Raw genomic sequence first — 72,089 nt, forward strand, 5'->3', positions numbered from 1 at the left:
GTGGCTTACTGACATTACTATAGGATTTACAATGTGTTTTTATACTGCTTGTATAAGTGTTACGTCGAATTAATCTCACAAATTAAATTATGGTGAAGTATTTATGTGAGGTAGTTTACTAATGACAGATTAAGTTATTAATTATTAAATGAGTATTTTTTACAACCCTCTGTTTCTGCGATTTCTTTTGTAATATTATAAATTATCTCATTCGTGTTCGCAAAATTTCCATTAGCCTTTTCTGTATAATATTTGATTTTTACATTAGCATGTTTCCAGTGTTGAGACTGAGGTATTTTGGTTAGTTTTTTTAGGTCATACACCTCTAATTTAATGAGATGTGTAGCTGTCGCACCATCGTTGGTGTTCGTAGATATATAAGATATACTGCCATCTTTGTTAGCTCGAGCTACTGTTGAACAAGTTTTGTTTTTATTTTTTGGGGATGACTCGAAAAAAATGTCTATATTTTCAGATTTCCTTTTCATTTTCTTTGATGGCATTTCATGATCTATGACCAAATTTTGTGTTTCTTCTTCTACCAAATTCGCAGGAAAGTAATATTGCTTATATGTATTGTTTTCTTGGCTATTGCAAGGGGAGTACGATATATTCTGTAACAATAAAAATAAACTATCATACTGATATCATAAATATTTACATTAATTTAAAGGGAACTAAAAGAAAATAAATTACACACTCACCTCCATTGTTTATCACACGACACTTCTTAATCACACACTGCTAATAAACACTTGTATGAACACAATATAGATTTAAAGTCAAACTGTACTCTCTCAGTACTCTTCAGTAGAAACGAGGTAGTAAATATGACAGAAATTATTTATTTTGAGCTTATATAGTAAAACCAATGCCATTATCGTTAGTGAAGAATGTATTTGCACCGATAACAACTAGTTAAACAGCATATTATCGAAAAAGGTTTTGTAATCAATATTTCAAAAAATGTGGTTAGTGATTGTAACAATTATTGTACAAAGCCAAAAGGAACGTGATAAGCTAACTACCTAGATAAAGATGTATTGTTGGAATTTTCTAATGACGAACCTACGGAATTTCAAATACCTGGAATGAATAATGACTAATCGACACGCGCCTGTACTACTTGCTCTGACTGTATTACTTGCACATCAAAAAGTTTTAGCATCTACTACTGCAAAATATCCAATAACTCGAGCGGAAGTTAAAGTTTTAACAATTCCTTCAGGGGTTCAGGGTAAAACACTCGATAATATTTTTCTTGGTCAAGTTCCTAAAAGATGTATTGTCGGATTTGTTAACAACGCAGCATTTAATGGAACTCTTACGAAAAATCCATTCAACTTTGAAAATTATCATATGAATACATTTAGTTTATATATTGATGGCCAACAAATACCTTCAAAAGCTTTGCAACCATCATTCGATGATAATACTTTCAGTTCAGCCTATCATACGTTATTCTCAGGCACGGGAATCCATTTTTTAAATGAAGGGAACGGAATATCTAGGGAACAATATGCAAAAGGCTATTGTCTCTTAGCATTCGATTTAACTCCTGATTTATCAGCTCACTCTAGTCATTGGAATCTTATAAAGCACGGTAGTGTGAGGCTAGAAGTTCGCTTTGATTCAGCTATTCCTGAAACGATAAACTGCATCGTATATGCAGAGTTTGACAATGTTATTGAAATTGATAAAAATCGTAATGTAAGCGTGGACTATAGCAGCTAAGGAACCTAATTTCTGTAAATAGATTAAGTTATAATTTGTACCTACATTATTATTAAGGTTTGTAATAAAACACTGATACAAGAAATATTTTTTGTTTTTATTTAAGTTATGGACCATTATTTTTAATAAGACTATGCTGTGATAGCCTAGTGGTTAAGACGTCCACCTTCTAATCGGAGGTCGGGGTTCAATTCCAGGCACGCACCTCTAACTTTTCGAAGTCTTGTGCGTTTCAAGTACTTAATTAAATAACACTGTTTTAATGGTGAAGGAAAACATCATGAGGGAACCTGCATGCTTGAGAGTTCTCCATAGTGTTCTTAAAGGTGTGCGAAGTCTGCCAATCCACACTCAGCCAGCGTGGTAGACTATGGCCAAAAAACCCTTCTCATTCTGAGAGGAGACCCGTGCTCTGTAGTGAGCCGGCGATGGGTTGATGATTTATAATATATCTGAAATAACATGGTCTTACGTCCCATTCATGTATGATCCTCGGCAGCGATAAGATCAGTAGTATTGAAGTAATATGAATACAATAGGGATAAAGACATATTTAAGAAGAATACACCCAAGTCTGCAAGACAATGTGTATGCCGCAAACCGGTTACCGATTTATGTTGAAACACCAGCCTATTTAATAAGCAATCTAGACCCCGATTATAAACCAGGATCGCATTGGATAGCCATATATATAGATACAAATGGTGTTGGACAATATTTTGATTCATTTGGACGAGCACCACCAAAATATCATAAGCAGTTCTTGGAAAGAAATACAAGAATATGGCAATTCAATACAAGGCGGATACAGAATGATTACACATCAGTTTGTGGAGAATATTGTATAATGTATTTGTATTTCATGTTTTCAGGTTACTATACAAGTTCAGATTTTTTAGATTTATTCAATGAAAATACAGTAGAGAATGATATATTTTTATGTGAGTTATTTAAATCAATATTTGAAGGCTAATAAAGAGTAGTTATGATTCATGCGTTTCCTTTAAAACCCATAGAATGAAGCAACGAGCCAGCGAACAATAGAGCGTCATTAGTAGGTGATTAAGCAATTAGATAACGAACTAGGGATTAGTTTTTCGAAAAGCTAACTTTGCAACCGTTAGAGATACGACGTCGGGAGTGAGCGCAATCGATTCAGCGTACCCCAAAACCTTTTTTTTTTTTTTTTTTTTTTTTTTTTTTTTTTTTTTTTTTTTTTTTTTTTTTTTTTTAGGTTTCGATCTTGACCGAGGCACGGAGGGGGCTGAGGCAGCGAGGCATGGGAGGGGGCCAGGGCCTGGGGCAGAACCGGCGAATCCCCTACTACTAAGGTGATCTATCGATCAAAGATCACGTTTTGTCATTACTTAGTAAAAAGTAGTAGTAATAACCTTTTTCTTGTGACTTTGTCCGCGTGATATAACTATATTAGTTCCGGAGATTACCGAATACATTTATACTCACAAACTAACTTTTATCTCGTTGTGATATTAGTACTTATAGACTAGCAAGGCCCGAGGCTTTGTGCCTGCGGATATTTCGAAATGGCCAGCCTTATTTCTTGTCTAAGTAAGTACATCATAAAGGCAACTTGTACATGCAAAATGTCAGTTTTATAGGTATAAGCTTTTAGGTTAGGCGTTAATGTCAGTCTGGTGTCAGTCAGTGAGTCAAACTTTTTTTACTGTATGACGAAGAAGACAGTAAATTTTTATTTCTAGTTACATCTGGGCACACAGTAATATTTATTATCTACGTTCAAAGTAAGTACATGCATAAGTTACCAACATCTTAAAAAGGAGTTAGGTATTAATAATTACCTATTCGTCTTATGTCCTATTTACTTTCATAAATAATTTTGTGATACATTTTGAGAGCACTAATTAAGTAACTTTTTGGCACTTTGAAGGCAATAATTCAAATAACTTGACTCTTGGAAATATAGCATGGATTGTACAATATTTATGGGATAAGTTTGCAAGACTTAGACTTTCCATTGAAGCGGAGCCACGTTCAATAGACCAATCAGGTTATTGTTAGATGACGTGATCATTGTTTTACATCAACTCTCAATAATCTGATTGGTCAAAAACGTGCATTTCCGTACCGCTTCGTTTCAATGGAAATGCACCCTAATTCTCTTGAAGGAACGTCCTTCGACGCATTGTCATTATCGCCAAAACATCGCCGACTAACTACTGAGCATGGGTTTCCTCTTAGATTGAGAAGGATTTTTTAATTTAAAAAAGAATACTAGCCAAGTTTATCATTGACTCATATTTCCCTTTCCCCTCCAACTAAGCATAAAGCTTGTCCTAGGAGTAGGTACGATAATTAGTGCAACGGGTGGGGTTTGAACCGGCGACCTTTTGGATTTCAGCCCGCTCCTTTAATCGTTGAGCCATTGAGGCTCTTGCCGTGTTATGGTTTGGCCATAGTCCACTAACCCGAGTGCAGATGTGTAGACTTCATACACCTTTGCGAATTTTACGAATCGCAGGCATGCTGGTTTCCTTCACTGTTAAAACAAGTGATATTTAATTGCTTACACTCACATAACCTCGAAAAGTTAGAGGTGCGTGGCCGGTATCGAACCCCCGACCCTCTAAATAGGAGGCTGACAGCTTAACCACTAGGCTTTCACGGCTATTCAACTCAAAGCGTTATATATATAACGTAACTAGCCGATGCCCGCGACTTCGCCCGCGTGGATTTAGGTTTTTTAAAATCCCGTGGGAACTCTTTGATTTTCCGGGATAAAAAGTAGCCTATGTGCTAATCCAGGATATTATCTATCTCCATTCCAAATTTCAGCCAAATCCGTTCAGTAGTTTTTGTGTGAAGGAGTAACAAACATACACACACACACACACACACACACATACAAACTTTCGCCTTTATAATATTATATAACGTAATAAATTATCTACTAGTGTTCCAGTTTCTTTGAACTTTGACAGTAACGATCTGCAAGGAGCTTTCAACTGTAACTAAAGATAGTTTCTACCTCCCGCTGCACTGTTTGACTTTCAAACAGCTAGTTTCGTGTGAATCGAACCTATTATCACGGGCTTAAGGAATTTCTAAGAAGTTCCCAGAATTATAATTTTATTATTCTCAACTCTCTCTCTCTGCATCGTATTCCTCATTGTTGAGGGTCGTGACCTCTTCCCATCACGTAATGGTAGGAGCTTTTTTACGATGGCGTTCCAAATCCTTCCGCATAGTAGGTAGGTACTGTTCGACTAAGAGAAGTTAGGTTTTTACAGTTATAAGGTATCATCAGAAGATGTACTCAACAGTCGCGCACTGGCGCTTGTTGTAACTGGACGCGTATATTGTGCGATCGCTAAACCGGTTTCACAGCGTCGCTGCACTCATGCGTATTTGCGCGGTGAACAGTGTGCCTGATAGTGAGTAGGGTGACAATGAATAATAATGACCCGGATGAGTCCGACGAATCGGAGTGTTCATTGGAGTTGAGTGCGGCAGGATGTTCAATGAACGTAGAGGAGAACGTGGATATGACAGGAACCAATACTGACAAAAGACCGTACAAAAGAAATCGAGAGGGGGATAAAGAAGAAATGTGGACGACTGTGGGAAGGAAAGGTAAACGTTTTGCTCGAGCCGAAGCAGGCGAACCAATACCAGAGGACAGATACGAAATATGCATGACAGGGTCTGAACAACTTCCAAAACAGTTCAAATTGGCAAAATTATTGCAAACTGCGAAGATTCAGCATGTGACTCGGATCAAATATATAAACTCATACAAAGTTCTAATACAATTTAATAATGAGGACAGTGCAGAGGAGTTTATTAACTCAAAAACATTTCAAGAAATGGGATATAAGATGTATAAAACTATGGAAATGACACACACATATGGAGTAATAAAAGACATAGATTTGGAGTATACGGATGAAGAAATTTTAGAAAGTCTTAGTTGTAACATTCAAATACTTGGAATAAAAAGATTAAAACGCAGAAATAGATCTGATGGAAAATGGGAAATTTGCGAAAAAATGAGAATATGTTTCAAAGGATCCAGTTTACCGCCTCACGTTAAAATTTTTGATACCATAGCAGAAGTGTCCCCATACATGTATCCTGTGACACAGTGCTCACGTTGCTGGAGATTCGGCCATTCTACCAAAATCTGTCCTTCTTATAAAATCGTTTGCCCAAAATGTGGAGATAACCATCCAAACTGTACGAAAACCACATTCAAATGTAACAATTGCGGAGGAAAACACATGGCCATGGCCAGAATTTGTCCAATACGGTGTAAAGAGAAACGGATCCGAGAACTGATGATTGAGTTTGGTGTTTCATATAAAAAAGCGATCACTTTATATGTTCCTCCAAGTCCCCCACCAAAACCGGAGCCTGTATTTACTGAAGAAGACTTTCCGAAGCCTAACAAAGAATATCAAGATGAATCAGGTCAATCCGACCCTTCTGCGGGAAAAAAATCTTATGCTGAAGCAACCAAGAAAACAGGTTCAAAGGAAAAAAAGAAGAAGAAAAAAGAACAAAGAAGTGTTTTTGAAGACATTAACTGGGATGAAGAGTCTGAGACAAGTGAAAGAATGGAAACAAGTGAACAGGAAGAGGAACATTCTAATCAAGGGGAAACAACCGAGAAGAAAGAAGATACTACTTGGAAAGCATTGCTCAAAAAATTGAAAGAGAAAATTCTTGAAAAAAATCTGACATGGGAGGAAAAAATAAAAACTTGCTGGAAGATTTTATACAGTGAGATTGTATCTATGGTTGTAAAATATCTCGCAGATTGGCCGGGTTTTAAGCTCTTCAACCTTAATGGCCCCTAGCAACACTAAGCATTCTTTAAATGTGATCCAGTGGAACGCGCAAAGCCTCCACCCCAAACTGACGGAATTCGATTTATTGCTAAATCAGGAAAAAATTCATGTTGCTATTATAAGTGAAACTTGGCTTAGCTTAGAAAAAAATCTCCACATTAGCGGCTATAATATTTTTAGGTCTGATCGCACTGATGGTTTTGGAGGAGTAGCTATTTTGACACATAGGTCACTAAAAGTTCAGCAACAATATTGTACCATTTCTAATACAAGTATAGAAATACTAGCTATCAAAATTTTTAACTGTGAAGAGGTCGAGAATGTAGTGTCCATATATTGCCCACCGTCGATCAATACAACTCTTCAAGATTGGGATGAAATTTTTTCAAAATTTACACACAAAACAATTATTGCAGGAGATTTTAATGGGCACCATAGTAACTGGTCAAGCAAAACAGATACTAGGGGTAATCAGATATTTGACTCGACATTAGAACATAACTTTGTATCTCTTAACGATGGAAATTATACACGTATTAAGCTTGTGAACGGGTCAACCCAGAGAACATCCCCCGATATTTCATTCGTATCGGAGGATATTGCAATCAAATTTAATTGGAAGGTACTTAGCGAAAATCTTGGAAGTGACCACCTAATTGTGAAAATGAAATTAGACATAATAAATCAATCATCTCACATCAAAAAGTATAGAAATTTTAAAAAAGCTGATTGGACAACTTATAAAAATACTATAGAACAAAAACTTGCTGATTTCCATCTTCCTTTAGATAATCAAAATGCTTACGATGATTTTATAAATATTATAAACTTGGCAGCGGAAGTGGCTATTCCTTACAGTGTGATCCCAGAGAACCCATTACGATCTGAAAAATTTAAGCCAAAACCATATTGGACACCACTTATCTCACGGTCAATAGCACAGAGAAGAATGGCCTTAGCGACATTCAGAAGAAACCCAACTCCAGAGAATTTACGTAACCTACAAGAAAAAATCAGGTCTTCTCAACGAGCGATTAGAAATGGTAAATTTAAATCGTGGCAACGTTTTTGTGATAGTATAGATGAAGTATCTACCACTAACGAAATGTGGATGCGTATGAAGTGGTTCAAAGGATATAAAACAATGACGCCCACCATTGACAGTGAGACATCCAATAATTTATTATGCTCCTTGGCTCCAGACTTTGTAGTTCCAGACATGCCAATATTTAAATCTAATAACCCTAAATTAAGGTCACCAATTTCGGCACATGAATTACATAACAGTTTAAAACGCTCAGACACAGCGCCGGGGGTAGATTTAATCTCATATTCTATGATATTCAATTTACCAGACGCAGGGAAAAAGATACTTGTTAGTCTTTACAATCGCTTCTTGACTCAAAGTTTTGTACCAATACAATGGAGAAAAGTTAAAATTGTTCCTGTGCCGAAACCTGGTCGAGATAATAGATCAGCAGCTGGCTTTAGACCTATTGCATTAATATCTTGTGTCTGCAAAATTCTGCATACCATTCTTACTCGTAGATTAGATTGGTTTTTAGAAAAAAATGATCATTTCTCTCAGGAGACTATAGGATTTAGAAGATCTCGGTCAAGTTATGACAATTTAGTTAGATTGATAACTCGCATTCAAATAGGTTTTACGAAGGGAATCCCTACAGCAGGTTGCTTTGTTGATATTGACAATGCTTATAATAATGTTAATGTAACCAGTTTGTTGAATATAGTAGATAACCACGGGGTAGGTTCAATTATATGTAAATACTTGTGGGAATATTTACGAGAAAGGGAATTGAATATTTATTTAAGTAATGACTTAAAAGTTTGCCGTACTACTGCTTTAGGACTAGCACAAGGTGACCCGCTGTCCCCATTATTATTTAACCTAGCTACTAGTAAAATTTGCCTATCCATACAAAATGTATACATCTCTCAATATGCTGACGATTTTGTCATTTATAGTTCTAACAAGAATGTTGACCTAGCGATAAATAATATACAATCAGTGTTAAATTACTTTTCTAAATTTATAGAAGAACTTGGCCTCAACATCTCTCATAAAAAAACAAAACTGTGTATTTTTAGCAAGGGCAAACGAAGATCTGAACTTAATGTAAATTTAGTCAGTCATGATCATGATATTCAACAAGTTGACAGTGTCAAATATCTGGGAATGTGGCTTGACAGGAGTTTAAAATGGGGTAGACATATAAACGAGACAAGAGATAAAACGCTCAAATTCTTAAATATTTTCAAAGTTTTAGCTGGCAGTAAATGGGGGGTTCATCCGAAACACCTTAGGCGGCTGTTTATATCAGTTATACGAAGTAGACTTGATTATGGAAGTTTTTTATACGATAATAGTATTAATAGTCATTTGAGCAAACTAGAAAAAGTACAGAATCAGGCTATGCGAGTCATTGGAGGCTTCATCAAGTCCACACCAATCCATGTCATGCAGAGTGAATTATGTCTTCAGCCTTTACCTATCCGCCGAAAATATTTGGCGGGTAAGTTCTGGCTGAAGTCTAGATCTTTTGAAGATAACATCACTATAGAAGTTTTAAAGTCACTTAATGACATGTGTAATAATGTATATTGGAGAAACAAAAAACTACCGTTGCTAATCATAGTCCATGAAAAGTTAAAACAACATTCTATCAAATCCACTAAAAAACTTCAAATTCATTGTCTCCCTACATGGATTGGTAGTTTCGATTTGTCAAAGACTATCACTACGACTATAGAGGGATTAAATAGGCCCAAAAGAAAATTTAATAGATTGAACATGATCAATTATTGTGAAAAACTTCTTTACGATAGATATAATTCATTTTATAAATTGTATACTGATGGCTCTAAAGATGGGGCAGGTTCAGGAGCGGCGATCTTTGACCCTCAGGCAGAAATCAGCATGAAATTCAAAATTGAATCAAATATCAATATTATGCACACTGAGCTGATTGCAATATCTGAATGCCTGTCTTATATATTGTCACTTGAGGGTGATAAGTTTGTGATTTTATCAGACTCAAAGAGCGCCCTTCTACATTTGGCTCGGCTAACCTCGAATATTCGAGGATACCCGATAGCCTATGACATCTTAGACTCCATATGCAAAATTAACAACAATAATAAAACTGTCATAATTCAATGGTTACCCTCCCACGTAGGAATCATGGGCAACGAGGAAGCAGACACGGCAGCCAAACGCGCCATCAGCGATGGTATACCCTATGACTGTATACCACTACCAAATGAAATTATGATAAAATTTAAACAGGAATGTGTAGTAGAATGGCAAGAATATTTTGACGAAAGGTCTCGGGTTAAAGGCATATGGTATAAAACAATAGTGTGTCAGCTCCCTCGATGTCCATGGTTCGCAGAGTCCAAGTTTAAAAGGGCAGAGATTATAACTCTGTTAAGACTTCGGTCCGGGCACATCCCATCAAATAAATTCAAATTTATGGTGAAAAGGTCGTCCACACAAAATTGTATTGAATGTGGAAACACACAAGTGGACGACGTTTTTCACCTTTTGATGGAATGTGCACGGAACGGGTCGGAGCGGCCGCGCGTCCTTAAAAACAACTACAGCGTGGGTATGTGCAATACCATATTAGCTGCCCCGCTGGCCAAGGACGTGCGGTCGCTTCTTAAAATGTGTTAATATTGTTGTAATATATATATGATTTGAGTTTTTATTTTTTTTTTGATTGTTATGTTTTATGTACGCACTATAATTGTTAATTGTAGAACCTACGGGGGTGACATAGTCTTCTTAGACTAAAACCCCACCAAAAAAAAAAAAGAAAAAAAAAAAAAAAAAAAAAAGATGTACTCAAACGATATGCATATGTAAAGGAAACCGTTAGAATCATTCCGAGTGACACTGGCTACAAATTAAAAAAAATCGTGACATTATTTTAGTACTCTTAATAGAGATGACAGCCGTAATTTTTTTGAAAACTGAAATAAATTCTCCAGCTGAATTAAAATCCTTCGAAAAACATGAGATATTTTATTTGAAAGAAGCTTTTCTTTACATTTGTCCCCTGCAGCGTTTGACTTCCTAGCTTAGACAGAACTTTAAGCTTTCTAGCCAATATTTTTCTAGTAAACGCTATTAGCATGATATTGAAAGCATAAATCCTTTTTAATACAGTTGCTCAAAAAGTGGCGTATTTCAGGGACGTATAGCGTTCGGGATGTGGGCTATTACATACTCGTGCTTTTTTTTACCTTTCCCGCACTCGTGCTTTTTCTTTCCCAACTGTCAAAATATTAAAAAGAAAAACCAACCATGAAGTTTTCACTAAAAAAATTCATAGAAGTTTTTATGATTCATGCAAATACGTATATTTCTAAAAAGAAAAAAGAAGCTACTAATTTGTTTCAATATCAGATTTAATGAGTTTGGTTAGGTTTCATTTCATTTCATGTCATTAAATTTCATTTTCATTTAATATCAATAAAAAACTTCTACTGAAGACTTGGCTGTATGGGCATAGTTCCCTTTGCCTACCAGAATGGGTGAAGAAAAAAAAACTGCTTATATTCTACGGTTGGCGCCATTTTTCAGAAATTTTCTTTGCGAGTTTAGTTGTTGGTTGCCTAAAATGAGTAATTTCGACCCTAGTTTTTTTATATCTATTAACAATAAAGTTGTTTTAAATTAAATTAAATTAAGTTAGTTGAGTTTATTGTGTTTTTATTATTTTATTAAATTGCTTCATTTTTTCGCAACTGTATTAAAAATAGTCGTTCAGTACACGTGCGGAACCGTCATTGCAACTCGTTCCGACTGTCAACCCTCGCCTTCAGCTACGCCTCGGCTCGGGTAGACATTTGTCGGAACTCTTTGCAATGACAGCCTTTCCGCACTTGTAATGAAATATACTATTTCAAGTGAAAACTTTCAAACTGGTATAATCTGTCATAGCTTCGGACAGAAGAAAAACTTTGAAGGACAATGATAAAGGCGTAGGTTTTTATTTTAGGTGTGGCTATCATCATCAAGCCTATTGCCGGCTCACTACTAAGCACGGGTCTCCTCTCAGAATGACCTCCTCATTCTGAGAGGAGACCCGTGCTTTGGCCATATTCTATCACGCTGGACAAGTGGGGATTTTCTGATTTCACACACCTTTGAGAACATTATGGGAAACTCTGAGGCGTGCAGGTTTCTTCTAGATGTTTTCCTACATCGTTACAGCAAGTGATACTTAAGCAATTGCTTAAAGCACATAACTCCGAAAAGTTAGAGGTGCGTGCCCGGAATCAAACCTCTGACCACCCAAACAGGAGCCCGACATCTTAACCGCTGGTCTATCGCCGTTTTTTTATTAGTTACTAGCTAGTAGCTAGCGTGGACTATGCAATAAGTATACATATTATAAATCTCTTTTTTACCCTACGTCATAATGGTCAATCCGTCCTCAAGCTGTGCGTTGATGGATCTTCAGTCAGTCAGTCAGTCGGCTTTTCTTTTATATAATAGATAGGTTGGTGAGGGTATAATTTAAGTTATATGCAAAATTGGAAGCGAAAATCTTTTGACTGCTTTCTTTTGCCTTGCTTCGTATAATACGTTAGAAGTTACGTATGTTCTTGATTCAAAGGAAGATTATTTGAACGGGCGAGCAGTTTTACTTGAGAGGCCAGTGGCTGATTCACTATTTTTCCACATAAAAGCCTCTTATCAAATCTATAGATGTAGATTTGCAAAAAATCTAGAATTCTGCCCGTAAGGACTATTTATTTATCTACGAAAACAATAAAAAGTTTTTGTTTAAAATTTAAATACGATAAGGAGCTTTTAACTTTGACCGACCCTCATAACGTTTTAAATACAAACCTACTTAAGAAAATATTTTAAACCTATAATAAAACTACACGTATTTGTACGACTAAAATAATGTATTTTTCTTTTTTTTTTCTTTTTTATGTCTATGTTCTGTGCCCATTTTCGTTTCTCAAACATCCCGATAAAAGTTCAATTTGATTTGCACTAAAACTAGAATCAGTGCTTTTTCTACGAGTACATTTTGCTCGGACATAAACTTCGGGCGCAACCGAAAAGCTTGTAGTTTCCTATTGGAGGTATTCGAGAGAAAAGTTTGAGTTTGTACAGACCAAGTGCAGCAGGCAAACGAGAATGCAAAATCGAGTGGATGTTTTGATGATTTGAGAGTAGTTTTGGTCAAGTTAGGGGAAAATGTTTTTCATTTATTTATTAGGAATTCGGTAACTGGGTGGGAGACCGACTTTGGAGCAAATTTTTTTGTTTCTTCCGTACCTCGGAGAGTAAGTACGCCATAACTGTAAAAACCTAAGAATCAATAGTCTTCTCTTAGTCGATTTGTTCCTATGCGGAAATATATTTAGGACTAACTGATACCCGCGACTTCGTTCGCGTGGATGTAGGTTTTTTAAAATTCCCGTGGGAACTCTTTGATTTGCCGGGATAAAAAGTAGCCTATGTTTTAATCCAGGGTATAATCTATCTATCTGCATTCTAAATTTCAGCCCAATCCGTCCAGTAGTTTTTGCGTGAAGGAGTAACAAACACACACACACACACACACACACACATACAAACTTTCTCCTTTATAATATTAGTGTGATTCCACTGTATTAGTGATTAATCGGTGATGAAAAATACGGTGTCCAAAGAGAGAATATATAGGAATTGATATTAGTCATCATCAACTTGGCCCATGATTACCAAAATCTGAACAATAGCTTAGTTAGGTAGGTATATATATCGAAATCAACCCCAATTAATTATTTCTGTTTCTAGCGTTCCAAAGGAAACGGAAAATTGTGAAAAGCCAATTATGAAGGCCTTGCCAGTTATAATTAATTTAAAGATTCATCTCTCAGATCTAATTGCGCAATATTCAAAATGAAATCTGAGAAACTAAGTGAGAGCTCAGATATTAGCGGAAATTGCCTATAAATCTCCGTTAATTTCTAAGTTCCTATATGCAGAATTTCATTAGCTTCTGACGTCCCTATCAAATTACCAGGGCATTTAGTTAAACGAATTTCAAGACCTAGATGAAACTTGGAATGGTCAAGGAAGAGTTTATTAATCAAAAGATATACTTACTGTTAACCACCGTTGCTGCATCATTCGTCAAATTCTTGAAAAGTCAGTAACGCATTAGTGGTTCCTCTGGTGCTGCAAATGTTCATGAGCGGCAGTTATGACTTAAAATCAGGTGACCCGCCCGCTCGCTTTTTTTATATTTAAAAAAAACTTTGCTGGTTCAGTGATCTTAGCATGATATTGGCCTGAGATACTAAAACTGATTTATCATGGTCTTAGGCCACTTTATGCCAATCGACTGATCGGAAGGCTTACAGGGTTTAAGGGATAAACTCCTCCGACATCAATGGGTTTTAACAAGCATCAATCTAGTGATTTGTGACGTCTAAATTCAAACTCAAAATGTATTTATTACACACAACTGGTTTCGCTTATGTCATGTATAGAGAGAGAGCCAGAGCGTGCCAGACCTTCGTTATTTTTAACCCCCGACCCAAAAAGAGGGGTGTTATAAGTTTGACGTGTGTAAATGTGTATCTGTGTATCGATGAAAGTTACAAGTCTAATGAACCGATTTTTATTTAGTTTTTTTTGTTTGAAAGATGGCGTGATCGAGAGTGTTCTTAGCTATAATCCAAGAAAATCGGTTCAGCCGTTTGAAAGTTATCAGATCTTTTCTAGTGTTATAAATTTTTACACTTGTGACAATTATCTGGTATGCTTCGTTTCTTAGTCCATAGGTCAGTACGTCTGGGATTCTACCAGCGCGGTTCGGGTGACGATCAAACAATTTGTGCTTATAAAATATACCTAAACTTCAATAACTTCATTTCATTTCTGACGCATCCATTTACGCTGTTGCTTTACAAAGGTTTTCAAGGAAGTCCGTAATGGAGAAAAGTTCAGAGTTATGTTCTGGCGTCTGCACTCCGTCGCGCCGTGAAGTAGGTACCTATTATAAGAGTTCATAATGCTATGTTAGGTTGGTTTATGTTCTCATTCCGGGCTTCTTTAATGTTAAGATGTTATTTCATCTGAAGGTAAAACTTACTTTGAGCTTGTTAGTGCCTAATAGACACACCAAACCAACTCTATAAAGTTAAATTGCTTTTAAATTCAAGTAGGCATTCGGATACGATTTTTGTTCATGTCGCAGGAAAATGGTGATATCAATGATTTCGCGAAATTATAAAGTTATATTAAGTAAGATGAAGATTTACCTCTGTAAGATTAGATCTGGTTAAGTGACCGCGGCGCGGTGGATACTGATCGCCCATAGTTTTAAACTAATTTCATATTTTTTCTGTAATTTTTTAATCCTTCGGTACATGTTAGATACTTCGTGTTAAAAATCCAATAGACTTTGGCTACCCAGATAGGCATCGCGCCCTAGTTGACGCGGTAATTAATACAAATATGTGCCAACAGGGCCGGACTAGGTATCTTTCGATTCTTGGTACGTGGTATAGGTATCATTAATTTATGAGTTACTTATGTTGTGATTGAAAATAACAACGCGTAATGCCATGCGTCAGCCGTTAAATTTGACTGAATTTTAATTTACATAATTTTACGTAAAAAGATAGGTAGGTATACATCCTCTGAACAAGTGTAAATTAAAAAATTTTAGGGCACAGGCCCTTAAGAAAGTTAGCGGCAATAACTGTTTGATATTGTATAGAAGCAGGCGTTACTTTGCGGAAGTCCATAATATTATACAAAGAATCAAAAGCTTAATTTGCTATAATCCGTATAAATATCGCAGTGAGAGGGCGGGTGATGCTTGTTGTACAATACAGATTTGCCTTTTTAGCGGATTTTAGCAAATTAAGCTTTTGATTCTTTGTATATAAAGCGTTTGATAATAATTATTTAGCGTTAGATGCGGCCCTGGTGACACATGAACATGACACCGTGAGACCCGCTGACCTGTTTCTCTTCAGCTGCCTGCGACTTGTCAATTTGCCTTAAAAAATCTCGGAAAACCGAAGAAAAGCGGAGTGTTGACTTAACACACATACATACCCCATAACGGTCACGTGCCCTTCTTTAATGCTACAAGCGAAAAAGAACAGTCATTCTATTTATATCGTATGTCTTTAGTTTCATTTTCCTCTACATTCCGATCTGAGGCATCTGACGTTCTTATATTTTTACGCTTGTTCTTTAGAAATAGTTAAGACTTTGTATTTATGATATTCAAACTGAAGCCACTGAGAAGCCACATATAGCCATTTAAGCGTATGCTTAATATCTTACTCTCCAGTGGTCTCCATACAAACGTAGTTTGGTTCTCATTTGGAATATAAGCAATCAAACTCAACGAACTAAGAACTCGTAAGAGCCCAGACCTTCATTATTACTTTATAAAAGCTGTAGTCATGAAAGAGTTTCCACTGGAGTTTTATAAACCTAAATCTACGCGGACGAAATTGCGCCTAGTAAAGCTATATTCAAGCAAGGCTGTACCAACCCAACAATGCATGACACAAAAGAATAAAAAAAAAATATTAACGATACTTCGCTTGAATCAGGCTTTACAGAGATTTCCAATCATACATTCGGCAACATTCGTTGTAATCGAACAATTAACATAGTTATTAACAGTTAGTTGTGGTTTCTGGCCACAGAGTAATTATTTAAATATTTAAGTACCTACCTACCTACCCATGAATTTCCGGTAAGCCGAGTGTAAGACTACCTCCAGCCATAGTGGTTACTGATTTTTTCGCATTTATCGAAAAAAATACAGTTTATGAAATAATAGATTTCATAACAGAAAACAAAAGTTCGTGTTCGATTACACTTCTCATAATCCAGTAAGTGGAGTCGGCAGACTGCTAAGTGCTACAAATCCCTTTTCCAATGCCCCGCGCCGCAGTGCTCCATCGATATTAACATTTATACGACGTGACAGTAAAATACACTACAAAATAAGAAGTTACATCCAGAATAATGTCTTTAACCCCTCTCGTTTTATCCATCTTAGTACCAAATCTAGTTTTATCGCAAACGGACAGTAACGCAGTCAGTGAAGTAAATACATTGCAGTGGAGTTCTACGGAATCAGTTTTTGCCTTGCAAATCCAACAAATCCGAACGTCGACGGCGGCGGAAGAGCCGCCCGCGGCCTCTACCGGAAACAATCTTAACGTCTTCAGTCCCGACGAAGCAAGTAACTTTCTTGAAGTACAAGAAGAAAATTTCCGCGCAATCTCGCCTTTTCATCCGATTGGAAAAACGAATGCCGGTGGAAAAATCAAAAGCGATCAAGAAGGAGGAAATAGCAAATTACTTTCATCACTTCAAGTGAATTTTCTAGATGAGAGAAAAGGTGTTTTTCAAAATACTAAAGTTAACAATTTAAAAGAACCAGAGAATTTAGTTTGGGAGAATTGCTTCGATATTGCGAATTTGAATTCAAGAGCCGACTTGGAAAATTCCGATAGTGTTGAATCCGAAAATGTAAGGACTTTCGAAAACTATGTAAACAAACGAAACTCGTTATCAATGAACGATTCTTCAGCTTTAAGGTCTTGGTTAGAGAAGTATAATATACTAAGAAATGGGCAAACGGAGCAGCCTATTATTTTTACTGACACTGCTACCATTGAGCCCGTAACATCTACAAGTGCATCGACAATACAAATTATACCAATTACGGCGAGCATACCAAACTCTTTTACAGAGTCAATGAACATTTCACTAGATTTTATCACTGAACTTGCTATAAAAGAAACCGATACAATGGATTGGCATATAGACGACGAGCAAAGTAAGATTAAATTTGGAAGTTTGCCTCAAACGCAAACATATCTGATACCAAAATTCAAACTAAATGAGGGATTTCACCCTTTCAGTTTTATGTCAAAGTTCTTTTCTGTGATATATCTCTTCGACTATCCAATTGGTGAGTCTGGCTTTTTTCTAACACTTTTAATTTTTTACCTTATTAATATTTTACTACTTAGTTACTTCAGATGACATTGCTCTTTGGCCCTGGAAGTCCATTAACGGCATTCCAGAAGCATATTAGGAAGAAGCATTAACCTTCGAGTAACGATTAACTAATTAAATTGTTTTATTTGACTTAATATGTGAAAATCTCTATCTATTTATTGTCTGGAAATGAAAGAAAATAGAGAGAGAGAGAGAAAAATGAAATATATAAGACACCATTGATGTTGTATATTCTGCGAGGCTGGAAGATATAAATATACCTAAAAGTTGTCTACTCACGAGTAATAATATTTGGAGCATACTATTTAAATGTAACTTGGGTTTGACATTATCGTAGACCAATTTTGAAATGAATAAATGAATTTATTCTTCAGGTCTTGTCAAGGATATAGTTAAAGGGAAATTCACTTTCCCTTATTCATTTTTACAGGTAATTTTTTTAATACTAACCCTATTCTATTAAGTTCTTAGAAAAATATTTTACGTAGGTATAGTAAAATCTAAAATCCTAAAATATACCTACCTAAAAAACTGCAAAAATAGTTTTTGAGTTCTCGCTAATATAAACATATGAATTTTTAAAAGCTAATTAATGTATTAAAAATAATACTACCTAGCCAAGGTTTTTTAGTTGGTAGTTAGTAATTTTTAGTTTGATGCTAAGTACTTAGAAACTTTTTTAGAAACCAATTCTCATATTTTTTGGCGATCGCTCAGCTATTTTTTTGTAGTTAAAGGCTTTTTAGAAATACAATTTGGGAAGTAGGTAGTAATTTTTATTTTATTTACCACCGCAAATGTTACTGTAAATTCTAAAAATTAACACATTAAAAATTATTTAGATAAATCTTCAAAATATATCATTCCTATTAACTAAAATAACTTCTTAATTGCCGCCTCTTATGAAACTGCTAAAGTTTTATTACGAAACTGAAATAGGAACAAAGATTTTAGTTGAAATGCTTTTAGCAATCGGGCACTCTGCCCAAAGCCACACTATTGTACACATCGCATAATGGAAAAACTAACTGGTAACAACTAACCCTTTTTATTTTTGTGAAAGACTTTGTTTTCTTAAACAAAAGGGTTTTTGTTTCTATTTACTGAAATTTTTATACCAAAAAAATTACAGAGACTTTCATTTGTTTGAAACTAAACAAAGTGGTTATATTTGAAATCATCATCATCATCATTATCAACCAACAGACGTCCACAGCTGAAGGGACCTACCTATCCTTATAGGAACTTTCACACGGCACGTTCTTGCGCCGCCAGAATCCAGCGGCTCCCTGCGACTCATTTGTTTGTCCGCCTAGTGGAAGGTTTTCTAACTCTGCGCTTCGGTGCGATGTCACCATTAGGTACAGCACCTTGACACCCCAACGTATATCGGTTTTTCGAACTATGTGCGCTGCCCATTACCACTTCAGCTTCGCAACCTGTTGAGCTACGTCAGTTACTCTGGTTTTCCTGAGGATTTCCTCATATGATCACGCAGAGAAATCCAAGCATAGGTACCTCTCCCCATCACTGACTGATTTAAAAGAGCACGAGGTTAAAACCAGCTAATTAGATAAAGTCTTTGTAGAATTCTAAATCGGGTCACGCACACGACATTACGGTATTCAAAACGTGAATCGAAGTGAAGGATTCACTGAATACATTATGTGCAAGCCTATGTTTCTTTTATGGGAGGTTTATATTCTGAACCTATTTGATGAATTTTGTAATGAAACAGCTGGAAGAAACATAATAAAATATTATTCTGAGACCAGTCTGTAGGTCTGCTAAAGGAGATCATTCTAGCTCCATACATTTTTGGGCCTTTTCTGAAAGTGCCGGCCAACGAAAAAAAATGGTACGGATCGTTAGAACTAGCCATTTGGAGTAATAGTTAATATGGCAGAAAAGTTGTAGGATTGCTCTGAACCAAGTTATACAAGGTCGAAGATTCGTCATTTTCATACATTTTATTGATTTCTAAAAGTGCTGGGAAACATAAAATAATGTTAGATATTGCTAGAACTAATGATTTGAAGCAATTGTCATTATGGCCCGAAGGCTGTGGGGCCATTATATGGCGTGTTATACAAGTTATACAAAAAATTAATATACTTTGTATAATTAATTGCAACCGATTTTATGATTTTGTTACTGTTCTGATTGTTTTATACGAATTTGAATACACGTACAATTATTTTGACTCCCACGAAGTGCTGGATCAGCTGCAATGTGGACAAAATTCGTTTATACATACCTGGATTGTATGCGGCCTTGTAATACTACGTGATCTCATCCAGCCATTTCCCAAACTTCTGCCACTAGGATATCTCCGGCGAGCTTTGTGATGAATGCACCATTTGGTTATAAGTACTGTTCACCATAGTAACTACGGGCTTACTTCAGTCGATAGCTGCCCAAAGCAACCTGCCTCAATTCTTCTGTGAATCTAGGAAAGTCATTGAACGGAGGATGTTGGCTTCCATAGCCTGGAAATGAGCTCTCCTTCTATTATAATTACATATTGTTTATGATATCAAGTTCTGCTGAACTGTTTTGCTCACTGGCCGTTCATGGATTACGTCAAGAAAATCACGTGCATGCACGTTGTTGTCTATCAGAACATGATAGCCGTTCAGCAATGCTGACAAAATCCTGAAATAATCAATCATGTTACTTAATGTCCGGTTACAAATCCTGAATAACCCTTAGTAAACAAAAATCTCTTCCAAAGCGGTCGTTAATCATTTACATTATCCAGCAGCAAATGGTAAAAAGTCTAGATTTATTGGCTTAGTCAGTAGTTAGCTGGGTTTTACTGATGTTTTGTTACTGGCATTTGTGCCACATAACCGCACATCTCAAGAAAGAAAGATTACCTCAAGATTGTTTATGGTATCTCTAAAACCATGGACTAAGATAAAAATCCAGTAAAAATCTTCTATATCATTTAAGGTATCATTTAAAATCTAGGCATTGTAAGTTGCTGCAGCGTGTAAATTATTGTTCCATCGCAACAAATATAAAGGCTTTTAGTGGTTTCGGAACTTGTGGTTAGAGTATGATTTTCACTGAAAAAAGTAATTAGTGCTTTTCTGAAGATATATGTACATGCCCGTATCTGTCTGTACATGCCCTTTATAGATAGCCTTTCTTTCTTGAGGCATGCGGTTATGTGACACAAATTCTAGAAACAAAACATTTAAATGAAACCCAGCTAATTACTGACCAAACCAATAAATCTAAGCTTGTTACCATTTGCCGCTGGATGGTGAAGGTGATGAACAATTGCTTTGAAAGAGATTTTCGTTTGCAGTTTAGCAGAACTTGTTATCACACACAATAACAAGAAGAAGAGCTCATTTCCAGGCTATGGAAGCCGACATCCTCCATTCAATGACTTTTCTAGATTCACAGAAGAATCGACGCAGGTTGCTTTGGGCAGCTATCGACTGAAGCAAGCCCGTAGTTACTATGGTGAACAGTACTTATAATTAAATGGTGCATTCATCACAAAGCTCGCCGGAGATATCCCAGTGGCAGAAGTTTGGGAGATGGCTGGATGAGATCACCTAGTATTACAAGGCCGCATACAATCCAGGTATGTATAAACGAATTTTGTCCACATTGCAGCTGATCCAGCACTTCGTGGGAGTCAAAATAATTGTACGTGTATTCAAATTCGTATAAAACAATCAGAACAGTAACAAAATCATAAAATCGGTTGCAATTAATTATACAAAGTATATTAATTTTTAGTATAACTTGTATAACACGCCATATAATGGCCCCACAGCCTTCGGGTCATAATGACAATTGCTTCAAATCATTAGTTCTAGCAATATCTAACATTATTTTATGTTTACCAGCACTTTTAGATATCAATAAAATGTATGAAAATGACGAATCTTCGACCTTGTATAACTTGGTTCAGAGCAATCCTACAACTTTTCTGCCATATTAACTATTACTCCAAATGGCTAGTTCTAACGATCCGTACCATTTTTTTTCGTTGGCCGGCACTTTCAGAAAAGGCCCAAAAATAATGATCTCCTTTGTAATATGAAAATGTTACACCAAGTTTGCTGCACGTCCATACAAAAATGACAGGTTAACAGCAATGCACATTACTGCAAGTTTTTATTTAACTTGCCGTGTTAGCAGAGAGAATTAGAGTGAGGGAACTCTCGGTTTGATCCTGAATCAACAATATGTCAAATATTAGTCTATGGTAACGTATAATCAAAGAAAAATTGGACTACTTTAGGGCTACCCTCGTCAAAATCTAGTAACATTTGGCATCCGTCAGTGACTCCGAAGCTTCGATGTGTGTTAGAAGTTCCTTTACTGTCATTAACTGGGGGTTAGGGTGTGCAGGTCAAATCTTACTACAAGGTCAAATGCAAACTGTCAAAAAGGTCAAAAAGGTACAAAACTTGCAAAAGTTGACTTGCTAGTCAAAGTCGAAATCAAAGCCACCTATTTAAAAAAGATAACTCATAATTTGTTGAATATTATATACTAAAATAATTTAGGCAATGGTTTTACGCAAATAATTGTCCTTTTTGATAAAAAAATTATGAACTTTTGATATACGGCTAAAATCGGTGTACTGAAAACAAAGAGAGGATACTCAAAGAATCCCAAAATAAATGTAAAGCTTAATTTAAGTTGTTATCAGGAAAGACGTCGCGTCTCGATGTATGACACTCTACCAGTCTGCGTTGCGCCTAAGGTTTAATAAATTTATCAAAAACACTACTCTATAATATTTTTATTAACTACTAATAATACTAATTCTTTTCTATTAATCTAAATCATGCAACATATAGCTCGTCTCTGGGTATGGCGCGGAAGAACTTCTTTATGACGTTGAATACAATTCGAACGATCGTATCTGTGATTGGTTTTCCGAACTCATCCAGCACTTGTTTCCAGTTTTCATTCAGGAAAGTTAAAACTGTTTCACCTGTAAAAAACAATGATTTAATTTGAAAAACCTAAATCATCCAATGAAGAATAATTTGATTGGAAAACATTAATAAAATTATAGACACTAAAAAAAAGTAGGCCAACTTTAACAAACAGACTTCAAACAAACAACAAAGAATCAATTTCGCTGTATATGACATTTCTCAAACTTTATTAGCCAAAATATTTTTTAAAGAACCGTTATTACAAATCACTGGTTAGCTCTCGAAACTGCTTCGTTAGTGCAGTGGATATTCAACATTTATTTTTATGGGTATTATAAAATGAATGAACTAACCATATTATTGCCACATTAACTTGATTTTATAATGCTTGTGATAATTTGTATTAACTGACAATGAATTTAAAATAAAGGCTTGATTTATTTTCTTAATCACAAATTAAGGATTAAGTATTGGTTGTTTTTAAATTATTAGCATTAGGTAATTAAATATTCTTACTTAGTTCAGGGTTTCCTTTGAAGAGGTTCGTAAATTGAAAACTAACTTTATCGTCATAGCTGTATGACACTTTGTAGTCTTTTATCTCTCGGTATATCACTCCATCGTGTGTTCTGTCTTCGAACCTGATTTTACAGGAAAATGCAACGTTCGCTGAAAAAAAATACCAACATTCTTAGTCTATTAAGGAGATGAACAAAATTGGGCCTGACATCATTTTTACTTAATACAGTTTTTAAAATTATAGTTTGAACTTGAATAGAAACTTGATTTCATTTTATTCCAGCTTATTTGAAATACAATTGCATAATCTCTTCTCATCAATCCATAATCTTTTTTTTCACATTTTACATAAAATCTGCAATCTTAAAATATTAATTTAAAAAATCTGACCTGCCCAGTTATTAACTTTCAAACAAAATATTAAGCATTTTAAACAACACAAAATAAGCAATGCTCCATCTTTGTACAATACGGACCGAAGGCTGTGTGGAAATTCAAATTTTCGAATGACATTTTCAAAAAATATTATAAAATTTCAGTTTTTCTATCAGATTCCTCAATTCCTCAATCAATCAATAGAATTACATACAGAACGACATTGGCAAAAAATAAAGAAGATAGTAGACGCAGCATATGAAATGAATAATATTATTCAAATTCAAATTCAAAATGTTTTTATTCAATTAAACTTCACTGTTTCATATTAAAAAATCAAATGAGATGTTAACGCTTAACACTTACGAGTTTTTATTCTGGCATCTCCTTCTCCATTTATAGCGAAAATGAGAACTCTACCAGTGGCTTTGTACTTTCCTTTCAAGGATAAATTACACCGTAAGTTGAGTTGAGCTTCAAGGCCCTCATACCTGAAAATATATTTTTAATTAAATTCTTGCTCTATTTTTTTTATTATTTTATGATAATTAAACTCGTCTAAAAAAATACTCACTTGACATGTTCCACAATGCATTTTCTAAAGCCCTTGATTATTCCATCATTAAATTCAATTTTGAGACCTCCAGGAAGGTCCAATTGCACTGGATCGCCATATAAAGGGTCAGTAGAGTTTATACCTAGGCTCTGAATGCCTTTTACGAAGTGTGGAATTGTTTCTTGAATATTTCTCTTGAGACATTCTGACTTAAGTCCTGGGCAAGGTTTTATGTAGTCCGCTATGAAACAAAAAAGGTCAATTAACACATTAAATAAAAGTAAATCAAATACTTAGTTTTGTTTATTATCTTGGTTATATGATTGTACAGGTAGATACAGGTGAGATTGCAGTTAAAGGCTAACTTGTATGTGAATAAAAATAAAAAATAAATATCTAGTCTGCATGACTGTCAGAATTTGCTTTATCAAAACAACTAAAGTTACAACACTTACTAGACAAATCCTGTTTTTTGACCTCGATTTTTTCCACGGCCAGGGTCTACAAGTAGGTATTTTAAGTCCAGATATTATGAATTATACTATTTTAAAATCTATTTATAATCTCGCGCTGGACAAAAACAGCAAACGAATAGTTTATAGATCGTTGATTAGAACTAAGAAAAATAATTTAACTACCGTTATGTACTCATTTAGTATTTTAACAAAGAAACATTTATTGAAATCAGCAATTAAACCACCACTAACGTTACACACACTAAAAAGTAAAGTAGGATTATGAATATCTAAGAAACTCCTATAAGGGGTTTTCCTCTTAACTCTATCCTTTTAAGGTACCCTAAAAATCATACTTAGTACATTATCTGTACGCAATTAATATCCAATTTGAAATTATTATTACTGTGAAAAGTTAAGAAAACATTCAAATCTAACGTCAAAGTTTTGATGCCTCATTAATGCCATTCCACGCCCGTGTCAAAAACGTTACAACGTACTTTTGGTACTTTTGGGACATTTTTCTCATAACGTGACCTGAATTCCCAAAATATATCTAAAGTTATTTGGAGATGTCATGTCAAAAAATTAAAGTGGTAAGACAAATAATATGCACTATTTGCATGTAGGTACTATAAGACGAGTGTAAATTAAAAATTTATAACACCCCCAACAAGTGAAGGTTACAGTAACTAGAAAAGAGCTGATAACTTTCAAACGACTGAACCGATTTTCTTGGATTATAGCTAAGAACAATCTCGATCAAGCCACCTTTCAACCAAAAAAAAAACTAAATTAAAATCGATTCATTAGTTTAGGAGCTAGTATACCACCGACAAATACACAGATACACATGTCAAACTTTTTGGGTCGGGGGTTAAAAACTAATTTTAACCGTCTATGTTAGATAATTATAAAATCTGCGGTTTTTTTTTTCACTCAAGAGATTATCGAAAAATTAGAACTAATGATGTTATTATTAGTAAAATAATCTAAATACATTAAGACATTATCAATATAATTTACATCTATACCTACAAGTAATAGTAGGTACCTGGTAGGCAATATTAGCATTTAAACAGCTATCGTGAGTGATTTCCATTAAAAATATAGATGATCCCGGCTAAAAGGACCCCGGATAGGTTAAAACTAGTCGGTATTCCGTCAACTAACCACTTGAGTACAGCCGGAATTATCTAAATTTATAATAGCAGGCTATATTCAAAACTTTTGGCGTAATATTGATAAATGTGAAAAATTAAATATGTACGAGTACATAATATTACTTACGCGCCAATCTTGAAGAACTTTCGTAAAATAAAACAACGAAAACTATTAAAGAAACACCCTTATATCTAAACATTTTTGTCACAAAATGTATTATTTTAAACTTGAAAACAGTACTTAATAAATGAGTTCAAGAGACGATTGTTTTAATCCACTTCCTATTGCACACTGCAGCGAAACTAGATATCTTGATTTTATAAATTAAACGTCCTTTGTGCTATATGTGAATATATCAATGTAAGGAGCTTTGACAGTGCCTCAAATATTTATAGGTATTCGTATAGAGATTAGCAGTGTGTGTGTGACTTGGTTAAAGCTCTAAAGTGAGTTACATCGTTTAAAAAATGTGATGAATAGTAATTTTTGTGATGATTTTTTTCAGTAACGTCAAGAGACACCTAATGTTTCCTTTAAATTTTTAAACAGTAATTTAACCTTAAAATTTTCAAATTCAAATTCAAATTCAAAATATTTTTATTCAATTAGACTTTTACAAGTTCTTTTGAATCGTCAAAAGCATCTACCACTGGTTCGGAATGCCTTTCCTACCGAGAAGAACCAGCAAGAAACTCGGCGGTTGCTCTTTTCAAAGATTTGATATACAATATTATGCCATGTATAAAAGCAAAAACAAAAAAAAAAGTTTTTAAGTAAACAACGTTTGGGTTCAGTAAAAACGTTTATATAAATGCAGTAACTACTATTTATTATTGCGTCGGTTTCGTAAAAAGTAAATATTATCATTCTTTCCATCCACTTTCCGGTTTATCACAAAGTTTCCGATGTAAAAAGTCACTTTGAATTTCTGTATTACCAACAATGTCGGAAGATCAAGTTTTGTGAACCAACTTTTTCAAAAAAAAAAATCATCCTATTATTCAATGCATGACTACTTAACCGTAGTTAAAGTTCGTTGGTGTTTGTAATTCTACTTAATGACGTATTTTAAATTTTAAAAGCACTCAAAATCTAAATATTGATAAAATGAAAACGTAAAAGTATTTAACTTAAAGTATTTAAAAACTTTACTTTACTTTTACTATACTGACTGACTGAATGATTGAGCTAAGTACCAACGCACAGCTCAAACTACTGAATGAATTAGGCTGGGCATGCAGATAGCTATTACACAAAAGATTTTTGAAAATTCAAACCCTAAGGGGTAAATATGGGTTTGAAATTTGTGTAGTCCACACGGACGAAGTCAAGGGTATAAAAATGATAGATAGTAATAGAGTTTCAAAAGTGCATGTTGATCGTAAAATCAGATGAACAATAATTCAACAATGATCAATGAATTTCACTGCATAAGTAATGGCATAATTTACGAATGAAACATTATCTTGTATCCCTAGCAAATAATTTACTTGGACAATTTATATGTTTACGTAAAAGCTAGTATAACTTTTCATGTTATGGTACCTACTTATAACGTAAGCTTACGGTTTAGCTAACGACATATCATGAAAATTGAGGTAGAAGATTTAGTTTGTCATCGTCATTTGATATATCCATATTATAAATCTGGCAGAATATTATTCTCAAGATCTCAATATTAATGGCGTAGTTAATTATTTATTTAGACAGTTTATAATTTTATGTTGACGTAAAAAATGCCTGCTTGAATCGTAAAAAATCGTCAACAATAGCGCATTTTTATTAGATACGTGTTTTTCTAAGTAAGAAACCTACCAAAATACCTACCTATTTTTTGTAACTAAAATATTTTATAGGGAGGTTATCGTGACGTCCAAACATTTTATTTCTCCTTTTATAGATAGTTTTATAAGCATTGCCTATCAAGAGTTTCATAATCTAAATTATCTATGTTTGATAGGTATATAGAATTAATAAAATAACTAGACAAGTGTAAATTAAAAATTTTCAACACCCCCGACAAATCATTTTCAAATAAATAATTATGTATATCTAGGCAACGTCCATCTTGACAACTTGGCATTTGCCAATTGACACTTGAATATTATGAACCTAAGGGTTATCTAACCTTCTTTTCTACAAGAAAACTAGAAAATAGCTGATAGCTTTTAAACGGCTGAACCAATTTTTTTGGATTATAGCTAAGAACACTCTCGATCAAGCCACCTTTCAAACAAAAAAAAAGTAAATTAAAATCGGTTCATTCGTTTAGGCGCTACGATGCCACAGACAGATACACAGATACACAGATACACAGATACACAGACACACAGATACACACGTCAAACTTATAACACCCCTCTTTTTGGGTCGGGGGTTAAAAATAAACATCAATGTGTTGCGTGTAACCTTTATCATGCGTTCTTTTACCTTTAAGTTTGATATAATCTCAAAATAAACGTAAAAACCAGTAATATCGTGGCATACATTTCCATGAAAGAGGGGAGAACGAGAATGTAGAATGTCAAGGAGACGGGTAATAAGGAAGACTGAGAGAGTCTGAATGGCAAGGTTAAAAGGGCTTATCTTTGTCTTGATTCTGAGCATCCCGTTTACAGTCATCTACAAATTGCATTAAAGTTGCTTACTCGAATTACCACCCTAGTGCTGAAGTCTTGTAGTAAGTAGGCCCCGAGTTCAATACCTCTCTGTTTCTTAATATTGACCAGTCCTGTCTGGTTTTTAGGTGACTTTGGTAACCACCAATAACAAGTGTAAATTAAAAATTTAAAACACCCCCGACAAGTGAAGGTTACAGTAACTAGAAAAGAGCTGATAACTTTCAAACGGCTGAACCGATTTTCTTGGATTATAGCTAAGAACACTCTCGATCAAGCCACCTTTCAAACAAAAAAAAACTAAATTAAAATCGGTTAATTAGTTTAGGCGCTACAGTGCCACAGACAGATACACAGATACACAGACACACAGATACACAGACACACAGATACACAGATACACACGTCAAACTTATAACACCCCTCTTTTTGGGTCGGGGGTTAAAAAGAAAAGAAGGTAGCAGAAGTATTCATAATCTCCATAAAACTTTGCCTTTATTGACAGACTAACAGCTGATACCTACCCGCGAAATATTCCGTGTGGATTTATGTTTTGAATAGTCTCTCTAATTCTGGGGATTTTATAATTTTCCCGAATAAAAAGTCTGAAATCCCAGACAAATGGAAATTATTTAATATTTTGACAATGCATAAGACACTATTTCTTGAATTTAGTTTAGTTTTAGATATATTTTACTACAAATTATAGAATAATAGGCGTAATACGTCTGTATAAAGAAGCGGGTAAGAGACGGTGAAAAGGTAACAGACAACTCGGTTAAAAGATTTTCTCATGAAACAGTCATGAAATAATTCGGTTAAGGCCTTAATAAAACCCTCCCAAAGTCAATTCCTGGGTATGGCCATGTCTGTAGGTATTTACCTACTTGAATTTAGTTTTGACGTACCTACCAGAATCGGCGCCGACGGGGTGTTAGCACTCATCACTTATTAAGTTATTACGGAGTCCAGTTTCAGGAAGTTCGGGAAGCGATCCTTTTAAAACGTCAGTGTCGATGTACGGATTATTATCTTTGTTTAAAATTCTTGGTTGAAGATTTTTGGGATGCCAATTCGTTGAGTTAGCACTTTAGTTGTTCAAGGTTAAAATAATTACTGCACCTATGCAAAAACCACCTATGTGTAATGTGGTAAGTATATTAATTAATATAGACATTTTTTAATATTTTTTCATTTTTAAAATCTCAGTCAGTGACCTCTACAAATAGAAGTGCGCTGGATATACGATTGCCGACCTGTTTTTAAAGCAACATGGTTTTCAGCAATTTGGCGTTGATAGATAAAGTTAGTGATAAGACATGTGTCAACATAGTGTCAACACGAAAATCATTTGACACAAAGTGTCAATTTTTTCCCTGCGGACGCTTTATGAGGCGCTTCGAATCGGCACAAAAAATAACTATTATTTTGTATGGCACACCTCTTCCAGCGTAGGTACTTATATATTATGTCCATTTCAGTGACGCCAACGAATGTCACATAATATAAACGTTAAATGCAAAGCCGTGGCAAGCCCGTCTATAGTTTCAAAAAATACAAGAACCATTTTTACTTGTTTCTTGCCATAAACCAGAAACAGGTTTAATGATATTATGCAAACGGCAAAAGTTAGGTACAAGGCCAATACACATATCCGATATAAACAAAAAAATACTTGTATAACGTCATACCAAATGACCGGAACAAAAAAATATAATATGACTAACAATATCCAAAAATCTTTAATAAAGTATAACGAGGTCGATAAACACATATACACTTAAAAATATATTAGATTAAATATATTTTAAAGATAAATATATTTTATATGATATTATAATAAAGATATAAACCATTAGGTATGTTATTATGGTTTTTATTTAAATTATCTCATAGTTAACTTTTATAATCTTGCATAAATATATTTATTACAAAAATGTCCATTACAGTGCCATTTTAAATGTTTGTGCACGTAGTCGTTTTAATAGTGCACAATCGCAAGGTATGTCTTCTGAACTCTCTAAAACAATTCGGATGAACAGCTACAAAAAAAAAATAAGTAGGTACACTTTCAAATTAATGTGTACGAAAAAATTTAAAAGTCGCTTATACGTAGGTAGGTACTTACTTCCCTAGATCGTTCGATTCAGACAGCACAATACTTTGTTGTTTACATGAATTTTTATCGGTTTTGTTATAGAGAAACAAAAAGTGGCACTGCTACCACTCTTTAGTATCTCAACACATTTATAATTTCGATGCTTATAGTAGAAAAATTACTTACTAAAAGATATTCAAATACTAAATTATTCAAGTTTTCATTCCGATTATAGTCGTAGTCGGGTAAAAAACCCAAAAAATAACCTTCGTCAAGGCTCCTTATGCAAAATCAGTTGTAAAACGTTACTAATATGAATATACCTACGACCTTAAAAAATGATTTACGAAGTTAATATTAGGTATAAGATCAAAGTACACGACGACAAAACGTTTGCATACATTTAACTATATTATCTTCCTTATTTAATATTTTAACTACCTTTACCAAGTTCACGTAAAATCACTAAATAATCTGTAAATAAAAAATAAAAGACATCTAGATACTTATAATTCGCGTTTTACAAAATTAATATTGTCTAAGGTGCGAGTCAAAAAAATTGGTTTTCCCACAATTACAAGCAATTGCTTGTAATATCGGCTTCCCACGGTGCGTGATATTGCGGACGGACGTGGACCAGCCCGCACTGACGCACCAAGGGAGTAGTATTGTCCGTGGTAGCATAGACACCTCGTCGTCATCATCCGAGTGTGGTTCGTCGTGCGTGATTATCCACAAAATCACGCACCGTGGGAAGCTAGTATAACAAGTCAAGGATAAACACAAATTAAATACAATTAATAAGACAGCTACAACGATCTATATCAAACTATTTTATGTTTTAATTAAATTTATCCGGTAAACCAAATAAATCTGTATGATACAACCACCATCGTACCTAATGCATCGCCCGCCACTCTTACAATAATATCATGCAAGAAAAACAAGCACATTAGCAAGCAATATGCACCACCATTCAAAAATCTCTACATAGGTTTCACTCCAACACCGGAGTAGTAAACAAGTTGTGGTTTAAAACGAAAATTATAAAAAAAAACTTATCAAAAACATATGAGTAGTACGGTGGTAAATAATTAGATATTGATACTGTTTCAGACAAAGTTTTTGTTACCGCATAGTACCTAGATAGAAGGAAGACCATAGAGGGAAAATACATTTTTATAAACTATTTCACAAGTTTCGTGTTCCTAAACACCGAACTTAATTTTGTTAATTAATAATTATTAACCTTTTGGTTAAAATAGCATAATAGTATAGTTACTGTACGCCCAAAAGTAACTGCGGTCTAGGTACGATGTAATATAATAGTATTAATTTTGTAATGCTATATGTAAAAAGTGTAATCTCCTATCACGAGGGGATCCCGACATGATGTGATGTGTGGACTGGATTACTTATTCAACTGATATACTATATTGATTAATTTAACATTGATCTTGGTAGAGCCAGCCCTAGTTTTTGACATTGCCACCTAGGTACCTATGCAACAAAAAAGTTTGGTGTTTACACGAAGAGCATATTATTTATTATTTTTATCGGTTTTTAACCCCCGGCCCAACAAGAGGGGTGTTACAAGTTTGACGTGTGTATCTGTGTATCTGTCTGTGGCATCATAGCTCCTAAACGAATGAACCGATTTCAATTTAGTATTTTTTTGTTTGAAAGGTGGCTTGATCGAGTGTGTTCTTAGCTATAATCAAAAAAAATTGGTTCAGCCGTTTGAAAGTTATCGGCTCTTCTAGTTTTCGGGAGTTTTTTAAATTTTGAGTTATGTTATATAGAAACAAAAAGTGGCTCTCTGAACTATCTCAGCTGCGTACGCATAAGTTGAGATGCAGTTGAGTACCTATGCAGTATCGTACATATTTGTTATCGGTGACAGATTAACTTGACCACTATTTCAACCGCAAATATGTCACTTGTATGGACCGTCAGGGGTGTGCTAGTTAATACATTAAATGTAACTAGGATGTACTACTTTTTAACTTAAAGACTATAACACTAAGGCAGTACCCTGAATGGGCTTGCCCTAAGTATGGTTTTTCCTAAACTGACCTAACGGCGAACTTTTAACCGATGGTTTAACTGGGGTTTTTATTGCTTGAAGATGAAGTTTAATAATTTTAAACTACTGCACTAAACCGTGTAGTTTATGTGGTGTATTCGATAGTAATCAAATATTATTTGAACTTCAAACTTCGTTTTGCGTTATTTTCTGTACAATGTTCTAACATTATTATTTTTTACAGTCAATCAAAGTGGAGTCAACATTTTTGGTGTTTATCATAACTTTCGGCGTCTTTGCGCTGATCATTCCATTGTACCTCTTCATATTGAGCTTAATATCGTTGTTTTCTAAATCAAAGTGCACAGATGAAATTGAATCTGGAACCTTATTCCTGGAAGCAGAGAGACCAGATTGCCACGACAAAGTCCTCGTCACTTTCACGTTCCTGTTTTTGCTTATATGCTGGTAAGTGCTTAATTTTACATAAAATATCCTTTTTATTATTACCATAACAAGAAAGTAGATGATATAACTATAAAATTATCTACTTAGCATTGAAAAGAAAAAATTCCCATACCGGTTCTTAAAATAGGTTTCGGTCTCACTAAATTTTATTACTTACCTATTAGAATTAGTAGATGATGCCCACGACGGGAGCAAATTATCTCTTTACCCGTCGAAATTCGGGTCGGGGGTTAAAAAGTAGCCCATGTAGGTATTAAGTCAGGGTGTAAGCAATCACATACACATACACACACGCACGCACACACGCACGTACGCTCGCATGCACGCATGCACGCACGCACGCACGCACGCACACACACACACACACACACACACACACACACACACACACACACACACACACACACACACACACACACACACACACACACACACACACACACACACGTCAAAATCGATTAAATGGATGGGCAGAGAAAAGGTAACAAACAAATAGACACAAACACTTTCTCATTTATAATATTAGTATGGATATATCCTAATTTGTTATCGTTTTAACTTAAACGTGATTCTCAACATTTTTTCCAATATTTGTCCACATCAAACTAATAATATGCAAATAAGGTTTTTAAATAATCGTTTAGACAAATATAAACTTCCTAGAACTGACCTCAAGCAAGTCAAGGTTGAGAGGAAGAACTGTGCTCTTAGAAATTATATTTCTACTATGTTGATACCTATGTCAAGGTACCTCTAGACCAAATCCATACTAGTATTATCCCAGAAAATCAAACAGTTCCCACGGGATTTTTAAAAACCTAAATCCACACGGACGAAGTCACGGGTATCATCCAGTAATATTATAAAAATGCGAAAGTCCAAATATTATTACTAAGGCTAATTATTCATATCACACCTTGCGGGGGCCGAAGCGTGCCTGTACCGTAGCCTGGACTAGTCATTATGGTACCCCGGGCTGTTTAAAAGCCATTGGAATACCCATTGCCGTGCCCCATCCGTGCTACAACTGGGCACGGCTGAAGCATTGATTCTGTTCATTGTAACATGAGTTAGCTGTACTAAAGTGTTAGGTGTTTCCATGCCCACTTTTTATCCTTTTTTTACTTTTATTAATTTATGGTCCAAAAAATTACTTATGCCTTAGATCATAGATCGTACCCTGTCCATGTTCAGGGCATGGCCCGATCCCGGCTCAATGTAACGTGAATCGGCCTTAACTCTTCGTCCAGGGTCTTCTTAGAGGTTAAGAAACTTTTATAGATCTACAAGTTTTTACGCGGAATAACTGCCATTTGACCTCTGGAACCGGTTAAGGATAAACGAGTAACCAGGTTTAAAATAATTTTAACGAATACCTATTAGCTATCAGTTAATATGATACTCGTAATAACTGGGAGCGACGGATCGTCAATATCAGTTACTTACCCAATTTTATTGTCTCAACATTGCTTAACCAGCACTGCATATAATGCGGTAATAGCCCAGTAACTAAGACATCGGCCTTCTATTTGGAAAGCTTGTGGTTCAAACACGCACTTAAAATTTTTCGGAGATATTATGCGTTTTAAGAAATTAAATATCGTTTGCTCTAATGGTGAAGGATATATTTTTTTTTAAATAAAAATAACAAGCAAACGAGCAGGTAGGTCACCTGATGCTAAGTGATTACCGCCCCCCATGAACATCTGCAGTACCAGAGGAATCGCCAATGCGTTGCCGGCCTTTCAATAATTTGCATCGTGAGAAAACCTGCATACCAGAGTTGTCCATAATGCCCGAAGGTGTGTGAAGTCTGACTCTCTGAGTTTCTGCCTGCCAGAAATTACATAACGCAATAATCTCACGAATAGGTAATTTATTATATATTTAGGCGCATTCCTTCAGGCCTCCTTTACAGACCCATTTCAAATTCCTAGCCTGTACCGTGTACGAAGGTAAACCAAACAAACAACTTTACAACCATGTTACATTTGGACACAAAATATTGCAAGACCGGTCTTGACCGTACTCAAGAACACCGTTTAAGAAATCAAATAAAAAATATCTATGAGAGGTCTATACAAAAATATAATGTATCAATTCTTATAAGATGTAATACATCAACCTTTTCAGAAAGCTACTTTGGATAAACTTTTGAAAATCCTATATTTTATTCATATAAAATCTGTAATAGCTGTCATATATTAAAAGCTTTTACGTAAGTACTTGTAAGGTCTAAAGCATAGATTTAATGGATTTCTGTGGTCTAAAGCTTCATCTACGCAACTTACCACAACTGAGTAGAGTTTATTAACATACGTGTAGTGCGACATTGCGGGTTCGCGGACCAAATCGTGAAAAAAGAGCGATAGTAAAGCTATATATCTACTAACAGTTTCGGATGTAAGTAGGTGCGCTTTGAACTTTACGCTCCAATTTTTTCACCAACAAATATTCAGATTTTGAAGGCACTGAGGACTAGAATTTGTGAGGTACATAATTGTAACTTACGAGTTATGACCTAGACCTGCATTAAGAAACCAGTTTTTTTTTTCAGATTAAACCGCACACTTTAATTACCTATACCAGGTCTCTGTGGTCTCTCGCATATCAAAATAAAGAGTCCTGAATACAAATTTCAAACATTATCAAGAACTTTTCTGAATCTAATAATTAGATTAATTATTAAAATGTTTTCATATCCATATCGTCCATTTATACAAATACCTACTATAAATAGCTTTTCACCGCCCGTGCGTTTTATCAATGTTAACGAAAATATTGTACCTACATGGATATTATACTCGCATTTCGAGGAAGAACATAGGCTACTTTTTGTCTCGAAATATCAGAGTTCTCCACCAAAATCTAAATCAACACCGCCATCCACACACATCCACAATTATTACCTACAGAAATAGCTGGCATTCCAGAGATCGATATAGACTACTTTTATCTCGGCAAACCAAAGAATTTCCACACGATTTTTTAAAAATTGAAACTCACGCAGACGCTGTCTTATTACTTTTATATACTAGATTCATAGTTTAAGAGGGCTCTCTCCGTCACTCGTTTCGTACAATCGTAGTTCCAATTTCATTTGAATATTAAGCAACCAAAGTCCATGAAACTTTGCAGACATATTCTAGAAACTAATGTCTATGTCTATGGTTTTCCAGATTTCTGTTAAAATATTCGGTTTCAAAGTTACGCGGTCTTAAAAATTTTCATACAAATCTTTGAGCCCCTGTAATTTTAAAACTACATATTTTTTGAAAAATCTAAAACACCACAGACACAGATATTAGTTTCTAGAATATGTCTGCAAAATTTCATGGACTTTGGTTGCTTAATATTCAAATGAAATTGGAACTACGATTGTATGAAACGAGTGACGGAGAGAGCCCTGTTAACACTACGCCATTTTGTACATTTCAGTGGTCTTATTTCGGGGATGGTTTTGAGCAATGAGCAGTCTCGAATAGCCGTGGCAGAGAGTCGCAATGTAATTAGCTGTGCATGCGCCGATATAGCTGCCTGGCTTTCAACAGCTGCGCAGGAGTTGCATCAGAGTCTGGTACCGCCGGTGGATATGGTGTTTTATGCTTATAATGAAGATTTGAGAAGTAAGTCGTACGCACATTTCCATTTTTAAATTAACGTATCCGAAGGGTGCTATCCTTCTATCTGTCTGTTAACGAGCTTTATCTAATGAACCATTATAGGTAGAATGGCGAAACTTTACAGAATGTATCTTTCTATTGCCACTATAATACTAAATTATAAAAATTACAAAATGGCTGCCATGCAAATTAAAAATACAATGTGTACTTTGACAATGGTACGGAACCTTTCGTGTGTGAGTCCAATTGGTTGAACTTTTTTTTTTTTTTTAAATACAGCAATCTCATGCTATCCCTTCAAAGCCATGTAGTATTACGATGGATAAGGATTTATTGTCTGCCTGTTCAAGTAGGTATCTATGATCGATAATAACAAAATTACATATCAAAATGTACCAAAACGATACTTTTGATATAATACACCCCTGCCTACCCCTGGGTACGTCCCTGGTATAAAATGGTTGTATATGGAAAACGCAAGTAAATAGGTAAGTAAATAATAGATGGTAGTTTAAGAAAAATAATCACACGTTACTATGGATCATGCAATTTTTGTTCAACCTTGCTATTCGAACCATAATCCTTGACAACATCTGAATGTTTTATACCATCTGACTATATTATATTGATAAATCTTGCATAATACCTACTTTAGTAAGTAAATAAATGAACCTTTCATTTATTTACAGGAATATATGAGGAATATATAAACAAAAAAGTGCCAACCCTTCACAAGGCCCTTTTTATACGCACGCTGCCCTAATAATATCTCTCTACGCAATTTAAGGCTGGCAAACTATCATGAACTCTGAGCAAAATTTTGTTTACCCAAATATTTCAAATCAATTTTACTAGGGCTGTAACAACCTTCAAATGTAGCAACGATTGTACATAAGATAAAAAATATCTTGAATGTATATTATTAAACCACAGAGAGAGGGTTTATAACATAAAACATTTTTTATTACTTCATATCAATACTTTCAAATCCAATTCAATACATTAGCCTGAATGCGTTGATTGCTGCACATAAACCTTTTTGAGAGAATCCCTCCAAGAGACAGGGTCCTTCCCCTCCCTCACCACCCACTTCCCGTCAACTTTTTAACTTACTTAACAGTAAACGGTCTCCGTTCCAGAATGCATCTGCCCCATCAGCCGTTGATTCTGCGACAGACATAAGATGTCCACTGTCATTTAAGCTTGCTAATCCTTTGAGCTATGTCGGTCATTTCTTTTCTACGAATTTCCTCGTTCCGTATTTTATCCCTGAGAGACTTACATGGTTCGCTCCATAAAGCACTGAGCGACTTTTAATTTGTCGACAAGGCCAACCGTCAGTGTCCACATTTCCGCACCATAGGTCATCAAGACACACACATATTAAAGACAGGTCATTTAGACTTCGCGGTATGGAGAAATCAAAAACCTGACTTAATTTTGCAAGTGCTGCCCAGCTCAACTCAGTTATTCTGTCAGCATCCTTAACAATCCAATAATTTATTAACCTAAAGAAAAAAAAAATTTATCCGTAAGTTGTATTTTTGTAATAAATAAAAAAAACACAACACCAGAAAAACTTTAGGAGAGAGTACTAAACTTGAAAACCTAATTACAAAGCAAGATTGAATATTATTATGCATCTTATGCACGTACGGAAATCTAGTTACCTCAGCATTACTTTCCATGAGGCATGATAAATTTTGACAAGCTGCAAAAGCAAATATAAGGCAGTATCAACCCTAGCCAACCTTCGTCTAACGAGCCCTCCGTCGTTAAGTGAGACCCCTTGATATAATTCAAAGGGCAAACCTGAAGTTTCCGGCAAGACACGCTGATGACACATAATAACTATATCATATAGACGTTCCTATAGAACTTTCAGGCGTAATAAAACGACACTGTGCGAGTGTGTTTTCCCTTGTTCCGTATCTTTATCGGTGTTTCGAATATAAATGTACATTTATTTTCAAAACAACATAGCCTCTGGGTGTAAGGGAGAACTTTTTGTGCCTCCACATTGATTTTGTTCTTAGATTTTCCTATTACCAGAGAGTTTTGTCCGTGACATTTTCATTCACACCTCCATAATATTCTATTGCAAAATATTTACTTACAGATGTAGCAACACTTTTGGGACAACCAATACAACAAGCTATAGCATCAGAAAGTGGCATAGACTTGGTACTGGACTCTTTGGCAGATATTATATCAGGTATGGTACAATAAGATTGACATTGAGACCTGATAATATAATCATTGTCATGAAAGTCTCGTATGAAAGGACTACCTAAATCTTCTATTTAAAAAAATACCCTATCCATACCTATGCACTGGAAGATTTTCCTATTTCAGAGAGCGAAGATCTATCTAATAAGGTATCATCTTTAAGAGAATCCTGCACTAAAGCTAGTCTTCTCGCAGCTGCAGCTTCAGAAAAGATCAGTGACTTAGCTCAACAATTAGATAGTCTCAGACAACACTGTGTCGAGAAAGACATTCCTCTTTGTGATACGCTTAGGACAAACACGCTACATATTATGATGAAATTTGATTCAGTGAGTAACTGCCTTCATTTTTTAATTATGTAAATCAAGTAAACAATTTGGTAGTATAAAATAACATTGGCCTTTATAGATCAAAGAGTGTAAGGAAGCGGTAGAACATTCTCATCTAATTTACGTATCTGAACAATATCTAATCTAATTTTCATTTGTAATCTGCATAGCTTCCGCAATATTATACATTTGTAGTTTTATGATAAACAGCAAATCTGAGGGCGTGTATGAATGTTAAGAATCTAATTTGGATTTAACGTTATAATTACAATTTTAGATACTTCAAGAGGAACAACTTTTAGAACTAAACAACTTAGGAGTTACAAACTTAACACAGGCCATATCTACAGCCAGAAAAGAATTTCGCACTTTGCCAATAGCTATATCATCGCAAACAGAAAGAATAAGAGCGGGTAAGGGAAATGGTGAAAAATCTAGTGCAAACCACCTCAATCATCAACATATCAACATTTTCGATATTTGTATATCGAAAATGATATACAAATTTCTGTTGGCAGATATTCTCCGCGATATAGAAAATCGTAGACAAATCGTTCATAACTCTGCTAAAGTTCTAAACGATATAGTAAGACATTTGACAGCGGGACTACATAGTCTTGCACGACATATGGACACAGGGTTGGATAGATTAAATAAGTATGAGATGTGGCGTTGGTCTATAATGCTAGGTAAGAAATAGAAAGATTTTTTTATTCAAATAAACTTTTACAAGTGCTTTCGAATCATCAAATGTATTTACCACCTGGTACGGAATGCCATTCCTACAGAGAAGAACCAGCAAGAATCTCAGCGGTTTCCCTTTTCAAATGTTCAGTTTACTTTCAATAATATACACTTGGTTTTTGCCCACGATTTCGAATTTTTTTACATCCCATAAGAAACCTTTGTATGTCCAGGAGAAAAAGTCAAGCTGGTAAGCAAGTAAGTTGTCAGATTTTGTGGTGATATTGGTTTGTGTGAGAGAAAGTGGGTTTGTTGCCAGCTCCTGGGTCAATTTGGGACTTAATACATAGTTTCTAAACTAGCAAAGACATAGATAGATAAAGCACTCTGGTATGTTACTCAACGATTTAGCGTTCCGGTACGATGCTGCGTAGATAACTGCGCTCTTCTGTCTAACTGTATTGTAACTTGCCGTGAAGTTGCATATTGTGTTAAGGGCTTCCGAGACGGTCAAAAGCAAAGTAAACAAAGCTATTTTTGTGTTTATTCATAAATTATGAAAGGCAAAACTATAACAGACAGGCCCATCCTCGCATTTATAATATTAATGCCTATGGAGTTCGGAATTTATCCATTATTTGCTGATTTAAGTCCAGTTTTTTTAACAGCATGCAACGTTATCATTAGTTTCGTCATGTTGCTGATTCTCCTGGCAATGTTTTGTGGTTGTGGAAATGCGAAAATTCACGCAAAAAGAACATTACAAGTGTAAGTATTACATATAACCTATATATTGTAACTACTCAATAATCATATCGGTCATACATTTAAGAATATTTATCTACATCTATTTAAATACCATGTTTAATGTTTAAATAGTAGTTATGTAAATCATTTCCTATTCCGTTGATTGGAGTCTCGAGAACAATGGATGACGTCATCGTATTAAAAAAAAATTACTAATTAATTTAATACTAAAGATTACATTTTTTTTAATACCAGTCTTTTTAAGTTATGTTTTCATCTTTAAAAATTTCCAGCAACTCTAACGCACTTCCTGCATTTGTTGTAAAAGGATGGAAAACCCTTAATCACTCTTAAAAAAGCTTATTGGGAACACCGCAGAAGTTTTGTTACATGTATCTATTTTTTTTTTTCAGATCCTCATTTTGTTTGTGTATTGTATCTATCATTCTTTGGAGTATAATTTCTGCTACCTTCCTTATCTCTGGACATGCTGAGGTATGTTTGTTCTAGCCTTTCAAATTATATCTACATGGCTTCTAAACATTACAGTCATACATTGAAAAACCATGCACTGGTATAAGAATAATAATTTGTTACTATACCATATCCACGGAAAGAAGTTAGTATAGCTGATAGCGTTCTCTCTTTTATAGACGGTAAAATCTTAGTAGGCCCTATTATTTTGAGTCACCAACCAATGACAAACGAAACTATGTTTTCTAATTAAATTTTGAATAGTTAGGGTTCCGTACCTCAAAAGGCAAAACGGAACTCTCATAGAATCACTTTGTTGTCTGTCTGTCTGTCTGTTTGTCCGTCCGTCCGTTGTGTCTGTGAAGAAAACCTAAAAGGTACTTCCCGTTGGCCTACAATCATGAAATTTGGCAGATAGCACAAGCAAAGGAATAAATCCGAAAACCGTGAATTAGTGGTTACAAAATGTACAAAAAGTATTCAAAAAAATTAAAATGTGTTTCAATTTTCAAAGTATATCTTACTTTGAAAATTGAAACACATTTTAATATAACAAGTGGGATATCATATGAAAGGACTTTACCTGTATATTCTAAAACAGATTTTTATTTATTTTTATGCACAATAGTTTTGATATATCGTGCAAAATGTCGGAAAAAATACCCGAGTAGGCACGAAAACCTCGGAGCGCGAGTCTGACTCGCACTTGGCCGGTTTTTTTGAAAACATGTTTGTAATTGGTTGGTGCCTCAGAATGGTTAATGATCAATGCTTTTTGCCTCTATTATTTATACATATAAGATTAGGTACGTGAGAGAGAGAGCGAAATATGTACTAACTTATTTCCGCGGTCGAGTATTAATAGTAAGACCTAAGACTTACCTAAATGAAAATCAACAAAAATGCGCACATAGATCTAAAATCTAGAAGCATTTTTAATTACAAATAATAAGCACATAGGAAAATTTAAGCCCGGATCTAGTACCTATTGACAAATTCAGTCATAAACATGTTTACTGATTAATTATTATCAAGTGACGTTAAAATTACACAAAAAATTAAGCCACAAAGGCAAATGCCCATTTTTTGTCTAGATTCTAACATCAATGTCATAAATATTACTAAAAAAACCCGCTAAGTGCGAGTCAGACTCACGCACCGAGGGTTCCGTATCACAAAAGAAGAAATTATATTTCAGATAAATATTCATATATTGGACTATAGGATATGGAAGTCTTCCTTTCCTCCTTTTATTGTGAAGGAATGTGTTTGTTGTGACACGACGAAGGCATAGATTTAAGATTTATTTCCTTGATGTAACAACTATTTTATTGGCAATCTCTTAGTTTTCGTTATTTGCCTTGTCTTATTTCGTAGGCTCTCGTTTAATAACGTTTGACTCTTCGGACTACTTCAGTCTTTCCTCTGATGTTTCACTACCAACAATTTTATGATAAACTTTCCTTGGATAAAACTTTTCTAATTTAAAAAGTTTTCTAAATGACACTGCCGATCTAAAGAGTTATGGGTTATGGGGGGGTAGGTATAGGGAATGAAGCACGGCGCATTTGCCTCTACAAAGTCCCCCATAATCTTCTTAAATGTATAAAAGAAAAAGCTGACTGATTGACTGACTGACCAACTGACTGATATAATTAGTTATATTCTATAACGAGTTTTTATTTCTATTCCAGGTGTATGCTTGTCAAATTTTATGGGAGGGACAGTATAAGACTTTATCAACGCTTTTGGATCGTCCATCTCCTCTTTTATCTGATAACGATGGAATTTTTGATGTCTTATTCAAAGATCTATACAATGTTACCATAGATGTACCTGTCAAAAATGTTTTAAGGTAAAACGTTTTTGTGTAAAGATATAAAGTAACCGGATATAATATTATAACGTTGGACCTAATCCCCTAATAAGTTAAAAGCGACAGCAAAAAGCTTTTACGTAAAGAAATTCTGATAAAGTATGATATTATCCTGAATTTTGTCGTGCCTACCTACTATTAGGCATATAAAGTTGAGATATCTATAATTTAATAATTAGTATAATAGAAAAAAATATACACATTATTATAAACACGTCAAAATATAGCGGCAAATGCGTCAATAAGGCATGTGTAACCAATGTGTAATTTTTTATTAGTAGGGGCCAAAAAAATATCATGAGCTATATTTTATCTCAAATGTTAAATTTAATAATAATAACTTATTAAATTAATATTTATTGCAAATTAATAAAATAAGCTACTTTTGTCAGGCGCAAGCTAAAAGGCTGGGTCGTAGGAAAAAAAGTATTTTACATTTTTTATAGATAATTTTATGATCTAAAATTTTTGTTTTAGGTACTTTTATGATAAAGCTACCGTTTTGCTGAAAATCGCAATAAACTCATTTATTTGACCTTTGACCTTGAATAAAAAATTCCATACAGGGAAAACATATTTTGAACGATTTCACCAATTTTCGGCTTTTTGTAAATTTATGTAGCTTCGAATTTCAAAATTAACGGGACTAATAGTGTTTATAGCATAGAGTTTAATTTCAGATGTTCGCCATAATAACTTTTAGTTTTTTATTGTTTGTAAGTAGTATAGTAGGCTTAATAATCCTTCCACTTTTCACGAAATCAGGTTGGATTTACCGAATACCGAATACACAAAGGAAAATGTATGACAAGATAAATTATATTAACAAAGAACCAATAAAAATATACTTACGTGATATACCTGCTTAACAAGTACCAAGCCTTTGAAGTAAAAAATTTATGTAGGTAACAGAAAAAAATATTCTTTCCCGAAATAAAAGAGCTTTTAGCGTAAATACAATTTGATACATTATCCTTATCCTTCGTAATTTCAAGAACATTAGTAGATATAGAAAAAAACACATATTTAACCGACCTATTATTACAAAACTTTGATTCTATACTACTAAACTATAGAACTCACAGGTCAATGGGCCAAAAACGTCCGGAGGCGGCCAGTTTTTTGTTCGCCAGTTCCTCAAATGTAATCAATCCATCAATTTACTCAGTTGTTTAAAATAAACATATCCAAATAAGCACATGTTAATGACATGCAAATAAGTACGTATTATCATTGTTAACATTTAAGGCACAGAATACTAATTAGTGAAATTAAGGTTTATTGTTGTTTAGGTCTCTACGAATTCATGGAAATCATGAAGCCATTTGAAATATTATTGCGTAGTTATAATTTCAATCTTTGTTGATTCCAAACGCTTTTGCAGAGAATGTGAAAAAAACCAGCCGGCATACATCGTATTCCAACTGGATAAAGTTTTAGACGTAAACAAGGAGACGTCTTACTTTGAATGGGACGAACTACAGGACGACTTAAGAAAATTATCGAAGTCTATTGACGTTGGATTTCTAAAGACAATTTCAGACAACTTCAACAAGTTGCTCAATAGGATACTTTTTATTTCTGATGTTAATTTGACGACATATAGGTAACAATTGATGTTGCTAAATTTAATTGTAATAGCGATAAATTTTTGTAGAACAGAGCTTACGTGCTAGCAACAGAAAACTTACATAATGTACCTAATTACATTACGAACTAAAGCTGTCATTAAAGCGCCGCGCCGGCCACACAGGCTGCGTTTGCGTCGCGTAAGCGTAGACGTAGCGCGTACCATTGCGTTGTAATGTATGGGACAGGTCATACCGCTTGCATGGCGTGAACGTTCGCGTAGGTAATGCGTGCAGTTATGTCTACGGATTCACGCGTGTCACTTCGCGCGTGTCGCGTGTACGTGCTTGGTTTGAATCGGCTTTTAGTGCGCTTTTCTTTCTGTTAGCCTAGGTAATCTTCAAAATGACTAATATTAGAAATACTCTCTACTAAGTATAGTTTTTATTGAGGTGATACTCTCGGTGTGATTGCGAAAAAACCGTTCAAGTCTGTTTAATCCTGAAACATATCAGTCAAATTCACATTAGTTGTTTCGAGGCCATCCCCTTTTTACACTGAAGATGCTAATTTCATTATAATTTATTATTTGCAGGATGGAATATAATGGTCCAGTTTTGGGTAAGGATTTGCCATCATTTGTGGACCAGCTGGAAAACGTTGCAGTTCAAGTAAGCGATTTGAATACCGCGGGAAGGTTAGAAAGTTTAGGTAAATTACATGATAATACTTTAAAAAATATTTTGCAGTGTGAGATATACGATTTTAATAACAAAAGACTTGAAATTAAAGCTCTTAATTAGACCTGATAATAGATAAGTAGAACTTGAGATTTAAGTTAATTTAGATACATAGTTACTTAAATTAATTTTTTAACTGATTTTAACAAGTGTAAATTAAAAATTTTCAACACCCCCGACAAATCATTTTCAAATAAATAATTATGTATATCTAGGCAACGTCCATCTTGACAGCTTGACATTTGTCAATTGACACTTAAATATTATGAACCTAAGGGTTATCTAACCTTCTTTTCTACAAGAAAACTAGAAAATAGCTGATAACTTTTAAACGGCTGAACCAATTTTTTTGGATTATAGCTAAGAACACTCTCGATCAAGCCACCTTTCAAACAAAAAAAAGTAAATTAAAATCGGTTCATTCGTTTAGGCGCTACGATGCCACAGACAGATACACAGATACACAGATACACAGATACACAGATACACAGATACACAGATACACAGATACACAGATACACAGACACACAGATACACAGATACACACGTCAAACTTATAACACCCCTCTTTTTGGGTCGGGGGTTAAAAACGTGTTTTATTAGGAGTAATAAAAAGATTTTTTCAGAAAGTCTCATAATAATTATAAACTTTAGTGTCTTGGTTTCTTTAATATTTACTTTAATATTTAAACACTCAAATGTTATTAAACTACTTATATAGCTTCATTATAGCTGTAATAACAGACACCCTACACATTAAAGTTTTAATAGATAGGAGTTTCCGTACTTAATCTGAAAGCTTCTAAGAGTCTCTCGGAAGTAAACTTGCTAGATAAGTTTACTTCGCGTCTCTTCCTTTGCGCTCCCTTGTTTATTTCTAACTAGCTGATGCCCGCGACTTCATTTGCGTGGATGTAGGTTTTTAAAAATCCCGTAGGAACTCTTTGATTTTCCGGGATAACAATTAGCCTATGTGCTAATCCAGGGTATAATCTATCTCCATTATTTTCAGCCCAATCCATCCAGTCGTTTTTGCGTGAAGGAGTAACAAACATACACACACACACACACACACACACATACACACAAACTTTCGCATTTATAATATTAGTGTGATGAAGTGTGATAGTGTGATTTTCTAACTTTACCTTTCCTACTCTAACCAACATATCAAAATAAATAATACATATATTTTTTTTAATCATGTGTCAAGAAAACATAATTCCCATCTAAATATGTTAATCTTTAATTAGTGCAGCGCAAATGCAAATATACAGGCTTATAGAAACAGCGGTGTGACTTTTTAGTGTTTTTTTTTAACATATCTACTACCAACTTAGCGACAAACCAAAAGAAGGTTTAAGGCCCGGCATATTGTGTTTTACTAGTACCCTTAAGTGCCAACACCAATTATACAAAGTTTTATCTCAATCAGATGAACAATGCGCGAATGCATAGGTAATGAACAGACATGTAGACAGACAGAAACCATTTATTTATTATATCATACAAGGATTACGCAGGGGCACCATTTTGACACCTTGTGTATGTATGATGTTTGCATTTCTACCATCCATGTATTACTCAATGTATTAAAAAAAATTTTAGCAACAAGAACTCAAAGAATTCATTTATCGAACATCAAGCCACTGGAGCAGTTGCGGACAGAGTTGGTCTTCAAGTTGACAGAACTCGAATTGCAGATGATGCCTTTTCGAAGGAAGTTGAACATTTCGTTGAGCCACATACACACTGCGCAGTTTTACATCGACAACCAAGGAGACGTGATTGCCCAAAAGGTAAATAGAGTTAAGACATTCCAATTACAAAGAGCTGTTATAGCCTAGTGGTTAAGACGTCCGTCTCCTATTCTGGAGGTCGGGGTTCGAGATCCCGGCAACGCACATACAACTTTTCGGAGTTACTTGCTTAGGTACCTAAACATTACTTGCTTTAAACATCGTGAAGAAACCTGAATGTGGTATAAAAGCAGGCGTTATTTTGCGGAAGTCTATGATATTCAAGGAACCAAAAGCCTAATTTGCTATAATCCGCTAAACCAATGTGTGAATTCTGTCCATCTGCACTTAGCTAGAATGGCGGACTGTAGCCTAAACCTTCTCATTCTGAGTGGAGGCCCGTTGATGATAAAAGATTCAAACACCACTGATTCCGCACGAAGTTGTTTTTCCGAAGCAAAATGATTTTGTCATGGTATTACAATCGATTGAACCGATTTTTCAGTAGTTTGGAATAGAGACAGCTTATACCCTGAATTTTCATCTCGGAAATCAAAGAGTTCCCCCGAAATTTTTAAACAACCACCAATCCACGTGGATAAAGTCGCGGCATCATCTAGTACCTTATCTTGTTGCTTATTACTGTTTTTTTTTGTTTATAATATTTATTACTTACCTCATAATTTTTCTATGTAAGAATAGACGCTAAAATTAAAAGTCAGAGCAAAGCTTAATTATTATAATGGCTTTCACGTACCAACCTAATTGCTTTGTGTGTGTGTTCTGTGTTTATGTGGCTTGAACGTGACCAAATAAAGTGCCAAAAAGCTTAATTAAAAGTACATTTAAGCCTCCGGTACACATTGGTCCACCGAGTTCGCTTAGTGCCAGCCAACACGTGATCATAACCAACCCATTGCTAGCTTATACTTCGTACGGGTCTCCTGCAGAATGAGAAGGGGCTGATCATAGTCTACCACCTTGCCCAAGTGCGGATCGGCAGACTTCACACCCTTTTGAGAATATTATACTTAGAGTATACCGACCGGTTTCCTCACGATGTTTTCCTTTACCGTTAAAGCAAGTGATATTTAATTGGTTAAAATGCACATAACATGAGGTTGGATGTTGTATATTATGCTACGCCAGAAGACTTGCTTCACAAAAGTAAATTCAGCTTCATAATAAATTGAAATGAGTTCAGGGCATAAAAATGGCATAAATAATGAAATGCACTACAAGTTAAACTTTATGACAATGGCGACACAGTTAACGACAGTAAGGAAACTTGTGACGACGAGGTTTCATCTACACTGGCAGGCGTCAAATGTTACCTACATTTGACGCTAAGTAGGCTATGAAACGACTAGGTATCTTTGATTTCTCCCATGGATGTCCCATTACCCTTAACCTAATATTTGACATAGTTTCGATTCAGGCTCACAAGCAACAGTTTTCTCGCTCTAGTTCACTCTGATGTTGATGATATTTTTGCAGGTTTGCAGGTTAACAAAATTTCAAGTGTCTGATTTAAAAAAAAAAACTTTTTTTTGACAGAAACTATCAACCTTCATATCCCGGCTGGTCTCCCACACGGCTGGCTGGCGCACCCATGTCCTCACGGAAGCTGGTGAACACGCGGGCAGGTGTGGCCCGCTGTTCGCAGTGTTCGCTGCCATTAGAACACTTGTATGCATCAAATATGTCTCTTCTCTGGTGAGCATCTTAAACAACTAGCACATTTCATAAGAAGAAACTAACCCAAAGAGATGTATGATACAACTATTTCTAGAGACGAAAATCTCATACAACAAGAAAATGTCTAGGTTTAAAAATTTCGAATACATAGTTAATTTTTAACTGCTGGTCTGTCGCCGTTCTTGTAAGAAAATTTTTCTTATACGAACTTGGCTTGATCTATAATTTACTCTTCACATTACATTACCGTAAAGTTGCATACGTAATAGGTAAATATTGTACATTGTATTTTGTAATAAATTATACCTACCTGATTAAATCATAAAAATTAATCGGTTTTGTACTAACTGTGATTTCAAAATTCTGAACAAAAACACAAACGATTCAATTTCTAATATAAAATAAGGAATACTTAGAATTAAACATTTTCTTCTTCCTCTTTGTTTTCTAAATTTTAATAGAATTTGATCAGAATGTAAAGAGAAAACATTTTACCATCAATGAAATTTAATGAAAACCATGAACATTTTGTTATTTTACGATACTAACGGCAAGACTAACGGCTATTATCCATCCGTCCTTTGTGTTAACGATTGAACAATTTAGTTATTAGGCAATTTCGGCTATAAATAAATAATTGGTACTAAAAGTTGCGACGTAAAATTCGTGATTTTCGAAAAAAAAACTCATTTTTTTTTTAAATTTTAAATTTATCAATCTTACTATATTTTTCGTCGTTTCATCCGATAGACGTCAACTGTCAGTTAAATGAACTGAGTCCATCTCTCGCAAAAATTTTCTCAGAACAGTTATGTGCTGCTTATCTCTAGTAACTCTAGGACTAGAATCAGTCGACTAGTAGGTACACCTAGAGGAGTGGAGAGGTCCCACGTCATTTGCGTTTTCCGGTGCGGTCGGTGAAGAGACGCCACTTCATTACTTTGGGATATATTTGGGACCCCAGCACCTATAGATTCCTTTTAAGCCCCATTCATTCGGCACTCATGTAGCAATGCCACTCTGTTTTTCTCCCCAGTTTTGATTTGATCATTGTACTCGTTACGTTACGTCATTCTACACGATATTTTTTTTTCAGCACGGGTGGTGGTTTTGCGGGTTTTTCTTGGGATTCATTTGGTGTACTGTCTTCACTCCACTTTGCGTCAAACTCTGGAGATCATACGCCAAGAAATTGAGGACCATGGATACTTTAACACTGACTAACATAGGGTAAGTAAATTCGTTCAATTCATAATTATTATTATCCTAGCATGTTTCTTATACTCCCCATTTTTATTTAATTCTTATCCTTGTAGTCTGATTCAAAGACTAAAATATTAAAAGTACATCTTAACTCTATAAAAGTCACTTATTGACTATGTCTTAAAAAGTACAAATTGTTGGCTTATAATAATCTTTATTATCTTATTCACAAACTTATCTTCATCATACGTCTAATTGGTTTTTATCGATTTGAAATTAATTTTAAACAGACAGGAACCCGGTACACCAGCAACAGCAACCTGCGAGGACACCAACTGGAACACCCCAGGGTCAGTTTCCATCTTGATATTTCCACTTAGTACAGTCTATCCAATACCTACATAGCCTAGAAGTGTAAGTTATAGAAATAACTTAAGTTAGCTTAGAAGTGAAAGTTATAGAAATAACTTAAAAATGAAATTTGCGGATTTTTTGAAAAACTTCGGTTCTCAAAACAAATTAACACAGAAAAATATTATTATTTTATACCGTGCCGTTCGTTCTTAGCATGAATTACTTTATACTTAGTACAATAAAATTCTTAGGCTCAGCATTTAAAATGTAAAAAAACCTTTTTGTACGCATATTTTATATATTTGACACTCAAGTAGTCCTACCGCAAAATTCCGTAAGTTAATTTATGTTATATGTACCTTTAATTTTCAGACCCCCACCACCACCTCGAGACGACAGTTGGTGATTATCAATTCTCATTCACGGAGTTAGACAGTGGATCAGCTGATGTGGATTACAATATACTCGTATGCGATAATATGGATCGAATGTTGCCTTCTAGCACAAAAATTTATGATAAAGATTGTACGTACTACGAATGAGACGTTTTGTGCTTTGATGTTTTGAAAAAAATACATTACCTAATACCTAACCTTATAATATTCCAACGACAAAAATTAGTATTAATCTATCTGTAATAGTCTGTAATCTGTCGATAAGTTACATAGCAACAGCTAGCAACGTTGTTAATTGTTATAAAGTATATTTTTAACCCCCGACCCAAAAAGAGGGGTGTTATAATAATAATTATAAGTTTGACGTGTGTATCTGTGTGTCTGTGTATCTGTGTATCTGTGTATGTGTCTGTGGCATCGTAGCGCCTAAACGAATGAACCGATTTTAATTTACTTTTTTTTGTTTGAAAGGTGCTTGATCGAGAGTGTTCTTAGCTATAATCTAAAAGAATTGGTTCAGCCGTTTAAGAGTTATCAGCTCTTTTCTAGTTTTCTTGTAGAAAAGAAGGTTAGATAACCGTTAGGTTCATAATATTATGTCAATAGACAAATGTCAAGCTGTCATGTAGGACGTTGCCTAAATACATAATTATTTATTTGAAAATGATGTTTTGGAAAACTCAGATACTTTGGATCGTCGGGGGTGTTATAAATTTTTAATTTACACTTGTAGATAAATAACAACGTTGCGAAGTAACTCATTGACAGGTTACCAATAGGTTGATTAATTTCGGCCGTATTTTTCAATCATGCCGCAATAGAGCAACGGTTCAACGTAATTTTTTGGATGGATAATATGTAGACTTTATAAAGTAGCCTATATCATTCTTTCTTTTTATCCTAGAAAATCAGAGTATTTTTATCACGGGATTTTTAAAAATCCAAATCAACGCAGATATAGTTGTGGACAAAAGCAAGTTTTTGACGTGACAACGTCTTATAATTCGATAGAGCCGGCTGCACGCACGAAAAAACATGACTCATGCGGCGTTACCTCGCTCTGAGGCGTTCCATGTAAGGCTTGAAGTGCAAGCGAGAGCGCGGAACGAGCGACAAAGAAGCACAATCGGCCTTTGTTGTCACGTTCAACTATCGTCAGTAAACCGACTTTACAGACAACCAATTTTCATAAAATGTAGTTCTTGCTGATTTTGTTATGAATGCTTTTCAAAAAACTAACGCAATTCCGCGTTACCTATGTTGCGAAATCGTGAATAAAAAACCGCGTTCTAAACTGAATCAAATGGCACACTTAGCACACTTTCCGACGTATATCCTGTAGAATACCAACAGACATTAATTATGCTTTAAAGCAAATAAAACCCTATAACGATTTTGTGTGAACTTGATTAGTGAATGGTCCAGTGTATTCAAATAAGGTTGTCATCGCTTACATTTTATTATTTAAGTATAAGGCCTCATTCGCACGAGCGTTAAAACCCGGCGTTGCGTTGAGCATACAAAGTGCGTGTTAGAAAAGCGTTGATTTGAACGCTTTTTTAACGGACGTTAAAAAAGCTCTCGTGCGAATGAGGCCTCAATAACTAGATTATGTAAGTACGATAAGTATTGTTTTCCTATTAACTTTAATGACCTTTATGTACCTATATACCTATGTATTTGTTTAATATTTTAATATAATAATTAATTAGTCGGGTAAATAAATACCTCAGCCGTGTTACCAAAATAATAGTTTATTAATTGTTTTGAAAATATTTATTGATTTGTAGTTGTTATTAGAATGCTCGTTATAATTTATCACATTAAATTATTAATAAGTTATTTTTGTTGTATTCATTGTTTTCATAAAATAATCACAATAATTAATAGCCTCTTCTTCTCGCCAAAATGAATATATCCATTAATCTGTTTGCTACTTTTCTTAGCCTATCCGTTTAACCTATTTTGACGTTAATTGGTGAGCCAATTTTTGTCACGGAAAATCAAAGAATTTCCACGAGATTTTTTAAAAAGCCTATTTCCTCGTGAAGTTGCAAGCATCATCTTTTAATTGGTACGGAGACAGCTTACATTCTGTATACGGATATAGGTCATAATAGGCTGCGTTTTATCCTGGAAAATCGAAGAATTCCCTTGGTATTTTAAAAAACGTAAATCTACGTGGATTAAGTCGTGGACATCATCTAGTAGCAAAACTAAACTTTCAAGCGTCTTTTTCCAATTTAGGAGAGTATAATAAGAAAGCAGCCACTTTACGATAAGTACCTACCTACTATTGGGTTCAACTACCTCTATAATAACTAACTAACATAACTATTATAGCTTAGCTAATGCCCGCGAATTCATACGCCTTGTACAAATCCCGTTGCAAAAAAGATAAGTGTCTTTCTCATATAGAGAAAACCTAAGCTACGGTTGGAAGTTTTCAAAACCTTCTAGTGAACTATTTTGGTTTAAAAATAAAGTATGAAACCTGTATACATCGCCCCAAGAGAGTGGGTGTCCGTGATTTGTGAATACAACACAGTTGCAAATAAACACGTGTGACCTAGAATGCTTTAGACCTTATGGTCAAATTTTAATATGAAAATTATGCAGTGGCTATATTTGTAAGTATATTGTACCTTTTAAAGATAACAAAATGAAATTTTATTGACGTATGTAGATCTTAAGTAATCACAAACATTAGGTAGGTAAGTACCGACAGTACGAGACAGGTCGTGATAGCACCCCCGCTCCGGGTTAGCGCGGGGGTTGTGCGGGTGTGCGGGGCGTCCCCACCCCGATTGCCATCTCGACAAGTCGCGAACTTTATCTACTTAGGTAGAGCTTGTCTATTGTGAAATGACGCGCCCCATTTCATAATTTTGTTGACTTAAATGTTTAAATTGCGAGGGTGGGGCGCGTCATATCAAAATAGACAAGCTCTACTTGGTTGCTGATTTCATTACTACTACTACTTAAAATACTTAAAATTAATTTTGAGACAGCTGTATTATGTCATTTCAATACATACTACGTCAGTGGACTTGCTTAGATATAAAAAACCAAAAGCGGAATTACATTCAAGGATTTTGCGTTGGTACGTGTTGGTACTTCATCGATCTTGATTCTTGTATGAAATAATTATGTTCTGTTCTTTTGTACAAATTGTTTGCCTATTGTATTATTTTGCTTATTTTCTATTATTTATTTTCACAATCCACACTTTTCGGGATTCAGTTTCCTTTTCCCGCTTGAGAAACAAATAGGTCACAAAATATGATAAGGGCTAGCTCATGCGAGCCCCCGACCCGAGAAGAGGGGTGTTATAAGTTTGACGTGTGTATCTGTATCTGTCTGTGTCATCGTGGCTCCTAAACGAATGAACCGATTTTAATTTTTTTTTTTTTTTTTGTATGAAAGGTGGCTTGATCGAGAGTGTTCTTAGCTATAATCGAAGAAAATCGGTTCAGCCGTTTGAAAGTTATCAGCTCTTTTCTAGTTTTCTTAAAGAGGTCTTTGTCGGGGTTTTTTTAAATTTTGAGTTATTTAAGCGTAAGTAGATCGTTTTATGCCAATGCACAATATCGATGAATTTAGTTTCGGATGCATAAGGCTAGAATATTTTTAGATCCAATTACTCGTAGGTAGTTGTTGCCTAAAAAAAATATAGTAAAATAATAAGTTACTTGCTTACCTACCTATTTTTTGTCATAAATACCCAATCCAATGACCGAAGCTTTACTATGAAGAGAGCTACCCCGCATTTGTCACTTAAGTTCTAAAACCACGTAAGTCAAAATTAGCAACTTGTGACCGAAAAAATTAATGCTATTTTCAGAGGTTTGGGTTGTTTGATGGACATCATGCAGTTACTGTTTGACGTTTTCCTCTTTCTGGCCTGATTCTGGACTGGTCTCCCGTTTTTCTAGTAAAATGACTTCTATTAAAACCGCCAAATAATAACTTACGTGGCGTTGAATTTAAGCGAAGATTATATTATATCTCTATAATAATTTCTCTATACCACGAAAACATGTGTTTATTTAGATAGCAAATATGCTGTATTTTTGTGGTCCTTCTGAGTCGACTCTATTAATAGCCAACGGCTCATGACAATAAATAAAAGGGCATAAAACTTATTGGAGCCAGCGACCCAAACGAAATGCGAAAATATAATATTTTAGGGCCTTACCCTACCTGTTAATACTATCAAAACAAGAAAATCTGTAGACGGAAGCGGAAACCGTAAACTTTGCCTTAGCGACGTTTGACATTTTATAGTCTGGGAGTTGATGGTAGTAATAAGCTCGATGACCTCCGTGGCGCAGTGGTGGCCTTATAAGTGGGAGGTCCCGTGTTCTGTTCCCGGACGAGGCAATTTGAAAATGTATATTATTAATCATTGCTAAATTGTCAGAGACAGTCTGATTCAGTGGAAGGCTTCGGCCGTGGCTGGTTACCACCCAAGGCAAAGTCGTCCCGCCAAGGGATTTAGCGTTCCGGCACGATGCCGTGTAGAAACCAATAAGGGTAATAAAGGGTATGGGTTAAAAAAAAACTGGCATGTCTCTTCCAAGTTAACCTGCTTCCATCTTAGATTTCAACATCCACCAGGTGAGATGGCATTCAAGGGCTAACTTATAATCAAATTAAAAAATTAAAAAAAATCATTGGTAATTTTATTAATCAACGATGATGAAATCATAAATACTAGCTTCGAAATCACCACCACTTCCTTGGCTACAAATTATTGGAACTGGGCCAGATTCTTCGTTATGTGGGATTAAGGTATCGGGGCAGATATTTTTCTGCATTAGAGACAGAATTGACTCTGCAAGTCTGATATCGGAAGAAATGCGACCTTGCACTGAAACCTGCGGGCTTCTTTATGGCTGCTTTCTTATACCAAAAAAAGGTCCATACTGAAAGGTTGGTAGTGCCTGATTTCAGTATGAAAAATTTTAGGCAAGCTTACGAAGATATTTCACAGGAACAATCCTTCCTGCACACTACTTTTGAATATTTTTGGTGCTTTAAACTGTTTCGTTAATACGTACGCCGCATTTTTTTCCATGTTGTTTAAAATCTCTTACGATAAATAATATTTTGTACAAACTTATTAAGATCTGGGACCAATACCAAAATGATATTCTATAAAAGGTACCGATTTCATAGCTTTTATATATTTTATGTTAACATCGAAAACCATTCAATATATTACCCATAGAATTAAATTAAATAAAATGCCCTATTACCTATTAGAAATAAAATTACTAACCAAATAAAAAAATTGATCAAAATAAGAAGACACAATATATCTAAATATAGGTGTTCATGGTGAAAAGGTGGTTGTGGGTGTTTCATGGTGGTTCTAAAAAATTCATGGAAAATCATCGTTCAATTTTAGGTTTAGGTTAGTTAATTTTAGGGTTAGGTTTAGGTTAGCTTTAGGTATTGTGAGATTTAATTAATAGGTGCACAAACAAAGCGGGTGGCATAAGATTTATATAAGCTAGTACAATACTACATAAACTAACCTAAGATAGATACAACACACGACTCCGCCCTAACCTACTCGCTAGTCAATAATTTCTTACCGCGAATAACGAGTCACAGTGAAAGGTTCTATTGCGTGATATGGAAACAAACATAAGCATTTAAATGGCTTATTTACTGAACCATAAAGTAGATATGTATTCTGTTCCATAAATTAAGCATTTTGGCCTGAAAGACCATCATTATCACTCAATGAGAAAATATTAATTTTAAGGTACCTTATAGGCCCTTTAAGGTCATCCTGTCAATATGACTTCGATTTATGACGATTCAGTGATATAATATTAAAAGTGGATAAGTACGTCGTTTCTTTTGGTATTTCCGGTCGTTAAACCGCTTTTCATTTGTAATATGAAGTTCGATTTCAATGCAAAAACGTTTATACCTATTTCAAGAACTTGTTTATTGTTATAAATAATTAGGTAGGTATGGTATAAGTTATAAGACTATAATAATATAATAGGCATAAGTAGGCTGAAGAATCTACTAGGTAGGTAAATTTCAAAAAATTAAAGACGAGAATGTTTAGCTTTTAACATAAAAAGCATGAATATCGATTTGAAGCACCTAAATATAATCTGCCACGGTATAATAACAGTGCCGATCTTCCAGGTAAATACGAAAATAATGATTTCCACAAAGGTAGGTAGGTATGTAGGCAATTATTAACTTGAACTTCCCCCTTCGTTAAAAGTTTTGTTTAATCGACGAATTTCTACTTGGATTAATAATAATCGGATATTATCTAAGCTAGCTTTTATAAAGTTTAGCGTATAGATACGATTACAAGTTATTTTCGATAATACGACCGAAATATAAGAAGGGTTTATTGTTTACGATAGACTTTATCTAGTCTTTAGGCTAGACCCTGGGATAGTGTAGAGCGATGATAACCTGCTTACTGAAAACTTTGGCTTCCTCTTTGGAGGAAGCTCCAAACTTTCGGATTTATCTTAATAGTAAGTATCTGAGTTAGATGATCATACTTTCGCTATCGGATAGATAAATAATTCCAGCTACTACTACCCACTATCGTATAACATCGTTATGTAAAGGAGTAAGTCAAGTAGGCCCAGCTAATTTTCGTTGTAATTGACTAAAAAGTCACGTGTTACGTTCTCTATACAAATAAATAGTTACCATCCGGTGTTCGAACTACGTATTTGGAACAGGGCCACCAATTAATTTTACTTTACACAAATATAAAAAAATAGCAATTTGTAATCAAATCCGTTCCCACTACTCCAATTAGAGGAAATCTGGGCGTTTTCGTCGCGAATCATAATCTGTGTGGATATTACGCAAGCATAATGATCCATCAAGCGAAACTTGACCGGTTAACATTTGCGCGGCCTTAAGATCAAGTTACAACATGGTACCTACCACAGATTAACAGGGACTACTATTGTCATTATAGAATACGGTTGCCGTACATTTGTGTTTTTGCGGACTTTCTCTTTGAAGATGGACTTTAGTTTTCTTGCTGGTTTCTTGCTGATTCGCTTCGGTAGGAGGGGCATTCCGAACAAGTGGTAGATATATTTGACGATTCAAAAGTAGTTGTAAATACCATACGTTAGTGTTTATGCCAGATTTTCACTTTGAAAATGGACTTGAGTAAATTATTGAAATAACTATAAAGCCACACAAAGTATAACTGATTACCACTTGCGCGGCCTTATTAATAATAATAATTAGTTGCATGGTACCACAGATTAGCAGGAACTAATTTAAATATTGTAACTAAAGATTACGGTTGATATAGATATGCATTTTTGCGGATTAAACCAGTTGAGAGATTTGTATCAAAGTCCAAAGAGCTAGTGAAAGACCATTTTAATATAAATGAAGAGTAACGATATTGTTGTTAGCCACAGTAAATTTTAGATAATAGAATAAAAAAATATTTTTTTCTTTCATAATAGAAAATCCTATTTTAATTTATTTAAAGATGGTAACCCTTGCGAAAAGGCACTCAAAACTCGATTTTCTTTTCAATTTCAATATCCATTACATAAAAAATTAACGTCTTTTTCTGAGGTACATATTGTATCTTTACATATTTTTTTGAAATTTTCTTCAGAGCTCTTCCGGTAATCTACTTACGGTTACGAATATTAATTAAGTACATCTTCTTATTTTATTTATTATATAAATTTGGAATGGAGATAGATCCATACCCTGGATTAAAACATAGGCTAATTTTTATCCCGGAAAATCAAAGAGTTCCCGCGGGATTTTGAAAAATGTAAATACACGCCGCGCCGACGAGGTCGCGGGCATCAGCTAGTAATATTATAAATGTGAAAGTGTGGATTTTTGTATGTTTGGATGTTTGTTACTCAATCACGCAAAAACTTCTGGACGGATTTAGCTGTGAATGAAATCAATAAGTAGGTAATATTGATTGGTAGACAGTTCATTAGATTCAAGCTTTGAGAAATTATTATAATGGATTTAAGTAGAATTGTTGCGCATTACTTGCTGTTACGTCACGTCACTCCTTCACCAAGGAACACTTGATGATTAATAAATATCAATTTAGATAAAGATCATAATACAAGTGATGAATGACCATATCCAATTTAAAATATTATACAGACCATATCAGCGTAGACAGTTGCCTTGACACGGAATTTTCACAAGTGATTATAAATCAAGATGTTATCGAAAATTTCAGCGTGATAATGTATTCGAGCACACTAGCCGTGATAGCCAAAGTTTCAAAATAAATAGACTGATTAATTAATTATTATTAGTGTTAAAAATTGAAATCTAATTTTGAAATTAATCCCGTGATACTTTAGTAAACATTTAACACATGTAACCTGTGGGTGACGTATATACAGAAGGCTACAACGATTTAGATCTACATTTGCAGTGTAACAATGATTTCAAGTATAACAAATGATGCGGTTACTGCGCTGTTGCAGTGTCTGCAGAGGTTTGCGGAGGCTCACAGTGATGATTTCAATAACGCTATTATGAGGAAAAGAGCTGCATGATTGCTGAGTACATTGCGCGGGAGCTCCAACTGTATTCTGAGAACTGCATAGTGGGAAACCCCTTTTAATAAAGGCTGAGTGTAAGTACATACATAATATGAACACCAAGTGGCCAAGGTCCTTTATTTTATGAATAAGGCTAATTTAAATCAACAATAACGGCAACCTTATTTAATTACTAACATAGTTAATAAGGTCTACAGTTACTAACACTTTAGGTATGGATGATTAGAAAATAAATGTTTATTATTAATATTAGGTATTAAAACCACTAAAAACACAATTTGCCTATACTTGGTATTTTACTTTACATAACGTTCTTCTTTTACCCGGCTGAGTTTGTTGTGCTCTTCTCAGACTTGGGCGCGTTTGGAACCCTCGTACCCTCGTTTTAAGTTTACGTAATTAATTATCACCACTATATTACCATCTTTCAAATCGAACAAATCGGACAGACAAAAGGTGTACAATAAATAGTACCTCTTTTGAATAAATGGTTCTGACTTTTTTTGACTTTTGAAATAACTTTTCGAACAACTAAAAGCTGAACCACATGAGTAGATAATGGCTGAACTATAATATAAGTAACCTCGACCTTACCTTGTTTTCGCCTTCGAAAGATTCGAAGAATCATACATTATAATATCGAAGAACTTACAAATTACGAGATATCGGTCATCAACCGCTAGAAGTTCAAATTTACTACGAGCAGGTGAGATGAGTAAACTTCACCTTGAACTGTCTGTCTGTTGAGTCACGTGCTCTAATACAAGACTTCGGTTAACCCACGCAGCATATAAATTATATCGTAATGGCCTGACAAACTCATCTGCTATGAAGCTAAAGCATTAATATTAAAATGTATATGGTAGGATACGATTTTTTTTTCTGTAGGTACATGACCGTAATGAGGAGAAAGTTATAGTAAGTTAGGAATATTGTAGTGGTAAAGATGTTGGCTTCCTATTCGGGGTTCGACCCCTGGTACGCTCCTTTAACTTTTCGGAGTTAAGTGCGTTTTAAGAAATCAAATATCTCGTGAGGAAACCTCCATGCTTGCGAATTCTCTACAATCTTCTCAGAGGTGTGTGAAGTCTGCCAGTCCGCACTTGGCCAAAACCCTTACACGTGGAGGCCCGTGCTCAGTAGTGGGCCGGTGATAGGTTAATAATCATGATGATGACCGAATATGAAACAAAAACTCTATTTGGCATAACACCATTGAAAATAACAAATTCCATAATATAAACAAAAGCCAAAATAGAAAGTTGCAAGATTTCAGTATTAAAATAGCGTATTTTACACCTAGGTACTAGGTGCTAGGTAGGTAGGTAGCTCTAGATAAAATAGCAATTTAGAAAATCATGATTTTGCCTAAAAAATATAAGCAGCTATGATAAACGGATAAACTGACAAAGACTTGCACCGCGCAGGTTTCTTTTCATCTTTTATCATTTTGATATGGGACACCCTAAAAATACTAGCAATTTTCACTAACTGTAGCATCTTCTTCCACTTTACTTATACTTACTAAGAAGATGTGTAATATGAAATCACCTTGAACTTCATTGTGTGCCATTGACCGGTATAGTCAAGGCTTGCGCATCTTAGGATGCAGTATTACATCAATGATGTAACTTAAATAATGCATCTCATTGAATGAAACCAGTCACGATTTCGTGCCATAGCTGCTTATTCTTATGATTTCGCATCCCATCATTATCCAAATGTTATGAATGAGCTGTAAACTAAGCACAGTATTCATAATTCAAAATTTAAAAACCCCCGACACAAAAACCTCTATAAGAAAACTACAAAAGAGCTGATAACTTTCAAACGGCTGAACCGATTTTCTTTGTTTATAGCTATGAACACTCTCGATCAAGCCACCTTTAAACAAAAAAAAACTAAATTAAAATCGGTTCATTCGTTTATGAGCTACGATGCCACAGACAGATACACAGATACACACGTCTAATTTATAACACCCCTCTTTTTGGGTTGGAGGTTAAAAACTGTGACCTACTGAGGGGTCAATTCTGCTCTTTCCAGTGCGAGGTCGCCATTCTACAACTTGGGACCCCAACGTGTATCGCTTCTTTCAGCTTCAGAACCCGTTGAGCTAAGTATGCGTATTGTGTCATGTCGGTTGCTTCGGTGTTTCCACGGATCTCTTCACTTCTGTCTAGAATACATAGAAAAACTCCGGTCTCCAAGCATAGTTATTTCTGTCACTCGCTGAGTGACCGAGCTTTCTTAGTTATGAGTTACAAATTAGCGACTATTTCATATTATAAAGCCTCGCCTCGCCTATATGTAATATAATTATAAATAACATACCAATTTCAGGCAATAACGAATTTACATTGATATTACACTGTTCAAATAGCACTGAATTTATGTGAGTGTATACCTACCTACCTACTCCCCTTTAATGAAGGATTTAAATGTCAGCAGTAATGTTTATTGGTTCAAACTAATTACGTTAACATAGATTACAATCATCAGTAGGTAGGTAGGTATGCCAATATGCTTCACTTAACCTAAAATTAGATACATGGTAAACACAGTATTTTACCAAGGCCTATCGCAGTTAATGGATACTTAAGAACTCTTTTGTAACGGTCTTTCGATACGCTATCCCGATCAATTTCACAGTGGTCTGGGATTGCAAAAGATCGGGTTCGACCTTTCGCCACAAAAGTCTCGATCTAGATTTAGATAAGCTCGTGTGTCTGTACGCACGACCATGCCCAGCTTGCGAAATCACTGGTCGCTTTGAGAACTCATGATAAACGGGGTGATGAAACTTTTACGTTTTGTCGGCGAGAATAAAAAGCTAGATATTTACGCTGTATGTAGCCAGAGAGATATTAAATTGCTAGAGGGAGAATCTATCGCTTGAGATCAAGACGACGTAACAAAAATAATATCGCTGTCTTGGTCTTAATCGATAAAATATATCCACTGCAGGATATAGGTATGTTGCAAGGCTCATCACAAATGACAGAACATATCTGATTCGGCAGCAATTTGCTACGCTTTGTGATGCGAAATCACCATTGGGACCCCATCTATCGCGTTTTTCGAACTAAGTACCCGCTCATTACCACTTCAAATTCACGACTCATTGATCTCTATATCGGTCACTCTGGTTCTCATAGTATGCAGTCCTTCATTTATGATTTGATTGCGTAGAGGTACACTGAACGTGGTTTTCTCCAACCTGCAAAGTGACCTAATTATATGATAATATTATGTATTATGAGGTCTCCATAAATGTTCCATTTATAAGCCGATAAGCTTGGAATTATAATAAACATTTTTATGTAAACATGCATCAATTTTAAGCTCAATTACAGTTCAGAATTGAGTCACATGATAAAGTAGCATTATTATTGACGGACAATGTAAAAGGGTCTGATGCCAAAAGATAATGACAAAAAGCACGACTGTCCTTAACTGTCCACCTTGTCCCTAATCAGTTAAGTCGAGGTCTTTTTCAGAACATTGCTGTCTCTAGTCATATTAATAAGACAAGTCTTTGAGAGTAGCTACTGATAACGCCTTCACTTTACCATTTCAAGGACGATAGTCCGCAAACTTCGAGCTTTGAAGTGTACCTATAGGTGTATTAAAGAACTTTCGTATTCAATCCAGGCATTGATGTATCCAGGTAGGTTTTTATGGTTCCTAATAAACCTTTCTATCTTTACAACCTTAAAAACCTAGTTTCTACAATTTCTTAAAATGTAATAGGGCTGTTAATATATAAGCTGACACTCCTTAAAAATTACTCCGTAGTAACCCATTGATTTTCCGGGATAAAAATTAGCCTATATGTTAATCCAGGCTATAATCTACATATCTCCATTTCAAATTTCAGCTAAATCGGTTGAGTAGTTTTTGCGTGAAAGAGTAACAAACATCCATCCACACATACAAACTTTCGCGTTAATAATATTAGTAGGATGTTGGGAGGTGTTTTCTGGAATAATAATGTGGTATTGCTGACTCCCATACCCTTCCGCAATCCATAGATAACTCAATTAAGGTGAGATTTCCACTTGATTTTATTCAGACTATTTGATGCCTGCGACTTCGTTCTCGTGGGTTTAGTTTTTTACAAATCCAGTGCGTATTCTTTGATTTCCCGGGATAAATAGTAGCCTATGTCCCTCTCGAGGTCTTACCACGAAGAAAATCAAGTCGATCCGTTGCTCCATTGTGACGTGAAGGACTTGGGTACCTATTACACTAATATTATAAAGGCGAAAGTTTGTATGTATGTGTGTGTGTGTGTGTGTGTGTGTATGTTTGTTACTCCTTCACGCAAAAACTACTGGACGGATTTGGCTGAAATTTAGAATGGAGATAGATTATACCCTGGATTAGCACATAGGCTACTTTTTATCCCGGAAAATCAAAGAGTTCCCACGGGATTTTTAAAAAACCTTCATCCACGCGAACGAAGTCGCGGGCATCAGCTAGTAAACTATCAAAATGTACACTTTCGCATTCGTGTAGTGATGTTAGTTTTAATGACTGGGACTGTGATTTTACGTCTTTTCCAAGGTACGAAGGTAAGCCGCCAAGTCCAAGTTTAACGTCACATCCAGAAACTGACTTAGTTCAATATTAGTTAAGCAGCAGCGTATTCAATTACTTAATATGCGTTGTTGCATCTATGCTATACGAGTCTTAAGTATGGTCGAGTTATTCAATTTTGTTAATTCTAACCTTGAGAGATTTGGCCTAAACTGTTTATTGTATCGCGTGGGACCTCTGTGCCACGTTTAGGCAAGTACATGGTACATTGCCTATCTACAGTGATCATTAGGCTACCTCGACATTTAATGATAGCTACGCGTGGGTGTGGATAGGTACATGTATCTGTCTCGACCGTGTCGAAACTCTATGTAATGTGTAATGGGCCGTGCTAATAAGTAGGTATTAGCAACACTAACTGACCTGCCCTGGCTTCACTTGGGTGTAATTTCTAAAAACCCTTTCTGAAAGTTATAAATAAAATCTACATGTTTCTAGACTGTACGTACTGTAGTGAACCTATTGGTGCTCGATAAAATATCAACATCAAGCTCGTGATAATGAGCTTTAAGTCTCTTACAATAATATTATTGCTTAGTAACTAGTCCATGTTGCTTACATAACCACATAGGTCGAAATATGCCCTTTAAGTCAAAATAATTTATAACACTTAAGTACTGCACTTAAGTACTAGTCGACATTTTAAAGCTCTGAAAAATTTTGTAACAAGAACCTATAATATTTGAAGAATGTCATAATGAAGTGGTGTGCTGTATGTATGAAATGTATTTTGTACCCATAAATTCAGGGTTTCATAAGAGCAAACTAGTGATATGGTTTATGTTCCCAACTATATACCTACTCGTAGCTGCACAGGTTATTACGTATTAGTACTAGAGTAGCTTGTAATTACCTACGGAACCTCAACTTTTTGCACGTTTAGTAATAAACTAACCGATTAGGATATCGATTTACTTATAATATAAGGAATCTTCTTTTAGTGATCTTAATATAATCAAAATGCGATCGTTCTTGTAATTTCTGAAGAGAAGTCACAATAGTTAAAACCTTTTCCTAAATTTCCAAAATTTCCTAAATTCTAGAAGTATCTAGAAGTAGGTATATTACTAAGAAGAAGTGCAATATTTTTAGAACATACTTCAACATCGATACTTACTCTGATAAAAGGTAGATTAAACCCAAGACAATATAAAAATTATTATTTCTTAAACTGCTCTGATTGGGAATCGAACCCTGGAATCGGGACCTACCAAGAGTAAGACCACGTGGCTCACTAATGTGTCAGGCAGGCTTTCAAGACTAGGTCGAATAGTAAATAAATCAAAATGATAAGTAATGTGTCTTTCATTCTATCGAAGTAACTACTTACCTTATTAGCTGTTAGTTTCGGCTTTATAGCTTTCAAGATGGCGACCCTACTTGAAACAGCCTTTATTAGTGAGTCATGAACTAGGAGTAGAAGGCAATTTCGACACAACGTTACGGAGGTAGATTGATTGATTGATACCTTCATATCCTGTCCTGTGAGCTTATAGCGGTCACTGCCTAGTGCCTAGTATTCATGTCGTTACGTTTAGTTCTATGTATCTAACTTCTACATATTAAGCAAATCTGCCGTACTTTTTAAAAAAGTCGTTTTATAAAAACTTGATTCTAAAAAAGTTAAAATTTTTTCCTACATACATACTTAACTTTTTTGAACTGTCTACTTTATTTTTTTGAAATTATCATAGCTCTCTATAACTAAGTAGTTTATTTATCTGTGCACTTTTTTTAATACTTAATGCTCTCAATTTATTAAATCGACACATGCTGCAGTTGTGACCGACTTTTTAGAAAAAAAAGTCTTGACCAAATAATAATTAATTATAATTAGTCGATATTGATCTCATGACAAAGTTTAAAGGTCACAGGGTCACTAAATAAAACACTGTACATGTTACAACAACCAAGTTAATTAAGACGCAATCGGTCCTGAACTTTAAAGTACAAAAAAATGTAGAGCATTTAAGTTATAAAGAAACTTGCATTTCGCATGGATAATAAAGTTACTTCAAAATACGGGTCAACTGTACAAAACAATCGTGACATTTAAATTAACGTGAACTTTCTTGCAAGAAATCAAAAGTGGAGCAAAAAAATATTTTGTCAATAATAATAATTGTATTTTGTTAGTATGCCACTTGCATATTTTGTAACTGCAATTTTAATAAGTGTCAAAAATGCATTACAAAAAATATGTCGCTAAGATTTATTTCATTCTATTGAAATTTTTCTTGTTTTGCTTCTGTCACAGAATTTGTGAAGAGCTAATTTTATTTCGGAGTAAAGAAAACTTTCTCTTTCGAATTTATTTTAGTCAATCTCATTTATCATATTGTATTTTCATTTATTTATATAGCTTCGTTAGAAACCTTTGTAAGTTAGCCAATATTTTATTTTAGCAAACTCGCTTACTTTTTACAAGATACCTAATCCACAGATAACTTTTCTTCTACCCCTACTCCTTTCTTCTTAAAAAGGAATAGAGTAATCATCATTAATTTGGGTATGAATGAATTTTTACCACTGTGATATAATAGGTATGTTAGGGACATTGTACTATGGGACCTCACGAACTCGCGAAAAAAATACGCGCGAACAATTATCCGGCTCACACAATTTCTATGTCACATAATAATTATGCGGCAAAAATAGAGTGCTGAAATAACCACTACCTACGTGATTTTTACCGTAATTTTCAGTGAGGGCTTAACCTTGGTTATCATAAACTAGTACATATTATTTTGTTTTGGTTTTGTGGAGACTTTCTTAGAGCGCTGCAACACACACGGTCCTTCGTCTTCCTTGTCCACCCACTTCCCGCTACCTTCTCAAGATCGTCGGTACAACGGGCTAGAGATAATCCCACATGCTCATCGCATATCATATTTTGACGCTTGTTCGTCAAACATTTCGACGGACGTGAGGAAAAGGAACTATGGATCAGCTTAGTTTAATAGTGGTAACCCAGTTTTCATTCAGTTAAAATATGTCAAGTAAGCCTTTGTAGCTTTGAATCTTTTCCAAAGTAATAAAGTTGCAAAGATATGAAAAGAAATTACACAATGCTTAGTAATATAAAAGGTGGCATCTATTTAACAACTAATTAATTATTTATTATGCGCGATATAAAACAACCTCATTAGACTGTGAAAAACATTTAACGGGTTACATTCTCGCAAGTAGCGAATAATAATAAATTTTTTAATAATAATAAATTTTTATTTTAAATCCATTTTAAAAATAAGTATGACACTATTAAATGATAACAACAAAATGCTTATTACATAACCACCAGATTTTAAAGATTACTATTTTCGACGTATGGACAAAAACTTTGATAAATGTAAAAAATATTTAGTTAGGTACTGATAATAATAATACAATTACCTAGTAATCCTATGGCAATCGCAAGATTATTTAGGTCCTTGAAATGATAATAGGTAATTAAATGAATAATGTGAAACTGTAGGCCTCGAAAAAAAAAAAAAAAGTGTGAATAATATAAAGTAAAATAAAGTAAAATAGGTAGAATGAATCATCATTCTAAGTGGTGATAATTAAATCTCGTAATCTTTCTAAGTAGAGTGCAGCGCATATAAATTGTTTGCATGAAATGTCACAAGTCGGGTTGCTTTTACAAAGTTTGCATTGAGAAATAGATGAACCATATCCATACTAAAATATAATAAAGCTCAAAATGTTTTATACTTTGTTAGTTTTTAACCCCTGACCCAAAAAGAGGGGTGTTATAAGGTTGACGTGTGTATCTGTGTATCTATCTGTGGCATCGTAGCTCTTAAACGATTGAACCGATTTTAATTTAGTTTTTTTGTTTCAAAGGTGGCTTGATCGAGAGTGTTCTTGGCTATAATCCAAGAAAATCGGTTCAGCCGTTTGAAAGTTATCAGTTCTTTTCTAGTTACTGTAACCTTCACTTGTCGGGGGTGTTACAAATTTTTAATTTACACTTGTTATATTCTGTGCCTTGAGTAAAAAGTAAAAGTTGGACACAATTAGGTACCACTATTCTATAACCAAACAAAGACTTTGACTGATGTGAATTCTGAATAATTGTCTTTTGTCAAAGGTTTGGCCTATTGCCAGGCTTGAGGATTAACTAGCTGAAATAAGAGAAGCAAAGCTTCAGCTTTTGACTATAACACAATTCTCTTTGAGAGGGTTTTTTTCAAGTTTTACCATCATGTCGCAAAGTTTCGTGAAGGCTTGCATCCCTTTAGTTAGGGAAAGTTCCATGGGTCTTACGAAGTGATATGCTTACTATTTTTGTGGTTCGCATAGCTAAGATAGGATTATTCACATTATCCTCCAGGAGAATTTAGCAGGATTACCTAAGTACAAGTAGATAGGACTCTTGCAGTTTTTTGTTGCTGTCTATGGTTGTAATTAGTTTCGCAGATTATCCTTCACAAGGATTAATATCGCATAACGGCGAGCAAATGACTTCTTCATTAGTAATTTGACTGCAGGCGGAACCGAGACATAAAAACACTCATTAACTCCTCTAAGAGCGCTTATTAATGTCTAGGGAATAATTTTGCAAGACAATTGTACCTACAACAAAAAAATACAAAACCTTTTAATCTTAAATCTTAGAAGAAAATAATGTTTAAGATGCATTTGTTTGGCATTGGAACAGATCCAAATGCACTGAGTCTATATTTCTGGATTATGTTATAAAAATCATATGTAAGAATGTCGTATTTTTCGCTCGAAGCTGACAGTGATTTATTTTTATGGAGATAATACCTTCAAAGATGGTTTTCTAGGCCAAAAATTTACATTCGTAAATCTATTTAAAGTGCAGATCTTTTTTAAAATACTTTTGATGTTTTGACCTATATTTGAACATAGTTTGGGAATATAATACAACAAATAAATAAATAAAATATGAGTAAATTCTCTAAACGAATGCCGTTAACTTGATAACGTATTTATTTATCAGTGGAAGTTGGAACAAAACAGTAACATTCGAAATTATTTAACTGTATATAAATATTAATTCAAGTAGAAAATCTTCAATTTCGTCGTTTTACTCAAACAAAAGTTTTAACGAAGGGCCGAGTTTCAGCCAGTTCGAGTTGATAATTGCCCACCTTTGTGTAAACTCGTTATTTTGGAATTGCCTTAGTTCTTACTTCTGAGATATATTTTTAAAGGAAATCATTAATTTATCAAAGGTCAATTAGATTTCACAAAATAATAATTAATCATTGTTTTTCTTTCTATAAATTTTTTAGTCTGGCGGGAGGTTTCGGCCGTGGCTAGTTCCCACCCTACCGGCACAGCCGTGCCCCCAAGCGATTTAGTGTTCCGATGCCGGGTAGAAACCAAAGGGGTACCTATGAGGTTTAATAAAAACTGCCATATCTCTTCCAGGTTAGTCCACTTCCATTTTAGACTGCACCATCACTTACCACCAGGTAAAATTGCATTCAAGGGCTAACTTGTATCTGAATAAAAAAATAAGTACTTCCATATAAGTACTTCCATACTTATAGTCCATACTAATAATAGTGCGAAAGTGTGTCTGTCTTTCTGTCTGTCTGTCTGCCAGCTCATTAACAGTTTTTGACATTTGGTACAGAAATAGCTTGCATCCCAGGGATCATACTTTTCGTCCCGGAAAATCAAAAAGTCCCCAGTCAAATGCAGTAGTTAAACCTTCATTTTAGACGCGTGTGAAACGTTCACTCACTGGTTATTAGCAAAGGTAATTAATATGACAAACTGTCACAGCAGTATCAGGGGTAACATCGAAATAGCGATTAATTCACCCGTCATGGCAACATGCTTGTTAGGGTACCGTCGAATGGTTATGAAACATTTTTTGGTAGGTACACTTTTTCTACTCACTGATATTTTCCTAATATTCAAAAATGACGATGATAGTTCTAAAAGCACCTACTCTTTAAATTTTTTTAGGGCTCTGATAGAATGCTAAGCAAATTGTGACGCCAACTCTCTTCGGCGGCGTTCTCACTAAGTATATGGGGTTATTCAAGTTACGGACCAATAAGTTGCTGAAAGGTCAGCAACACATTAGCGGTACCTCTAGTGCTGCAAAATGTTCATGGGCAGCGATAATCTTTTTAACGGAACCCATGGTTACATTTTGGACTCTTACTTGCTCGCATTTTACATAGTGAAAATGGTTCAAGGCGAACACTGTAAAGTACGACCGCATCAAAATTATTAAAACGTCATGTACATGGACGCGTAGAGCATCTTTTTGGAATATCATATAAGTCAAAATCTGATGTATCCTAACTACATATAAAAACCATAACTATATATAACAATAACATTATAACCAATGCGTCGCTATACCTAAATGATCACTATTATTATAAATGCGAAAGAGTGTTTGTTTGTTGGTTTATTGGTTTGTCCTTTAATTACGTCGCAACGGATTACGGCATTACGATTACGTTGCAAACTCCGTCAAAGTTTAATTCCATTAAAATCTGTTTTACGATTTCCCAGTTTAGTTTTCATCCGGTGTTTGTAAATGGAAATGAAATTGTCGGCTATTACTTATAAAAATATATATATTTACCTAATAACCGAGTCATAAAACGATAGGAACACGATTTACATGATTTGCCACAGCCTTCATTACTTATTGACTAATTATCCAATTTAAGTGAAACTTTTTTTTTATTCACTATAGGCAAGCGCTTGCTAAGTACCTAAATCGAGGTAATATATGAATTTATGAAACAGGCTACCTATCAGTTGGGTCGGGGACGCATCGCATTGCACGATGGTTTAAAATTCTTAAAAAATATGAATAAATATTAGGAAGAAAAATTCTTTGTGTTGTCAAAGAATTTCTATTTATAGGAATGAGAGATCATTGCTATTTACCAGTAGAATTATAGGTAGGTACTCTTTATATTCAAATTCTACGGTGAATAACTTTCAAACGGCTGAACCGATTTTCTTGGATTATCGCTAAGAACACTCTCGATCAAGCTACCTTTCAAACAAAAAAACTTAATTAAAATCGGTTCATTAGTTTAGGAGCTTACGATGCCACAGATACACAGATACAAACTTATAACACCCCCCTCTTTTTGGGTTGGGGGTCAATTAAATGATTGTTGTGCGTGTAAATACTATTACTACTAATACTTAATATTATAATTGCGAAAGAGTACCTACCAGTCTATCTGCTATCCGTATTTCTCGATTTTGGTGAAAAGCATAAGTAGACATAGCTTGCATCCCATGGACGGACATAATATACCTACTACTTTTTATCCCGGAACATCATAGAGCTCCCACGGGATTTTAAAAACTTATCCGCTTGGACGAAGTCACAGATATCACCTATTTGGTACAGCTTGTATTCTGGAGACAGACATAGGCAACTTTTATCCCGAAAAATCAAAAAGTTCTCTCGCGATTTTTCAGGATCAACATGAACGAAGTCGCGGGCATCATCTAGTATAATAAGTTGGTCCATTTACGAAAATATTTTGCATGTTCTAACCTTGAGTTTTTATAAAAATATTCTTATAGGTATCGTTGGATCAAACTTTTACAAGGTTATCGGGGCAAGTCATTCATTAAAATGCTTACCCACTTCCAAATATGTATAGGTTTAATTGCTTACTAAGTCTTAGGCGTGGTCAAGTTTTAATACGTTTTTCCTCAACTCTGTACTCTCCTTGTATTTTTTTTAATGTCAATGAATAAAAGAATTTAAGTATGATAATATCAAAGTTCCCACCAACCTAGTTTTTTATCGATATCGATTTATGCTTTAACGTGATAGGTAGGGATTTTTAGTAGTCTTAGGGAAAAGTACGGTGACCGCTGTCTATTGGAATACCGTTTTTTCTGGAAACATCAAAGGATCATTATGTTATTTTCTTGTTACTTATCATTTTCGTCTCAGTAATAGTTCTTATTTTCATGTACCTACTATATTATAACTCGTATGGTAATAAAACAACATAGTTCCCGTCCAACAATGGTTATGTAGCTTCCAAGTCTACTTGCCTTATGAGCCTAATCTTCTCTATGTCTCGAGTAGCCAAATTCTAAAAGAAACGCACCACATTAACCTACATAGACTTAGAAGGCCGCGCAAATGTCAACAGGACCTTTGCAGTGAGAAACAGAGCACCTGTTTACAAGATAAACCACCTTCGGGTCTTCGTCCACTGTACATGTTTGTAAATCAACATTATATAGCGTAGATAGCATAGTTGATACCTACTACTTAAATATTTAATTAATGTAGCTACTAAGAAACTCGATAGGCGACTATGGTTAAGTGTTGGTATTTTTGTGTTGCATTTTTCAACCTCGCAATATTCAGACCCCATAAGTATAGGTACTAGGTGGATGGACGGCATCAAACGAGTCACAGAGAGCCACTGGTTACAAGGATGGAATATGGCTGCGGCGGGTGGATGTC

At 34.9% G+C, this 72,089-nt stretch overlaps 2 protein-coding genes and 1 long non-coding RNA gene across 4 annotated transcripts; 2 read left to right on the plus strand and 1 right to left on the minus strand.

Moving 5' to 3' along the window:
• The first annotated feature begins 16,481 nt into the window (after positions 1-16,481).
• LOC123869994 lies at positions 16,482-50,769 on the plus strand. 2 transcript variants are annotated; one of them, XM_045913139.1, is made up of 18 exons: positions 16,482-17,554; positions 17,979-18,034; positions 32,576-32,799; positions 36,238-36,425; positions 38,542-38,637; positions 38,778-38,980; positions 39,258-39,393; positions 39,499-39,669; positions 40,333-40,432; positions 40,825-40,906; positions 42,580-42,740; positions 44,146-44,367; positions 44,926-45,041; positions 46,679-46,869; positions 48,367-48,525; positions 49,604-49,737; positions 50,005-50,060; positions 50,437-50,769. In XM_045913139.1, the coding sequence occupies exons 1-18, from the start codon at positions 16,600-16,602 to the stop codon at positions 50,604-50,606; spliced, it is 3,420 nt and encodes a 1,139-aa protein (XP_045769095.1). In that variant the 5' UTR covers positions 16,482-16,599; the 3' UTR covers positions 50,607-50,769. The 2 variants fall into 2 exon arrangements, with proteins under 2 accessions (XP_045769095.1, XP_045769096.1); XM_045913140.1 differs by having other exon boundaries at positions 50,001-50,060; positions 50,437-50,604.
• On the minus strand, positions 22,362-26,005 carry LOC123869997 (protein takeout-like). The gene is made up of 5 exons (XM_045913144.1): positions 25,716-26,005; positions 23,989-24,211; positions 23,781-23,905; positions 23,037-23,189; positions 22,362-22,573 (listed from the first exon to the last, which is right to left on the minus strand). The coding sequence occupies exons 1-5, from the start codon at positions 25,786-25,788 to the stop codon at positions 22,422-22,424; spliced, it is 726 nt and encodes a 241-aa protein (XP_045769100.1). The 5' UTR covers positions 25,789-26,005; the 3' UTR covers positions 22,362-22,421.
• A 3,454-nt stretch (positions 50,770-54,223) lies between the features above and the next one.
• Positions 54,224-61,630, plus strand: LOC123870000. Its single transcript, XR_006796986.1, has 3 exons — positions 54,224-54,274; positions 56,321-56,323; positions 61,620-61,630. It is a non-coding gene; the product is annotated as an uncharacterized LOC123870000 (long non-coding RNA).
• Positions 61,631-72,089: the final 10,459 nt, after the last annotated feature.

Source organism: Maniola jurtina, chromosome 12, assembly GCF_905333055.1.
Source record: "Maniola jurtina chromosome 12, ilManJurt1.1, whole genome shotgun sequence".
Lineage (NCBI taxonomy): Eukaryota > Metazoa > Arthropoda > Insecta > Lepidoptera > Nymphalidae > Maniola > Maniola jurtina.

Bases quoted from the DNA above. Each gene is read 5' to 3' on its own strand.
- LOC123869994 (XM_045913139.1), top strand. From the start codon at position 16,600: ATGTCTTTAACCCCTCTCGTTTTATCCATCTTAGTACCAAATCTAGTT. The intron at 40,907-42,579 runs GTATGTTTGTTC...TTTCTATTCCAG, and splicing joins TTATCTCTGGACATGCTGAG to GTGTATGCTTGTCAAATTTT. The intron at 50,061-50,436 runs GTCAGTTTCCAT...TTTAATTTTCAG, and splicing joins ACCAACTGGAACACCCCAGG to ACCCCCACCACCACCTCGAG.
- LOC123869997 (XM_045913144.1), bottom strand. From the start codon at position 25,788: ATGTTTAGATATAAGGGTGTTTCTTTAATAGTTTTCGTTGTTTTATTT. The intron at 23,906-23,988 runs GTGAGTATTTTT...ATATATTTTCAG, and splicing joins TGCATTGTGGAACATGTCAA to GTATGAGGGCCTTGAAGCTC. The intron at 23,190-23,780 runs GTAAGTGTTAAG...ATTTTTTTTCAG, and splicing joins AGATGCCAGAATAAAAACTC to CGAACGTTGCATTTTCCTGT.